The following is a 72,089-nucleotide window of genomic DNA, read 5'->3' on the forward strand; positions in this document are numbered from 1 at the left end:
CAACTTCCCAGTGTTCCAGGAGTTGGTTAAGTTTTTTCTGTAAAGGGCCAGCTAGTCAATATTTTAGCCTTTGAGGGCCACGTTCGGTCTCTGTCACAACTACTCAGCTCTGCCGTTGTAGCGCAAAAGCAGCCCTAGACAATACAGAAATGGAGGAGGATGGCTGTGTTCCAATAAAACTTTATTTATAAAAACAGGCAGTGGGGGCTTCCCTGGTGGCGCAGTGGTTGAGAATCTGCCTGCTAATGCAGGGGACACGGGTTCGAGCCCTGGTCTGGGAAGATCCCACATGCCGCGGAGCAACTAGGCCCATGAGCCACAACTACTGAGCCTGCGCGTCTGGAGCCTGTGCTCCGCAACAAGTGAGGGCGCGATAGTGAGAGGCCCGCTCACCGCGATGAAGAGTGGCCCCCGCTTGCCACAACTAGAGAAAGCCCACACACAGAAACAAAGACCCAACACAGCCAAAAATTAATTAATTAATTAAAAAAAAAAAAAAACAGGCAGTGGGCTGAATTTGGCTCACAGGTCACAGTTTGCCAACCTCTGCAATTTTCAATTCCTTTCTGCCTGCACTATTTATATAGTGGTTTCTGTTTGCCTGACATACAGTATCCTAAATATTCATGAATTTTTCCCCTCCTCTCCTTCCTTAGTGCCTTAATTCAAGCCCTCACCCTCCCTTGCTGAAGTTAGTTGGCCCTGGCCTTGGTCAGCCTGTCTGGAGTCTTCTTTTCAATCCATAGCTCACCCAAGCTGCTACAGTCTCCTCTCATTCACGCATAAATTCCTTCAGTGGCTCTGCACCCCTTTGAGTTTACATTGTGTCAGTCAGCGGCCCAAGGGAAAGCAGATGACATGGTCAAGTGAGGATAATTCACGAAGGGCTTATGTACAAAGGTGGGCCAGGTTGGGGGAACCGCAGGCACAGTGAGGTCCCTCGGGATTCGTAGCCAGGGAGCTGTTTCCACCCTTGTGCCTGTCAGGATGGGTGCAGGGAGAGGGCATCAGAACCCAAAAAAAGAGAGTGGGGCTTCTCCAGCCATCTGTGCTGAAGGACCAGATTTGTGGGGTTTGTTTTCATTTTGTTTGATTTTTTTTAAATCTAATTCTTCTCAGACTAGTACTTCTGTAAAATACAATTAAAAATTATTGGGAGAAAATGAAATTTGAAAACACATAAAACACAAGCCCCAATTTTTTTATTATTAGATTCAACAGGTAACAGATATAAAATATCTGTCAAATTAACTCCTACTCTCAATTTCTGTTCTTACCTCATCATAGGGCCAAGATAGCCCCGCCAGGAGGGAGCCAGAAAAATAAACGCCCCAACCTTACTCTCCTCCCTCCCTCCCACCTCTTACCAACCCACACTGGCCAAACCCAACCAGAAACTAGACAGCAGGGGAGACCATTCACACGGCCTGTGCTGGGCCGCCTCCCAGGGCAGACAGCAGGATGCAGAAGGTCCAGGGTGGGGCTGGAGGAGCAAAAGGCAACATCAGAGATCCCAACCCAAGATCCTCCAGAAGCCCATTTTCCACCCTGTCTTCCTGTCGTTCAGTATCCCTCGCACGCGTACCAAGTCACCCACAGTTCCCAGAGCCTCCCGCCTGCAGCCCTTTACACATACTGTTCCCCACGCCCGGGAAGTTTCTGCTCCTCTGCTCCCGGCCAAGTCTTCCTCACGGTTCAGGACTGTAGCGGTAATAATGGTTTGGGGTGCTGAGAACATTTGTCCATCAATCTACTTCTTTAGGTAGCAAACCCCACTCCCCTAGCTATGAAGTGGGCACATGGCCAAAATGTAGCTGGTTCGTTCAGCTAATAAATATTTACTGAGAACTTACTGTGTGCTGTTCTAGGTCATACTGTTCTAGGCACTGCTAATACAGCACTCAACAAAAAGAGCACTCTTTTGGATAGGGGAAACACATTTATTTGTTTATCTGCTGATAATCAGAATCGTCCCCCAGAACTGGTCTGTGGACATTTAGAAAGCCAAGTTCTTTTTTCCACTAAGGAGGCCAAGCCAGGAGGGCATGCATGTAGCCCTCTTCCCTGGGCACAGTGAGAAAGCCTGTCTGTCACAGAGCGTGAGTGAGAGGGAAAAAGAATTGAGAGAATTGAAAGGAAAAGAGAGCACGTTGATTATATTATGACTCGTAGATCTAGCCAAATCTGAAGTGAACACCTGAATTTCCCAGTTACATGAGTCAATAAGTTCTCCTTTTTCTCTTAGGCTTATTTGGGTTGGATTTCTGTCCGAACCAAATGAGACCTGGCTAATACACGGATTCATCTCAAACTTTACCTTCTTCTGGATACTCTCCCTGAATGTCTGGTGTAAGACAGTGGCATATTCTGAATGCTATGACCACACACAGATGGGACATCTATCTTGGCGCTTTATGGAAAGAATCCAGCAGAGCTCACTGAGGACAAGGGCTTTCATCTCTGAATCCCCAGGGCCTTGTGTTTATTAGATGCCCAAAAAATATTTGTGGGAGTAGCTGATAGTGAATTCTTGCAGTCAGTGAACCCCTATAACCAATAGTATATATCTATCATATGTAGTTATATAGCCTGGAGAGAAGGACTGATTGAGATCAAGAGAGATTGAATACAAAGGGCCTTCTGTGATCTAAATTAACCAGTGGCCCAGAGAGTTTCAGGGACTTCCCCTAGGCGACACAGCCAGTGAGAAACAGATCTGGGATTCAAACCAGGCAAGCTGGATCCAGACATGTACTCTTAGCCACTACCCCACATGGGCTAATCTATAATGCTGGCAATTTCCCAACTCTGAAAGTCTGTCGAAATGAGGCAGGGAGCTGTGGTGGTTATCAAGTGACAGAATCCATCTTGCTAGATAGAACGAGGATGTTGGAGAGCCGTCATGACCCCATTTCTCACAGACAGGCAGGAATTTCTAGTCTAAGGGGAAGCTGTATTTCTGAGCACTTCATTCAACTACTGGAGTTAACAACAACAATCACAGTTACAGTCTATGCGCCAAACTGCTAAAAGCTATACCTCAATTCATTTAATGCTTGTGTTAACCCTGTGAAGTAGGTATTGTTACCCACTCTACAGGTTGTAAAGTGGTGATTAAAACGCACTAGTGGGACGCTACGAGGCACGAGTCAGTGGGAGAGCCAGGACCTGAACCCCCGTCTGTGGCTTCAAATCCTGTGTTCTATCCAGCTGTCCCTCGAGAAATCTGAACCCAGCTTGTGCCAGTACAGCACCAGAGTTCCTGCCTTTTGGCACCACTGCGGGCCTGGGTGTGGCCCCAAATTGCAGCTGAGGGATGCAATTACAGGAGTTTTACTGCATGCAAACATGGAAAGTTATAACTTCATTTAGAGTTGTTCACAGCATGCACTCCTCCCGGGAAGTTACTTTTTAAAAATCAATACTGGGGGAGAAAACTGTTCCACATTTCACCATCCATCTTTCTCAACTGTGTCTTGTGACCTTTCTACCGATCTGTTGCAAAGTATTAGCCTTGACTTTCTCTAGCATTAGACAAGCAATCTCCTTAGCTACTTGGCAGTTAACCTACGCAGAGAGACCTGGTTTTCATTCATCCTTTCAGAAAGCCTCATCTTATCCAAAGCATTGCTCTTGTTCCTTCCCTCCCTGAAATGATCACAATGAGCCTATCCCAAACGAAAGTTTCATCTGTGGTCTTAGGGCATAAAGCAGGGACTTTGCTCTAAAATCAGACTGGACTTATCCAGTACATACAAACAATCAGAGGAGCCACTCTTAACTGTTGCATTACAAAGCCACCTTCCACATAAAGACCTTCCATGTCTTTGATAATTACCTGTTATTGGAGGATTATGTGAGAAAAGTATCTAGTGCTGACTATATACCAATACTCTCCAAGGCACATGACATATATTTGTTACATTAGTTAATTAGCAGTTTTCTCAGCCAGGACAAATGATCCCTGGGCCTGGAGTAATTACTCACCGATCTCCTTCTGCTCTCTACAACCAACCCCTGGGTCTTCAATGCACATTAAGTGTAAAACACAGGTCACAAAACAGTACTTACAGTATGATCCTATTTGTTTTCAGGAACTTTATATGTAACAGCAATATTAGGACACTAGAGAAAAAGACACCAAGATGCTATTAGCTGTTACAACTGGGTGATGGATTTGGAGTGATTTCTATTCCTTTTGTTGATCTCTGTTCTCTAAATTTTCTACAAAATTTAGAAATAAGGGGGGAAAAAAAACCACCAAAAATGTTTTTAATACAAAAGAAATAAATAAATAAGAACCAACTAAATCTGAAACCCTGTGCCCCCCCTGCTGACTTAAGTCTCAATTCCCTCCCTGTATCTCAGTGGTCCCTAAGCTGCCACCCAGCTCTGTTTTCACTATATCCACAGCTCACCCGAGGCTGACACCAAGGGTGGGGGTGGGGGGACAAGAAGGGATTTCCCAAGTCAGCAGTCCTAGCCCTGTGTCACTTCTGGACTCTGGAGGCATCAGCCTCTGAGCTGGAGCCCTCCACAGGGTGGGACCAGCAACCTCACCCCGCCCCAGGCACCACCTTTGGAGAAACCACCACCTATCCTGGTCTTACCCCTCCCCACTTACTGCTGCTGACCCGGCTAACTGGAGGCAGTCCCAGAGAAAAGCCTCGCCCTCAGCCTATCCCACATTCGAGGTTAAGGAGATATGGTTTCATTGGAGACCAATGTACTGACCAATAATGGTTACTGCTCCCTCCGGGCCCGGCAGTAAACTCTGCCCAGCATAATGTGAACTGAGGCAATTTCCTGATGCTTGGGGGTTTATTCAGAATGCATGATCATAAACAGACCCAAGAAGCTCCAGCTCACCCCCGGAGGGATTTCAAAGTGACTCACCCCAGAGCCTCAGCCATTCCCAGAGACACAGCCTCACTCTCTGAAAATACATTTTTGTCCACGTTTAGGGAGAGAGTCATGGCTGGTTATTCCCAGGACTTCTTGGACCTCGCAGAGAAAGATCACTTGGGGTGAACGGCCCCCAGCTCCCCCTGACTCAGCAGCCCACCAGGAGGCAGGCTGCAGCCATCTCGGACAGGAACTCTGTAGAGGCCCAGGGACTCAGAGAACAGGGCAGAAACACCCCACCTCTGCCTGTATAGCACTGCTCTCCCATTCTAGAACTGAGGTGGGAGTGGGAGGGCTGAGTATGATCACTACAGTGGTCAATATAATCTATGGTCCAAATAGGACATTTCGGAGAGTGAAAGGGGGCGCCATTGATAGCTCTGCCAGAATAACGGATGTTAAACAGGAATATGTGTGGTCATGCAGAAAACATCTCCCACTTCTATTGCCAGATTAGGGGTCTGCTGCTAGGATGGTACCCCGTTTCTCCTCAGAACATGTGCCACTGAGGAAAGTCTACTTTCCAAATCAGAGCAAGGCCTCTTTCGGCAAGCTCCCCAGCATCCCAGGGAAAGGAGAGGAAACTATCCTTTAGGAACCACAAAACTGTGGCAGGGCCCTTATCTGTCGGTTCACCACTGCATCTCCAGGGCCAAGACAGTGCTTGGCAGCTTGTAGGAGCTCAGTAAATCCTTGCTGAATTAATGAATGAATGCCTAAGCAGAGTTTCTAAAGTCATCAGGGAACTTCAGGAAACCAGAGAGACTTAGCAACCCTAGGTAACACTGTTACCTAAACTAGGTAACAGTTTAGGTTTGAACTCTAAACTGTTATAAAAATCTAAGGCATTGCATAGACTGCTAAGCAATGCCCTTTGGCGGAGTGTATACATAAATATGAAACATGCAAAGCTTTCAAATACCAGACTGAACTGAAACTGCAAGCTTCCAAATAAACGGGATGGGAACAAATGATTTTGCTGCTGAGCTTCAGATAAACTGGATCTACTTCCTGCAATATATCCAATGTGATCTCATTCAAAATTTTATTGGCCAAAATTGGGACTGAATCAACGCCATCCTCGCTGTGTGTATGTTCTCTGCAAAGCAGGGGCCACGAGTGAATTAGATTTGCAAGAGATTTATGGGGGGAAATGTCCGTCAAGGCTAAAGAAGGAGGAACAGGAGAAGGCAAGGGAGGGCTTTCAGACCATGATTCGGCAGGGACACCTGGGAAAGGAGGAGGGGAAAGAAGGAGGGATGGGAAAGAACCACCTCAGGCTTGATGCAGTCCTGAGAAAGTTTCAGCCAGGCTAATGGGAAATCCTGGAGCCACAGTTGCCAGGAAGAAGAGTTCTACATCCTGTAGGAATAGGCCAGCATGAGTACCCAGCCCCCGCCCCGCATCAGTCACCGGCTAGGAGAACATGGTCTCAGCATGAACATGGTGGCGGAGCAGAGGGGCAACAGCTGGGCTCTCGGTCCACTGCCCCCGCAGCACCAGTTCTAGGCCGCACGTCTTTGGGGCTTTCACAGACACTGTTTGAAATACTATTCTCCCCGGAATGACTCTTGTTTCCTGTAAATTCAAACAGGCTCTGGTGAAATTATGCCCGCTATCAGTTGAATACTCGAAGTAGATAACAGGTAAGCTATCTCGCCACCACCATCTTTTCCTCCCCAGGGCCGTAACTTTTCATTCCACTAGTCAAGATAGAATTTTCTCACAGAATGTCAATCAATGGCAAGCTTTTATTTAAAAAATAGAAGTCTATTCTTTCATTTGCGTATTTCCAAAGAATCAAGCTCATCCCGGGCAGCCTGCACGGTGGCTGTCCAGAGGGACTGAAAAGGGAGGCATCTGGTCACCATCATCCAGTAGTAAATTCTTTACGGGGTTAGATTTTGAGTTCTTCATGCTGCTCGCGGTCAATCAGTGGCTGTGATTTTGGTCCAGGAGCCATCCAAGGATGGATGGCCATCCCTCCAAGCCATCCAGAAGCTGAGCCATCCTTAGCTCCTACCCAGATGGAACAACTTCCGCAGAAAGGCTGGTCCTCCCCAGTAACCCCTGTAAGAAATGACACAGAAAAGTTCTTTGCGTCGGAAAAGATGGGGGTGACTTCGGCCAGCCTGGTGGCTCCTCGCACAAAATACTTACCAGGCCATACAGCAAGACTGACAGCGAAGCAGGAAGATCCCAGGACTAGGAGGGGACAAGTCCTGGCTTTGACACTGACTTGCTATGGCAGCCTGAACATGCTGACTCAGTTCAGCCAAAGCCCCTACTACATGCAGACTGCAATCCTTTCTACTTTCACTTGCTCATGAATTAAGTATAGGTCAGGGTTTCTCAACCTCGGCCCTATTGCCATTTTGGACCAGGTACTTCTTTGTGGTGGAGGCTGTCCGGTTTAGCAGCATCCTTGGCCTCTGCTCACTAGATGCCAGGAGCATCCCCTCCAGTTGTGACAACGGAACGTATCACCAGATGTTGTCAAACGTCCCCTGGGGAACAAAACCACCCCTGGCTGAAAAACACTGGTATCGATATTCTGACTTACTTTTCTTAAAGGGTTTAGGAAAGTCAAATGAGATCATTTTTTTTTGCAACAAAAAAAGAGGAATTATTAAGTTTGGTACTCTGTTTACTACTTGAATGCCTACTATGTAGCTGTCTCTTTATGTATTGTCTCATTCTTCCCCATCCTGTGAGGAAGACAATGTTACTTTCATTTTGCAGATAAGAAACTTAAACACAGAGAGTTTAAGCAACTGGCCCTAGGACACACAGCTAGTAAATGGCAGACACGTGATTCAAACAAAGGTCAGACTCCAAAGCTTATGCTCTTAATCGCTATGTTTTCTTTGTCCTATAACATAATAAAAACAAAAGCAAGGTAGCAGATGATAAAGTACTAGACATGTCAAAAGTGATTTACTATGATGATTACTATTATTTATCCAGCAGCAAGAGAGAACCAGAACCTGGAAGACAGAAGACTCGGTCACTGCCAATAATGAAAACAACAGGCTGCATCCCCTGTGGGTGGTAGCTGTGCTAGGGCTCCCTTCCCTCACCCAGGGCAGCCTCTTTCCCACCACATCTGGCTGAGGCTTCAGAACCCTTCTCAGGCTGCCATCACTAATCTATGAGACATGGCACAGCAAGGTGGTTCCCTTTCGCCAGTCCTGCTCAGGGTCGTATCTCCTGAAGCTGGAAGGCCTTTTGGAAACAACCGCCCTGCACAAGTCAGTGCAATCTGCTGACAGCTGTGCCTCTCCCCCAGGCAATGCACTGACCTTAGCATCACATTCCAATACAGGAACGGCATCATGTCAGCCTTCATGAGGTACATGGAAAGTCTCTCTTTGCTCTGGTCAAAGGGGAAGGTTTCCAGGGGCTGAGCGTTGTAGTCAAATTCCGCAAGAATAACACGGTTGTAGCCAGTCACCAGCGGACACGAGGTGTAGCCATCATACTAAAATTGGCCATGAGACAGAGTTGGAAAGTGGCTTCTTTCATGGTGCTATCTAGATAGTTTAGAATTTATTATTTACTCTGAACAGTTGTAATTTTTTCTTTTTTTGTATATTCTAATTTTTTGTACAGTGAAAAAATAGAAATTATATAACATGAATATACTAAAGGCAAAAACTGAAGTGCCCATATTAGAGAAACTAATTAAGAAAGTGGCAAAATTGTGGGAAAACACTGTTTTCACGCAGAATGGAAGATGGTAAATTGAGACAGTGATTCTTACAAGGCATACAAACCTTCTTCACTGGTGTTTGATTCTTCATAATCAGAGAAATTGTTCTGTCAAGTATTCCTGACTGGGCAGCTACATGAGAAATGGAGAAGTCAGAAAAACATAAGCATCTAGATTTTCCATGAAAACCAATTTGAAAATAACTTTAATGTGAACAAGTTAAGAAGACCCCATCCCTCTAGATTGTAACTAGAGCATAACTCTTAACCCAGTGATGAAATCTAGCTTCACCAGGGACAAGACAAACTAACATGAGGGGCTCCTGAGGTGACACAGTAGCAGGTAACACAGCCTCACTGTGGAGGTCTTGCCAAAACGTATGATCTGAATCTGATCATCAAAAACTACTAGACGGTTCTAAATTGTGGGATATTCTACAAGATAACCGGCCTGGACTCTTCAAAAATGCCAATGTCATGAAAGTAAAAAAAAAAAAAAAAATGTCAGAGGCTTCTAGATTAAAGAAAACCAAAGAGACATGACAACGAATACAGAGTGTGGCCCTTGACTGGCTCATGAATTTAAGGGGAATTGGGGCCGGGGGCAGGGAAAGCTATAAAGGACATTTTTAGGGAAAATGGAGAAATAAAAACTGGATTGTATTGATGATTTTATAATACAATGCTTAATTTCTTGGACATGATAATGGTCTTGTGGGTATAGAGGAGAAAGTGCTTTTTCTTAGGAGATAGAGGTAGAAGTGTTTGAGGGTGAAGTATCATGATGTCAAAACTTACTTTCTAATGACTCAACCAAAAAATGTACATGGTGATCAAGCAAAATATTAATTTATTGGTTAATTATTATGTTAGTCACAAAATATTAATAACTGGTTAATACCTGAAGGGTATATGGGTATTCATTGTACTTTCAAATTTTTAATAGATTTGAGATTTTTGAAATGAAAAGTTGGGGGAAAATTACTGTTAATAATGAAAAAGACAGGTTTCCCTGGTGGCGCAGTGGTTAAGAATCTGCCTGCCAATGCAGGGGACACGGGTTCAAGCCCTGATCAGGGAAAACCCCACATGCCGCAAAGCAACTAAGCCCGTGCGCCACAACTACTGAGCCTGCACTCTAGAGCCCACAAGCCACAACTACTGAGCCCACGTGCCACAACTACTGAAGCCCGCGCACCTCGAGCCCATGCTCTGCAACAAGAGAAGCCACCGCAATGAGAAGCCCGCACACCACAACGCACCACAACAAAGAGTAGCCACTGCTTACCGCAACTAGAGAAAGCCGACGCGCAGCAACAAAGACCCAACGCAGCCAAAAATAAATTTTAAAATAGTAATAATAATAATGAAAAAGACATTCATTGGATTTCCTAGAAAGTTTTTCTTAGGTTGACATAGTCAAGCAAAAGTAACACATGTTTGGCAGGTGTGTAATTCACACAAAACGCTCCCATACCCGTCAGCAAGGAGGTCCGTGTTTCATAGCATCTAAAGAAGACAGTTCCTGTCTACAGAATACAGAATCTAAAAGGCAATTCCCTCCATCACTGCTAGAGCAGAACATCGACGTGAAGAATTTAGTTTCCCAGGCTGAGGCCTTAATCATGTACCAATCAGGGCACTCTCTCCTGTATCTGTCTTAACAATGCAATTTTCTGCTCTGCAAGCTTTCATTGACTTGCATGTGTTTTCTGGGGAAACAAATGCTTCCCTAGTTTTACGGTGTTTCAGGCAGAAGAAAAATAGCCAACCTGCCTGGCATCGGGAGCAAAGAAGGCCAGGGATGCGAGCACGGCAGTATGAGAAGTAACAGAATTCTAGAGAGCTGGAAAAGCGGTACCTCTCTCTCTCTCTAATGCGCCCTCCCCTGTAAACCACCCCTCTGACAGAGAAAAGGCAGACGAGGTCGTGCTACTCTGGTGCAAAGCACTCAACAGATACTTTCTTCTCTACACAACACTAGGTTCACTTGACAACTTGCTTCTGCATTGGGGAGGCCAAAGTCATTTTTAGGCCACAAAAGTTTCTTCATTATTAATGAAGATAATGAAATATATCTTCATTAATATAATTAGCACATAATGAAATGCCACTTGTGCCCAACTTTTGTTTTTGTTATGACGGTGCCTTAGGATGACATCATGTTGAGTGGGGAAGAAACACAGCTCGTGGTCTTACCTACGGCAGCAGCGGTCTTTGACGTTGGCAGGTTGGTGCAGTCCCCAATCCCAAACACGTTTGGGTACCGCTTGTGCTGCAGAGTGTCTTTATCCACGTCCACCCAGCCGGCAGCATCAGCCACAGGACTTGTCTTGAGGACATCTGGTGGGCTCATTGGTGGTGTAACATGAAGCATTTCATACTGCAAAAAAAGAGGGCATATCCAAATGTGTGTTTCTTCTGTTATTTCTATAGCCCCACAAGCTCCCGTCCTAATTCCCTAACCCACACACTGTACTACGGCTGCACGGAACAGTATAAATTAGTGCTCAAGCTGATCCACACCCACTCCAAGATTTTACATGCTCCTGTGCAATGTGGTGATAAAATAACTGGCATGGTCTCCCTATACAGAGGGCACGTGATCCCTTGGGCAGTAGGCATGGGCGAATCCGAAATACTGGAGTGAACCTCACTAACATTTTGAAAGAACTCATTGATGTTTCTATTTATTACTAAAACAAAGTGGGGGGTGTATCTCAGTTGCTCTCTCCCTGACCCTCAGCTGTCGACTTGTAAAGTCTGGTACTTCAGTTTTATTCTGCAAAGAGGTTCTCAGAGCACCTGAAACTTGTAAAGGCCATGTTAGGAGCTCATAAGAAGGCACCATTCCCAAATGTGGGTCAACACTCAAAATACATAAAGGAAACCATCAAAACACCAATTTAAGGTGAAATAAAGGTGGCAAGAATATTGGCTAGCACTTTGAAGAAGGAGGGGTCTGATTCAGCGTTGGGTTTACTGAACCATGTGGGAGGCAGGGTGGATTTTTTTTCCAAAAACCTGTATCAGGGTTACCCTTGGCAATAGGCACTAACCAAACCTGGTCAATTCTGATGGCTCATTTAACTCTTTTGTTTATGTAATGTTCTTTTTTGTTTACACGATATTTTGCAGTTTATCCTTTTTATTCCTTTTATTTAATAAACTCCATCTAGCAATATCCAATTGATTTAAATGTACACAAAACATTTCATTACAGTGAAAACTTTAGCATCTTAGGACAATCCTAACCTTGTGATAGTCAACAACCCCTGGTTTCTATAAGGAGCTCTGTCCCCTCACCAGAGCCTGGCAGTCATTGGTGGCAGAGGGAGTTAGGAAGGTGACTTGTATTTATTCCCACTCTCAGACAATTATAAGCTTAATCAACCTTAAGGTAGAAGGAGTGGGACAAACAGGCAGTGTTCTGCGAAGTACTCTGGGTGGCTCTTTAGGGGCCTGGGTCCCTGAGGCTGGGTCTGTTCATTTACATGGAGACTGAGCACATGTCTGCAGGACAGCAGATGGAACGGTCAAGAACCGTCATTCACCAAATTATTACGGCCATGTCTGTATTTCTGCAGTTAACCAGACCACTTTTTTTAGCTGAGGGCTAAACCTTACTAAAGTTAATGTGCTTGAATTTCACAAATACACGTGAATTTCATACATCTTTTCTAGAAGGAAGGTTAAATATTTCCACATAATCATCATAAAGGTATGAAAGTTTTATTTGAGAAAAGAACTACTGGGGTCTGCTTTATAGATTTGCTGAAAATTAACATTAGCATTCAATTGTAGCTTGTTCTTTATCCATTATTTCCATAAATTGAATCTGATAAATAACTTGGTTCTCCTTCATTAACATAAATCATCTATTCAGAATATAAACTTTAATGTTTATAAGCAGCATTTGGGAGACTTGTGGAAAATGCAGGTTCCTGGGCCCCACCACCCCCCAGATCCCAATCCAGTAGGTGTGGGAGAAGAACAGGAATCTGCACTTTAACAAAATCCCCTAGTGATTCTGACATATGAAACCTGTAGATGATAGTCTTAGAAGCTCTGGCTTGAAGGAACAGGTTCATTTACAATGAAAACTTAGGCAAGTGATTTCACCTTTCCTTTCCTCATCTATAAGGAAATGCACATTAGACAATCTCCAAAATCTCATCTAGTTCTAGGACTCCATGATATAAAAAAAGTTTAGATTTTTAAAAACATAGGAGACTTGGACCAGTTCACAAGCTCTCTATGAAGGATCAGAGACTATAGGCTTTTGGGTACATTTAATTCTTTACAGCAGTGGTGCCCAATCCTGGTGACACAAGAGAATCATTAGGGGAACTTTTGAAATTCCCAATCCTCAGTCCACACCCTAGACCAATTAACCAGAATCCCTGGGGGTTAGACCCAGGCATCAGCACATTTTAAAAGCTCTCCAGGTTATTGCAATGTGCAGCCAGGGCTGAGAGCCACTGCTCTAAAGCCTTTTGGTCGATTTTTTGAAATTCATATTTTAAACAGTGGAATTGGGTCTGGAGGGAAAATCTTACCTAAAATCATATACTTCAAAAGGGTACAAATAATCTTCTTTCCTTATAAACCCTTTAGAAGAACAATAACCATTTATTTATGCAAGTCCCTATCTGTAGCCTCAACTATCCACAGCACAGCTGAGAACCAAAGTAAAAAGGACCAAATAACAAAATTAAGTCCATGCACTCAAGCTCATACACTTTGCTCATAAAAGTATGCTGTGGGCCCTCACACATAGCCCATTTGCTTTTACTTTACATAAAATTTAATGAGTTTGGCTATCTCATTTTCCAGCCAATAAAAAATTAGAAATAGCGATTTAAAAGAGCTGAAGCTGGAGGGACCTTCCAAAGTCACAACTGCCTGACAGCCAGGAAAAAAGAAAACTGGAAAACCACAAAGGGGACACACACAAAATCAAATAACAGAGTAGTCTGAGACTCTTTTGTAAGGTGATACCTAGCCCTAAACAACCCAGTAGGCCCTAAGAGCATAACTATGCAAGAGCTATGCAAAATTATGACCCTGAGGGCTTCCCTGGTGGCGCAGTGGTTGAGAGTCTGCCTGCCAATGCAGGGGACACGGGTTCGAGCCCTGGTCCGGGAGGATCCCACATGCCGCGGAGCAACTGGGCCCGTGCGTCACAACTACTGAGCCTGCGCGTCTGGAGCCTGTGCTCCACAACAAGAGAGACCGCGATAGTGAGAGGCCCGCACACCGCGATGAGGAGTGGCCCCCGCTTGCCACAACTAGAGAAAGCCCTCGTACAGAAACAAAGACCCAACACAGCCAAAAATAAATAAATAAATAAATAAATTTATTAAAAAAAAAAAAAATTATGACCCTGAGCTGGGGCAAGTAGATGAGCCTGAGACATGCTGTGACACCAGAAAGCAAGGAAGTGCTTAAAAATATGATGGGGACATGTCACAAGGACATAGGAGCCATCCTGAAAGGGCTCCTACTGACCAAATCTGGGACAACTTGAGCACCAAAATAATTAAGGACAGGGATGAATTATAAACCACTGGGGGAAAAAACAGAAATTCATGAGTTCATAGTAATAATTAATTAATTAATTGAGAAGAAAGGGCTTTTGCTGACAGGATGCCAAGAGTCTACCAGTAAAGGTGGAGGGAATGCTGGACTGGAACATCATTTTGCAACCATCATAGTAAAGACTGGATTAGGCAAAAATCATCAATGGATGTTAAATCTAGTGGGAAACTTTACTGAGTAGGGTGTTTGCATGGTCTGAAGTTGCACCCCCCCACCCCCGCCAAACTCCTTATTATTAGCAAGGAAGAAGAAGAAGAAGAATTATACAGTGGAGGAATTGGACCATATCTTGACTGGCGATCAAAATGAACATCTTCAGCGAGGGGCAGATGAGTACTGTGTGCTTTCCAATGTGATGCCCTAGAAAGACACACCACTTATGCGGTATTTCAGTCTGAAAAGCAGAGCCTGAAACTCATCAGAAGAAAACATAAACAAACCCAAAATGAGGAACATTCTATTAAAAAATAAAAGTGGGGTGGGAGGGAGCTGTATTATTCCAAAATGTCAGTGTCATGGAAGACAAAGAAAGAAAGCCTGTGGAAACATTCCAGATTAAAGGAGGCTAAAGAGACATGACAATTATACCGGCTTCTGTCCTGGAGGGGATGGCACTACAAATGCTACTTGTCAATCAACAAAACCAGACTGTAACTCATAGATTAAAATATTGTATCCATGCTAAATTTACTGAATTGATAACTGTACTGTGGTTATGTCAGAGAATACTCCTATCTCTTAGGAAATTTACAGTGAAATATTTAGGGGTAAAGGACCATGTTGTACGATGTACATAACTCACCTTTAAATGCTTTGGGAAAATATATTATATTACATTACATTACGTTATATTTACATATAGAGAGAAAGAGAGAGAAACAGAAAGTGAAATCAATGAGTAAAACTCTATAATAAGTGAATCTAGGTAAAGTCTATATACAGTCTTCTTTGCACAATTTTTACTTTTGCAACTTCTCTAAGTTTGAGATTATTTCTAACTAAAAGTTTTTTAATATATGACCTTGAGTCATTAGCAACATTTTAAATGATAGTCATTACATGCCATTTAAGAAAGGAAAGATGTGTGAAATACATTTTAAAAAGAGCTTGTACTAGGAAGCTTAAAATGTGAAGTTTTGATGTTTACAAAATTAATCTTTGGTTCACTTCAAAATTTCCTTTTATGGACTCCTTCATTCCTCTAAAAATGCTGAATGAATAAACTGTGACTCTATGTACTGTTTCCTCATTAGTAACAGCTCTTGTCAGAATGACATAAACAAATGATGCTTCCATGCATCTTCTCCAGATGCCTTTACATCTTGTTCTTAATGTACTAGTCCCACACTTCACAGAAGAAGAAACAGACACATAGAAGCCAACCCCATATACAAAGGCTAGATCTTACCAAGGAGGATGTGGCTCCACCAGATCTTTCAAGGATTTTTAAGCATTTCCTTTCAGGCACAGGTGAAAGATGTTTAAAGACAGCCCCTTCCACAGATGAAAGATACCCATCATTCTTGAACTACCCACAAGCAGGGCTGACTCTCACAAACCATAAATTGAGACAATCACCAAATCCTGCATTTAAGGAGCCTTTCTTAAACTCTAGGCAATAACTGAAGTTGTAAAATATTTTTGGCAGCTTCAAGTGACTCAATGCCAAGGAAGCACACAAAAAATAGCATAAAAATTCACTTGGTACCGGTAGATGAACCCTGCTCACCTCCCATAGACACAGCCTCTTATCTCTTTCTCTTCCCCACCCATTTTGGTCCACCGTCTCCCCTGTTGCAACCCTAAGATGCTCACTGTAACCAGCCTCCCAAGCACATGATGCTGATGGACAAGGAAGTGGGGAACTCAGCGTCGCCTGCATCTATGGCACTGCTCAGCTGACAGCTTCACCTCCACACTCACTGAAATCACTTGGGTCTCTCCAGGTTTGTCCAGATTTTCAAAAACAGCCTCTTGTTTATCAGCTCGGACTTCAATGAGGTTTTGCTTGTAGTTAACGGTGAGGTTCCTCTCCCGGATAATCTCCTGCAGGGCTTCTGCATACTTCTTGACCCCAAAAATTGCTCCAAGAGAAGTGTTGAAAATGATATTGGCCTTGGATCGCTTCCCCGTCTGAGAAAAAGAAAAGAATAGAAACAACCAACATCAAAGTATTACTCCAGCCACCCTTTTTTTTTTTTTAACCTAGACAAGACTTAAAACCCTCAGAAGAGACCTCGCCAGCTTTCTCCATCACTATGCGCTGGTGGGTGAGCTGTGGACCAATCCACTGCCTCCTCATTTTCTGTCAGTGACACAGCAACTAAGAGCAACTTGATTCAGGTGTTGAGGTGGACCCTGTTCAAAGAGGGCCAGAGATGAAAGTCAGGTCCAAGGGAAGATAGAGCTGAATTGTTTATTCATATATTCATTTGTTGATTCACTCAGTAAACATTTAATGAGGTCCTAGAGTTGGCCCGGTACTATTCTAGGTGCTGAGAGGACAGAAGTGAACAAAACAAAGTTCCCGTCCCCTTGGCTCATACTCTCTAGTATTGTTCATATGTTTCAGAGAGGCTGGTATCCTCCCAAGTGCCTAAGATCTTAAGGCACCTGAAAGAGAACCTTCCTCTCAGGCCATCTAAGACTTGGGAGATGTTATGCAAAGAGAATTCCAGGAGGGAAGAAAGCTAACCTCTGACTCTTTTCTTTTGTTCAGCTCCATTTAGGATTTGCTCACCTGGATCACACTATTTGAAAGAAGATGGGTGGGTAAGAACCTCAAAAGGCTGTGCCAACCCGGAATTGTCATGACCCAGAGTGACCTTTTCTTAGAAACAGCAGTGATGGTGGACCTGTTCCTTAACTGCCCACCCCACAGGGTTGGGGCAGGTTTACATAACCCAGGGGAAGGCCTTCCCAGTGCTGGGCTCCAAGCACACATTCAACACCTCTTCAGTCCCACCTTCCCCTCCCCTTCTGCCCACCTGTCCCTTTACAGAACCAGAGGCTGCTTTGAATCCTGTCACTGTCTCAAGTCAAACCGTGCTTTGGTAAACCAACTGTGACATCCCACACATGGGCAGGAGGGCCACAGCAGCTTCTCCACAGCTTCTCACCAGGTGTACCTGAGCTGTGGACACCTGAAGGTGTTTGAGGAATGCTGAGAAAGCATCCCCACCCAAACATCTCTTTCCACTAAGGTCCAAAGTTCTAAGTGAACAATTTATTGTCTTTAGAGTTGGCAGTTTGCCTATTATACACCCAAGAATATACAATAAGAGCCAAAAATATTCGTAACACTGAAGTTGAGCGGGAGCAGCTGAGGATATTATGTACAAACATGAACAATGTGCAACTAATTGTGCAAATGCACGGATATATTTAAACAATCTCTAACATATCTCACCAGTAGACTTTTATACACACATTTAAAAGCATATTACAAAGACTATTTAATAACATATAATACATATAAATCTGTATGTACAGTATGATTATAACCATGTTAAAAAAAACATGTATAGGGAAAAAAATGGAAGTACATGTCAAGTTGATGACAGCAGCTATAACAAAGCAATTGGATTATGAGTGACTTCTTCCTTTTTTTCTATTTTGCAAACTTCCAATTACATAATTTTGTACATATGTAATAAAAATTTAAAAACAAAAAAGGTATTTTGACATGGATAAAAATGAAATCCCTTCTGTCCTCCTTGTCTCCATCCCTGGAAAAGAAGCATACCTTCCTGAAATAGGCCTCTGATAAATACATGATCTTCTGCGGGGCTCCAGCGCACTTCACTGGAGTATTAGGGAAGGTAAAGATGGCATTGCCCTCCTTAAAGTCCTGCAGAGCTTTCCATGTCTTCTCTACCGTCTTAACTGAATAATTGGACCCTATTTTGGGATGGGCAAAACCTTCAGGGAGCCCTCTGATCTGCAACAAAGCACACAAAGAAATTATTATTTAACAAAAGTGCAAATGGAGTCTGTGTTTAGAGTCCTTGTTCTCTGCCATTTCTACAACCTCTCAAGTATTTCAGCACAATCATTAGCCCCAGGACTCACACACAGTGGAGGAGGCAGGTGGCTGAGCTATCTGCTAAGCCCAGAGCTGTGGTGCCCGCAGTCACCTGTCAAAGCACAGAACAGGCTTGGCCCGGCGGAAACCCTCGGCCTCCCTGGCCTGGAGACAAGAATTTGAACCTATCTCTTCCCACCATCAGAGTGAGGACAAGAAGCCAGGCTTACTTCCTTTTCGGAGAACCAGTTGCCTTACTGGAAAGAAAAAGAACAACAGGCAGAACCAAGAGCCATGCTGTCAGTGATTAACAAAATTAAATTACTCTGTATCAGGTTGGACCAGGCCCAGCTCTTGGTAAAGGCCACAAAGGCAGGAAATTAAAAGCATGGACTTGGGAACCCTACAGACCCAGCCTGAGTCCTAGCTTTTCCACTTACAAGCATTGTGATCCTGTGTAAATTACCCAATAAATCAGCTGGTGGGTCTCAAGTGTGGTCCCCAGAACAGGACCACCTGGGAACTTGTTAGAAATGCAAATTATCAGGCCCCACCCCAAACCTACTGGATCAGAAACTCAGAGGCAAGCCCAGAAATCTGTTTTAACAGGCCCTCCAGGTGATTCTGATGCACACTGAGAAGCTTATGTTCAGCATCTGTGAAATGGGGATAAAAGTAACTGCTTCGTGGGGTTGTTGGCAGGAATAAAGGAGACCAAGCATGTAAGGTGATTAGAAAAATGACACTTACGTGGTAGTGCTTTGTAAGTATTAGTATTAAGTAAGTAAGTAAGTAAGTATTAAGTAAGTAAGTGCTTTGTATTCCTGCCAGGAAGATTAACTGGGTCCCTGTCTTAAATGTTAGAAGGTTCATACAATGCAATGAAGATGGAAAGGAGTTAAGATACTCAAGCACAAGCAGGGAACCATCAAAAACAGTCATCAAGATGGCCTGGTCCTTCAGAACCTCCCCAGGCTGTTCTCCAGCCTGTTCTCCTGGCTGTAGGGCACCCACCTGCAGAGTCACCCCACACCTATTCCTCAGGTCTCAAGGAAACAGAGTCCTATGGTCTCCTCCATTGCATCCAACATTAAGAGCAACTATTCCTCTGATTACTGACCATCTCTTCTGCTGCAGTTTAAGTAGTTGTAATATTCTCAGTCTCAACAACAGTAACCATTTATTACCATAAAATCACCTTGCATTTTAATGTTTCTGCAGTTTCACATCTATGTTAATATTCACTCTATTCACTATACTCCTTTGGGGGAGGGGGTGGAATATTATTGACCCACAGACACAGACAAGGAAACTGAAGACCAAGGTTGAGAGACCCACCTAGACTCTTACAGAACTAGATACCGAGGCCCCTGACCACTGCCTGTGGCTCTTCCCACAGGACCTCCGTACTTCCTGGCTCCCAAAGAAAAACTCAGTATCCAAGAGATAAACAAACAGCAAATCTGCCTTCATCGTTTTTCTCTAGTCTGAAGAAGTTGTTGTTAAGGAAAAGGGTGCCATAAAGTGGTAACCAAGTTCCTTTTAAGGAGACTTGGTCATAAAGGGCAGTTTATGACGCCACTGAATCCAAGTTGCTTTTGGGAACCCTGAAGCAGAAGGAGCCGGGAAAGTCTGAGAGAGATGAGATAACAGGCTGTACGCTGGGAGCTGTGGACCATCCTACTGCACTGAGCAGACCAGCAAGCAGGACACGGCGCTGCAGAGACCCCCTCGGGAGCTGGTGGGGGAAAGAGGCAGAGGCAGCTGGGCAGAGAGAAGCTGCTGCAGTTCAACAGAGCCCAGATCAGAGATCCAGCCCTTCTGGAGGCCCAACTACATTCCTGCCCCCGAGATCCAAACACCTTGGTATCCTCATCAAAGAAATCCCTTTTTGTTTACACTAACCTGGGTAGTTTTCTAGTATCTGCAAAGAGCGCTAAGTAACACAGTAGCCCTGGTAACATTATTCATGTTCTCTTAGCCTCAGTTTCCTCATCTATCAAGAGGAGATAAAAATATCTACCTCACAAGCAGTTGTGAGGAATCAGTATTAGATTCCTAGCATGGTCCCTGTACATAGTAGAGACTCCATAGTAACAGTTACTTTTAAATATTATTATTATTATTATTTTTAATAAATTTATTTATTTTATCTTTGGCTGTGTTGGGTCTTCGTTGCTGCCGCGCGGGCTTTCTCTAGTTGGTGGCGAGCAGGGGCGACTCTTCGTTGCGGTGCACGGGCTTCTCATTGCAGTGGCTTCTCTTGTTGTGGAGCACAGGCTCTAGGTGCACAGGCTTCAGTAGTTGTGGCACACGGGCTCAGTCGTTGTGGCTCACAGACTTAGTTGCTCCGTGGCATGTAGGATCTTCCTGGACCAGGGATCGAACCTGTGTCCCCTGCATTGGCAGGCAGATTCTCAACCACTGCGCTACCATGTAAGCCCACTTTTAAATATTATTGTTTCTTGGTTTACTGCAAGAGGGTGCTAAGAGCTCTCAGCACTGGTCTCTTCAAACAGTCCTCCTCTCACAGCACTGGGCTGTATTTGCTAAGTCAACTCTGGTGAGCTTTTTAAGAGGCATGGATGTCCCAGAAATTGTAACTGGGACCTTTCTCCATAGAGTCTCCTCCACAGTTTGTCATTATATGAGGTTCATGACCCATGGCACCAAACTCATCACACCTTCACACCAAGTCATGGCTTGTTTAAACCTTCACAGAACACGTCCCAGGTCATTTTCACTACACCCTACCCTGGACATGTCATGATTCTGGTTTTTTACACAGAAACACACTTCAAAGACCCTACTGATCCAACTCAGATGTGGCCCTCACCTGGACCGCATTCCTGAAACCTGTGACCTGGTCATCACAATGCTTTATGTGCTTCAGCTACTTATCCACAGTCCCCAATAAGCTTCTGGAAATCATAATTACTAACTCACCCCATTATGTCTTAGGAAAATAAATTTGAATCTCACAATTGTCAGAAGGCATCTGGTTCTCTAGCTTCCTGAAAAGGGAGGTCTAAGGAACTTCTAGGGCAGCATTTATATTGTGTCGGTCACTTCATACTAAAAAACCCAGCTCTATGCAACAAAACTCAGACATCCTTCCAGCTCCTGGTAAGCTAACTGCTGGTATTCTACCCTTAAAGTCTGCTTAAGAATTCACAATCTAAATCTTACTTTCAAAGGAAAATTTTATCTGTAATATAACCAACTAAGTCCTACAGAGAAAGGTAGTTTTCTTGTAAGTGTGGAAAAGGCTGCTATTTTGCAAGAATTACCATCAGGCCATGGACACGCTGAACTCTGATTAAAGTTTAAAGCTAGAACATATCATGATCATTGACAGGATCTTAGAGAAGACTTTTTTAAAACCATAAAAAGACTGCTGAGAAATAAAACTAGAAGGGGATTTCTTAATACTCTTTCTTGTCAAAACGAATGTAAAGCAACTAAATGCGGTTTTGATCGTAGCATAAGTACGCCAGTGTAACATAAAAGTAGCTTAAAACAGTACCTTCTCGTAGTCCAGCTGAATTCCGAGAGCAATGATAAGATATTTGTAGGAAATCTGCAACACAAAAAAATGACATTTTAGACCAGGACCCAAAAAGTGGCAGCCCAAGGGCTGACTCAGGCCCCAAATGTGTGTGGCCAACACTGCATTTCCATTTTTTACCGTGACTGACTTGGGGCTGTGGGTAGTGGGCAGAACAGCAGGCAGGGATGCACGTTCCAGTTTGCCATCATGCCCACCGTTCTCTGCTGCCTCACACCTCACTGCATCACAAATATTGTATAACCTGCCTGGCCTCTGGGAGCTCGAGACGCCTGTATTTTTACACAGTGGAGAACGACAGCAAAGAGGCCACACTGCTTCCTTAGTGCTTGTGTTAACACAACATTTTTCATGTTGAAGAGTGGGAGGATGACTTTCAAATCTTAAAACAATCAGCTCTCTTTTTTTTTTTTAACATCTTTATTGGAGTATAATTGCTTTACAATGGTGTGTTAGTTCTGCTGTATAACAAAGTGAATCAGCTATATGTATACATACATCCCCATATCCCCTCCCTCTTGCATCTCCCTCCCACCCTCCCTATCCCACCCCTCTAAGTGGTCACAAAGCACCGAGCTAATCTCCCTGTGCTATGCAGCTGCTTCCCACTAGCTATCTATTTTACATTGGTAGTGTATATATGTCCATGCCACTCTCTCACTTTGTCCCAACTTACCCTTCCCCCTCCCCGTGTCCTCAAGTCCACTCCCTACTACGTCTGCATCTTTATTCCTGTCCTGCCCTTAGGTTCTTCATGACCATTTTTTTTTAGATTCCATATATATGTGTTAGCATACTGTACTTGTTTTTCTCTTTCTGACTTACTTCACTCTGTATGTAGGTCCATCCACCTCACTGCAGATAACTCAATTTCATTTCTTTTTATGGCTGAGTGATATTCCAAAAACAATCAGCTTTCTTTAAAAGCTATCTGGTAGCTTGTGAATCCCAAGCAAATCTGACCTGTCGTATGAATTGGATCAATATCGTAACTGAGAAACTGCTCTTTTGAGGGTCACTAAAAAGGATGTGTGTGATATAACCTATGTGATCTTGTTTAATGATCTGTTTGGAATTTAAAATTCCTCTCTTTAAATATGGGCATTGTGCTTATCCATGCTGAGGGCAAAAGTATCCATATTTATTGTGATGGAAGTGGGGGTTTAGGATCAGAGGGAAGACAAGTTGAAGCACAAGAGTGTAAGCAAGAAGGATGTAAAGTGAAAGGACTTGCCTAGAAAACTGGAGAATGACTGCCGTGACAGGAGCCCAGAATGGAGCTACAGGTGGTGACTGCCACAGTCTTGTACCAAATAAAGAAGCACTTGTGTTATACAGCAGCAATGTTCTCCTCACTACATCGAACGCTCCTAGAGGATAAAGGTTATGTCTTATTCTCTATAGTCCTAGAATCTAGCACAGTCACTAAATTAAAGTGAGGAAGTTGGTAATGTTTGTTGGATGAAAGGACAGGTGGATGGTTGATTTCAGTTGCTTGTCAAAAATACAGTTTATCAAAGTGGACAGATAATATATACATCTTCACCTGTATGATTTGCCTACCCATAGAGACCGGGTGCCCTTAAATTCCTTGGTCTGTAGGAAGGTGTACCAGGCCCATTAAATGGCTGAGTGAACTGTGTTGAGTCTTCAGGGTGTGAGGTCAGAGATGGCATGGGGTCTGGGGGTGGTGCCCTACAGGTAAGACATATGCACACTGTCAGCAAGAAAAGCCATTGGTTTGTGCATGCCTTGATGGTTCTATTAGAGCATAATATTGATTATTTTAAGGACTAGTAACAGACATGCTTAAGATTATGAAAATAAATAAATAAATAAGGGAGAATAAACCCTAAAGTAGCAAACAACACAAGAAAGCCTCAAGTCTTTTGAATGAGTTCAAGCTTCCAGGCCAGAAGACCTAACTCTAAGGAATTGCAAATACTCATAGACAAAACTTTTGAGCAATTTCAGAGAACAGTGCAGACCCCGCTGGAAGGCTAAATATGGGCAAGTGTTCTAATTTTATACAGGGGATGGGGGAGGTAAATTCTGACACTAACAATTTAGTAAATAGGATGTTTAAACATTTCAAAATTCCAGGCTCATCTACTAAATAGATGTCTCGTAATAATTTAGAAAAAGAAAAGCATCAGCATGTGTTCACAGATTGTAAACCTGCTTTCCATCAGTCAGCAGTCAAATACTCTGCGGGCACAGGTGGATACTCAATAAATATTTCCTTTTCCTTTTTTCCATGTATTCTTTTTTTTTTAATAGATCTTTATTGGAGTATAATTGCTTCACAATACTGTGTTAGTTTCTGTTGTACACCAAAGTGAATCAGCCATATGCATACATAGGTCCCCATAACCCGTCCCTCTTGAGCCTCCCTCCCCTCCTCCCTATCCCACCCCTCTAGGTCATCGCGAAGCCCCGAGCTGATCTCCCTGTGCTATGCTGCTGCTTCCCACTAGCTATTTTACATTCGGTAGTGTACATACGTCCATGCTACTCTCACTTCACCCCAGCTTTCCCCTCCCACCCCCATGTCCTCAAGTCCATTCTCTGTGTCTACATCTTTATTCCTGCCCTGCAACTAGGTTCATCAGTACCTTTTTTTTTTTTTTTTTTACAGTCCACATATATGTGTTAGCATACGGTATTTGTTTTTCTCTTTCTGACTTACTTCACTCTGTGTGACAGACTCTAGGTCCATCCATCTCACTATAAATAACTCAGTTTCATTTCTTTTTATGGCTAAGTAATATTCCATTGTATATATGTGCCACATCTTCTTTATCCATTCATCTGTTGACGGATATTTAGGTTGGTTCCATGTCCTGGCTATTGTAAATAGTGCTGCAATGAACATTGGGGTACATGTCTCTTTTTGAATTATGGTTTTGTCAGGGTATATGCCCAGTAGTGGGATTGCTGGGTCATATGGTAGTTCTATTTTTAGTTTTTTAAGGAACCTCCATACTGTTTTCCAAAGTGGTTGTATCAATTTACATTCCCACCAACAGTGCAGGAGGGTTCCCTTTTCACCATACCCTTTCCAGCATTTATTGTTTCTAGATTTTTTGATAATAGCCATTCTGACCGGCCTGAGGTGATAGCTCATTGTAGTTTTGATTTGCATTTCTCTAATAATTAGTGATGCTGAGCATCTTTTCATGTGTCTCTTGGCCATCTGTATGTCTTCCTTGGTGAAATGTCTATTTAGGTCTTCTGCCCATTTTTTAACTGGATTGTTTGTTTTTTTGATATTGAGCTCCATGAGCTGTTTGTATATTTTGGAGATTAATCCTTTGTCTGTTGTTTCATTTGCAAATATTTTCTCCCATCCTGAGGGTTGTCTTTTTGTCTTGTTTATGGTTTCCTTTGCTGTGCAAAAACTTTTAAGTTTAATTAAGTCCCATTTGTTTATTTCATGTATTCTTTAAAAAATAATAACAGCAACATTTCTTGAGCATTCACTCTGTACAAGGCACTGTTCTGAATGTTTTACATGCTTTAATTCATTTAATCCTCACAGCAACCCAATGAAGTAGGTATTGTTAGTAGTACCATTTTACAGATGAAGAAACTGAGGCACAACTTGATCACAAAGATTTACTGAACACCTTCTATGTGCTAAGTCCTGGACATACAACGCTGAACAAGAAAGACCCAGTTCCTACCCCTCCAGGAACTCAATCTAATGGGCAAGACAGACATTACCAGATAATCACACAAATAATTACTAAACCACAGAATGCTGTGATGGCATGTCAAGGGGGAACCTGACTAGTCTGGTAGATCAGGGAAGGCTTGCCTGAAGATGTCATCTCTAAGCTAACGATAAGCAGGAGTTAGCTAGGGGAAGAGGTGGAAGCAGCATGTGCAAATGTCCTGGGGAAGAAGGAGGCCAAGGTATTTGAGGAAATGAGAGGCCAGTGTGCTGGAGTAGGAACAAGGAAGAGAACAGAACCAGGTTAAATCTGGAGAAGGAGCAAGGACCAGTCTACACGGGGCCTGGGGGACACATTCCAAACACACAAAACTCTGAATCAGGGAAAAGTCAGAGACACAGACACACTGAGGCTGGATTTCAGCAGTACCCTCACATTGTAAATAGGATAGGAAAGTGTAAACGAAGAATGGAAATGATTTGGTAAATTTTTTAATATTTTCAAAAGAATATTGATTGATTTATGTAAGCTAGCAAAAAGTTCTCTAGGGGCATGTTAAAGAATTAAAACCTTGAACTTAAATGAAACCATCATCGATAATGGCAAGGAAAAATTGCTAACTGGATGTCTGAATCAAAAATATAAAAGATCCAGGCAGGCTGGGAGGGTGAACCAAAACCAAGAAGAAGAGACACTGTATGTAGATTTCTGATATCTGGCTATGGAATACTTTTGCTTAAAAAATCTCAGAGAAGAGTCTCACCAACTAATACCAACTTCTTTCGCAGCCCTAAAACAAGACTCTACAACTCTCCCAAGGGTCTAGGCCTTAGATGTCTAAGCAGGACTCAGAAGTGAGAGCACCTCCAAGTGCCTCTCATTCTCAAGAGATAAGACAAGTTTATGTTCCTTAAGATACACACAAACCCAATCACAGAGGACTCTGAGCTATTCCTATAATGCAAAGGGGTCTGACTAGGAGGCAGGCACTGCTGTAAAAAAGGGGGATGTGTATTAGAAGATACAAGTCCGCTGGTCCCATGAGCTGGCAGCAGACTGGCAAGGGAAACGAGCCCCAAAACTCAATCTTGTGAATTGAGAACAATCTTGTGTTTAATCCAGTCTGCTCTCCTGGACATGCTGGGGAAAATATGGAAGTGTTTCAAGAGGGAGAAAATAATATATAAAATTTTTAATTTAATGTAAATAAATAAATATGTATGTATATATTTTAGGATGGGGGATGCTTGACTTGACAGTAGATCATGTGAAAAAAAGACCCAGTGGTTTGAACTGACCTCTAGCCCAGCATGAATCAGCACTGTGATAACTTGGCAAATGCTAGCTTGGATTCTATCTAGTTGTGGGAGAGAATGTCCCACTCTTTTCTGGGCTGTTCTGTAGTGTTGGCTCTTTCAGGCACCTCTAGGGGCCATGGATCATGGGGGCAAAACAAGCCAGATGATGTCTCAAGCAGGGTAAAGAGGGTAGTGAGAGGGCTGGAGCTCATGAAATCTGAGGAAAGTGGAGACAGGAGGACAAGTCTACCTGAGGAGAAGACTGACACAGACTCTAAGAGCCACCTTCAAATAGTTGGAGGGTTTCTCCACAGAAAAGAGAGAAGGCCTTCTCTCCCACACTACAGGAAGAATAAGGGGCAAGAACAGTATTATGGCAACTAACAACTTGGCCCAAGAAAGAACAAAAAAGAGGTTACAGGAAGGTAGATTCTGACTCATTAAAGGCAGAACTTTCATATAACCTGTCTGTCTATAAAAAATGAAGAGGGATAACTTGTCAGAGAAGTCCCTGGCCCTGGAAAGTGTAAATACTAACCCATTTTAAATTCAACCCCCTACCCCACGTGCCTCAATCCCAGTAATTAGGCTCTATTTTTTTAAATGAATATTCATCACCTTCTAACACATTATATAACTTATTATGTCTACTGTTTATTGTATGTCCTCCTCCACTAGAAATATAAAATCCAGGACAATAAGGATTTTTGTCTGTTTTCGTCCACTTGTATATCCCTAAAACTGTACCTAGGTTATAATAATGCTTAATAAATATTGAGGGAGGAAGGAAGGAAGGAAGGGAGGGAGAGAGGGAGGGGAGGGAGGGAGGAAGGAAGGGGGGAAGGAGGGTTGGTTCAGGGTTGATCAGGGTTCAGGGAAAGGCTGCAAACAATCTCTGAACTCCTTGAAATTAAATGCAAAATTAGGTACATATATGCATTTTCTAGACTGGGCTAATTAAGATCCACACTCAGAAAGATCCATGACCTAAGGAAAGGTTGAGAATGCCTGGAGCCAATGGTCCCTGCTTAGAGCAAGGGGTTGGATCTGAAAGATTCCCACCAACTCTCAGATTCTACAGTTCTGTGAAAATGCTGGAGTGCCCAGTCTGGAGGGAGCTGGGTCAGGATATTAAGGCCAATAACACCCTGGGGGCCCAAGAACCATGGGAGCCCGGAACAGGCCTGTGCGGCACGATGGCTGTCCTGGGCTCAGCAGCAGACAAGGGGACACGATGCACCGATGGCTCCTAAGCCTGTCTTCTCACCGTCCTGCCCTCATCCCCTCAGTCAGACACAGGGGCTGCAGTTGCTGAAAAGCTGTGATCCCTGTGTGGTGGGGGGGGGGGGGGGGGAGGAGACTTCTAAATGGTGCCAAGCAACCATGAGCCTCAAGCTGCAGCAGCAGCACCACCGCAGTCACACAGTTCCCTAACAGCTCTGGCCGAGCTCCCCTGAGTGTGACTGGGATGGATACTTCCCAGCACCCCCTTCCTCTGCAGGACCAGGGGTCAGATAGAGAGGCTGGCTGCTTCAAAGGAAAAAGGAGGGAGGTACCTGGTATCTTCACACAGAGCAGTAGTATTTGTTCAATAAAAATTCAGGCATATGATACTGTACCAAGCAATAGGACAAACGGTGGTGTTCAATAAATACTTGTCTTCGTTGTTCATTTATTAATTCAGCATCACTCAGTCCTTCCATCTATCCCATCCTCCATTCCCCACACCCCCTCCCATCTCATGCAGTATTCAGCACACACACACACGCACACACGCACATGTATACCGCCCTCTTACCATGAAGCTGTCCAGTTTGATAATGGCTGTGCGTTCAATACAAGCCCTCAGGTTAACAAAAGCCAAAGGACGGTTACCTCCTTGTCGTTGTCTGTGTGGATGCAGTTCTTGTCTGGGTTCAGATCAACCACTCTAGCTTTGATCCACTCTACACCAGATGGAATCACACTCGCTGTGGGACGGCCAGATGAGGCTAATGGTTTGGCACCAGCTCCCACCAGGGTCCAGACTGGCTGGTAGAAATGTCTCTAAGAAACAAAGTATTTGGAGATTCATTTCAATGTGAGGCTGATCAAAAGGGTCAGAGCTGAAAGTACATGAGCTAGACTCTCTCAATTCTTCCCTCCAGACCCTTGGAGCATCACAGAGAAAAGTCTCCAGAAGGTTAGTCTTCCCGCCACCGACTCCACTGATGTCTCCTACTGTGTTAAGCTCTGAAGGGCAGTCACCTACAAAAGAATTCTGCCAAGATCAGCGAAAAAAGCCATAAACTATCTTTAGTGAGCACTGTATTATTTATTACTTAAAGTAGATTTGGTGTTTAACATGTACATGTTACATATACATGCATATAAACACACACACATTATTAATCCATTTATGTGCACGGATATAAAGAAAAAGTAAGCCCCAAAACCTAAATACGGTTCCTCAGAAATTTGTGAGGTGAGTCTTAAAAGTTTACTGCCGCTTTGGGGATGCTCAAAACTTCATTAACTTCCCACTGTGTTTCCCAAGCCCATGGGGAAGACTACAGACATCCCCCATCAGCACTAGGATCCCCCTTCTCCTTTCTCAGAGGCATCAGATCCTACCATGATACCCAAACTTACAGTATTTTCTGGAGTTCTTCTGCTTCAGATGGTCCACTCTTGATCTCAGTTGGCTGTGAAAGTTCTAGGCTCAGGGCCAAAGGGCATATTGGCTTAATGGTCTCTGAGAATTCCAATGCATCCATGGAGGAGACCAGGGGACCAAGAGATCTCAACATTGTCAAAATGCCTCATACTGGCCAGAAAGAATTGCCCACACCCCCAGAGAGTGAAGAGGACATAAGGAACAGCTCTGCAATCTCCCTACAGCCATAATGCATGGGATCAAAGATAAGGGGGCAGAGGTCTCCAGTTGTGAGAGCTCAACGATTTCAAGTCCATCTTGAATAGAAAAGGGAATGAAAATACAAACTCAGATTATTTTTTAGACTGCAAACAAGCACGAGCTCTAGCAGTCACTAAACCAGACACAGGAGGGAAAGTGCCAAAGGCCTGAGCCGCTGGCAGCCCCTGCGACAGCCCCTGCGACAGCCCCTGTCACGCACTTCCTCACAGAGCGGGACAGACCCCATTCTGGCCTCCTGAATTGTGTCCAGTGCCTTGGAGGGGCCTGTCTCATCACAAAGAGTAGCCCCACCGGGAGGCCTTCCGTGCGTTAGCTACAATCCACCACAGGCCACCTGATACAGCTCTCAGACCACTGTCATTTCAAATGTTGTCCCTGAATTAAAGTCACTTTTAAGAGGAAATAGACGGAGAGGGCCCTCCAGTCTCCCCACAAGTCACAACCTACCAGTTGGAGATTGCAAAAAAGCCCTGGGCAGCCTCTTTTGGTACTGGGAAGACTTCTTGAACAGGACCGTGCCTTTCTTGCCCTACCCTCTCCACCAAACCGGCACCAGATCCATTTTGCTTTTTCCTCCCAAAGATACAGTTTCCCACTGGTGCACACCCAGTTCCTTAGGAAGCATTAACCCAACCGCCAAAAATCTTGACTATTTTTTGAAGCTTTGGACAATCTTAAAATATTTTTCATGAAATAGTGCTTTACAAACACTTCCCAACTTCCCTCCTCGTGTCTGCTAGCTTTTTCTGCTTTATAATCTGTTTATAATCTCTTACACTTATATTTCTCAAACCCACTGACACCTTCTCAGTGGGTTTTTACCTCCCCCCCACCCGCCCCTCAACTTATCATCCTTTCTCCAGACTGGAACAGGGAAAGGAAAGTGCAACGGCCACTGATTTTCCTCTGGACATGAGACTGAAGGTGGAGGATGACACGAGTTGAATTGTTTCTCTCCAAAAAATATGCTGACGTCCTAACCCCAGGACCTGCGATCGTGACCTTATTTGGAAATAGGGTCTTTGCAGATGTAATCAAGTTAAGATGGGGTCACACTGGATTAGAATGTCCTTGACTCTCTAATGTCTATCCATCAGACTGTCTAATGTCTAATCCAATGACTGGTGTCCTTATAAGTAGGTCATGTGAAGACACTAGAGCCACACAGAGAGAAGGCCATGTGAAAACACAGGCAGAGATTGGAGTGATCTACAACGAGCCAAGGAACACCAAGGACTGTCCACAACCACAGAAACTAGGAGAGAGGCATGAGACAGCTTCCCCTTCCCCCTCAGCCTTCAAGGGGAGCATGGCCTTGCTAACACCTTGGTTTTGGACTTCTAGCCTCCAGAACTGCGAAAGAATAAATTATCTGTTGTTTCAAGCCACCCCCTTTATGGCAATTTGTTATGGCAGCCCTAAGCAACTAACAGAGAGAAGAACATAAGCCAAGAGATCTGTCCTTGCTCTCTCCCTCCCCCCACCTTCTCCCAATTCTTTGGGACGACCTGCTTTTTATGCCCAGAAAGAGAAGCACTAACCTGGGAACATGGTGGTCTAGGCATGACAGTCATCCCCAACCCAGCCCCTAACCTACGCATGCATGTGCACGACACGCACACACACGCACGCACACACGCACGCACTCAAAAGGGGGAGACTTACCTCGCTGGGCTCAACGATGGCCACATTCTCTGCGCCCACTTTCCTCTTCATGCGGGCAGCCATGGTGATCCCACCACTGCCCCCACCCAGCACCAGCACCTCATAGTGGTTCTTGGCTGCGAGGCTGGCCCCTGTGTGAAGCTGAAGTGGTTTGGCCTGCTGACAGCCCAGCCTGAGGAAGCAGGCAAAGAGTCGGACACGGGGGCCAGACACCACAGCGGCCAGCTGGGTCATCTTCAGGCTGGATCACGCTAGAAAGGAACAGATAAGGCTCTGTGTAAGGAAGGAGCCACTATGGGACCAAAGCATTTTCATTCAGGGAGGGAGGGGAGGCTGGCATCTGGCCGGCTCTAGCTGGTTGCCGCCATTTCAACACCACCTTCCCACCTGGCTGTGGTCAAGAGCTTCTTGGGAATGCTCCACAGATGGCTAACAATTGGCTAAGCTTTCCTCTTCTCCCTTTCCTCCTCCTTTCAGGACATCTCAGACTTTGAACCAAGTAAGTCTCATCTTCTAAGTTCTCCTCATAATGTGCCTGTACCTCTCCTTGTCCCTCCCTAAAGCTAGGGCATCATCTACGGTATCCCGCTGTCATCCTTCTCCTCTCAGGCACATTCCTCAATTCTTTCTTTGGCTTTTCAGTCCACCAAATATGTATGAGTCTACAGATAGACACCTGAACAATCCCTTGCCACAAAGGGCACCTGAGACCTTGCTGAAACAGAAATAGTCCAGCAAGAAACCCACCTTCTCTGTAGCTCAGAGTTCAAGCCAAGGTAATCAGAGCCTCAGCCCCACTAAGAACTACCCGGATCTGCCTGCCCAGCGACACACGATTTAAATCACTGGCTACAGACACATAAGCAAAGGCCCTCCATATCTTTGGCAGTTTCAACCAGATGACGCAAAAGCCATAAAAGGAGCCCTGCCTGGTATCATAAAGTTATATTTTATGAAAAGAATCTGCATATGCTGCTGACCAGTCTTTTATTATATCCAATTCGGTAAATAATCTCCCCTGAATAGTTTTTCCAAGAGACACACTTTACCTTTAGGAAAAGGTGTTTCTGCTCTGAGCAGCTGGTGCTTTGGCAGTGAGGAAATGAAGGCGTCTCAGAAACTGGCCTTGGCGTCATCCCATCCATAGATCTGGCCTTACATCTTGGATACAGTCTATTGTATAACTTGAGGGGTCCAGACCAAAATATCTCCCTCCCTGCGTATTCACCCCAAATTCCACCACCAAGCTCAGTCCTGTGGGTTCAACAATGCTCCAGGAACCCTTTATTAAAATGCAAGTACCCAGCTGGGGGATAACACTTCTAGCTGCTAAGTTCACTAACTTCTTAATGGGAACAACTTAATTACATGACTTCCCCCCAAGTGGAGAAGAGGAAGGCTACTTGAGGGAATTAGAGAAAGCTGGGAGGGAAAAGGAAAGGAACAAAGAAGGGCCCTGGAGGAGTGAGAAGGAGGGGCCGGAGTGATGATTTTAATTAAGATTAACTCTACTCCAGTGTTTTGGAACCCCTGACAATTTCCTCAATATTTCAGATCTGAAAAGCAACCCAGAGCTGGGGGAAGGGACATGGGGGCCACAGAAAGTGGGGCAGGCTCATACACTGTTGCCGCAAGTTTAAATCAGTATGACCCTTATAGAAAACATTTCTCATCCTTTGACCCTGCATTTCCATTTCTGGGACTCTGTTCTAAGGAAGTAACCTCTAATATTTAAGAAGACAAACCTTTACAAAGATATATCTCACATATTCATTCATAATACGTTCAACCCTGAGTTAACTGGTTTGTAGATTGGATCTGATTACGTCCTGGTTACAGAAAAAACAACTGCAGACTCCACACTGGCCAAGGAAGGCTCAGGCTCCAGACTATTCTAACCAAGGTTAATTTATGATTACTTCTCTTTTAAATGGGGGGGGGGGGGGGGCGGGGGTGGTGCGGGGAGATGGGCAGGAATAGCCATCTGCATGTTAAAACTTTGGGGAAGGGTTAAGTAAAATATGGTTACACAAGATGACCTATGTAGTTTTTTCAAATTATGTTTACATAATTAGTCTTTTCCAGAATAATTACATTATGATCAGGATATAAATTGGAATTACAATATGAGCTCAACTATGTAAGAGAAAGTGTATTTTAAAAAATAGCAAAATGTTAACACTGGGTAAGTGGTTTTTCTCTGGGTTTTAGAATAATGGGTGATTTTGATTTTTTTTGCTTTTCTGTATCTCATAAAATCTCTATTGTACACATATATTAATGTTATAATAATGAAATCTATTTTGATGACAATAACAAACATGTACTAAGTCCTTTACATAAACATTTAACTTGTGAGGTGGCTGTCATTATCATCCCCATTTTACAGATGATAAAACTGAGGCAGGGAGCTCACAAATGGTGGACTGTGATTTGAACCTGGGCACTTCAGTGCCAGAGCCTCTGCTTTAAATCACTATATCTATTATCTCTATCAACAACAACAAAACAGTGCTTACATGATAATCTTAAAGAAGAACATCCAGATATCTTTTCCACACTTCCCACAAAAGGGAAACCATTTTTTGCACGGTACTGACACCTAAATATTAGCAATGTTTTGATAACACTATAATTGATTTTTTTCCTCTTCTTTGCATGTGCTTTTCTCATGTTTTCTTTAATGAGCTTTAAATTTTAAAAATCACTCAATTTGGTTTTATTTGTTTGGTTGGGTTTTTTGTTTGTTCGTTCTTTGTTTCTTAATCATTGAGGAGTGGAGGAAATCACCAAGTAGGATATTGCTGTTTGCTAGGGAAGAAGATATTTTATCGTGAATAGACAGTCGTCACATCCTGCCTTTCTATATGTCCACAGAACAACAGAATCACAGCAAAACTCCTCACTTGCCTTTTAGGGAAACCACTTTTTCATGGTCCTGACACAACATCTTAACTCCATGGAAAGAGTTACAAAATAATGATCTAAAAGGAGGCCTGGCTAAGTTTCTGATTTCCAGCCACGCCATCTGAGGCTCTTCAACCTCCTAATTCCCTTCCAGCCTAATACCCCATGGTTCTCCTCTTGAAAGAGGAAGAGGTTATGCAAATATTTCCTTCATTCGGCCAAGAAGGCTAGTTCTGTTTTATTTCAGCAGTTACCCGTAACCTATTTCTGGATTCAGTGTAAATAAACAAAGTCCTCTGAACCAGTTCTATCAACTTCATTAATAACAGTCATCAAGCAGAATATCCTGGCCTTTGCAGTCAAATTTCACTTGTGAACCATAAACAAAAATTTCACAAACATAAAAGAACGTGTTAGAGGAAATGTTCCAAGTTTGAAAACACTTGAAAATCTCAGGAACACTCTCATTCTAACAATGTAATGTCGTCCTCACCTTCGGATCAGAAAAACCAGAACCACAATCTAATGCTATTTGTGGAGAAGGTAGGGCATGATACAAAGTCAAAGACCAGAAAAAACCCAGGACAATAATGCATCATCATAATTTTTTAGTATCCCACTTTGGAACTGTGGTATAATAAAATATATACATTTGGACTTTATTCCCCGTTCATGGTACAAAGCTCCTAAAACCCTTGGAATTTCCTGGGTGATAGGAGTTGTTATTCAATAGCAAATAATAATAAGCAGCCCCTTTCAACCATAACTGTTTATGTTAATGAAGCGACTCAGGATGGGACCCCTAGATAGCTTCACGATGGAGGCCGTTCACCAGAAAGACCAAACATGTCATTAGAGGGTTGGAATTTTCAGCCCCGCCCCCAGTTTCTGGGAGGAAATGGGGCTGGAGATTGAATTCTATAAAAACTCTTGAACAGGGGCTTCCCTGTTGGCGCAGTGGTTAAGAATCCGCCTGTCAGTGCAGGGGACACGGGTTCAAGCCCTGGTCCAGGAAGATCCCACATGCCGCGGAGCAACTAAGCCTGTGGCCACAACCACTGAGCCTGCGCTCTAGAGCCCACGAGCCACAACTACTGAGCCCGCGCACCGCAACTACTGAAGCCCGCGCGCCTAGAGCCCGTGCTCCGCAACAAGAGAAGCCACCGCAATGAGAAGCCCACGCACCGCAACGAAGAGTAGCCCCCGCTCTCCGCAACTAGAGAAAGCCCACGCGCAGCAACGAAGACCCAACGCAGCCATAAATAAATAAATAAATAAGTAAAATTAAAAACAAAAAAAAAAACCTCTTGAACAATGAGATTCTGAGAGCTTCCGGGTTGGCGAACGTGCTGAAGTGCTGGGAGGGTGGTGACACACCCAGAGAGGTCATGGAAGCTCTGTGGCACCTCCCACCCTCTCCCCCTACCCCACCCCATACCTTGCCCTACGCATCTCTTCCATTTGGCCATTCCTGAGTTGAAATAAGCTTTATAAGAAACTGGTAAGCATAAGTGAAGTGTTTTCCTGAGTTCTGTGTGTCATTCTAGCAAATTATTAAACCTAAGAGGGCATCCTGGGAGCCCCAAAATTTGTAGTCAGGCAGGCAGAAGTGTGGGTCGCCTGGGATGCCATTTGCAGCTCTGGGATCTAACATCAGAACTGAATTGTTGAACACCCACTTGGCGTTAGAGAACTGGTTGGTGTTGGAAAAGACATACACCTGGTGTTAGAAGTAGTGTCAGAAAATATCAACAGGAACCAAGAGAAATTTCTGACATTGACCTAAACCAAGTCTAGAGCAACAATCAAAAAACCAGACAATTGAAGGAAGCAGGACACACAATCTTAACCAGAATGAAAAAAAAAAAAAAAAGGAAATGCCAAACTTGACCCTGAAGTCAACAGAAAATAAAAAACCTCTGTCAACAAAATAACTAAGGAGCATAAATCTAAGTCTCTGAGTCTCCCTAGAAGGTAGCCTGAAACACATCTACCTGTTAGGTTAAGAAATAAGAATTACCCACTAAGGATGCAGAAGAATGCAGCTGCTTTCTCTCTACCCTCTTACAAGGTGAAACACACACTTTTTAAAAGAATCAATAAATAGGGCAAAGTTAACTTTCATTTAACAAGTGGCACATTTATTTAATTGAAATAAATGTATTTCATATAACAAATACATGTCCTAGTTAAATAACGTCATGCTTTTAAGTTAGATAAAAATTCAATTAATGCTACATCAATTGAGTGCTTCCTTCAAAGAATCAAAATAAATGCTTTGTTATAGCTGTAGTCTGACTGAAGTAAAATCCCTGCTGATAGAAAAATAAGACAGCCTGCTAGGCATCTCCTACTTAACATCGCTGGCTGCTGACTCCAGACCCCCTGGTCTAGACAAGTCTTTGGGACTCCACACCTCTCACAGCCAGCCTTTCTGGGACAAGCCACAGACTGCCAGTGTCGAGAGCTCCCTAATCCTATGCCACGTGCATGCCACTCACTGGGTGTCAGCTAGGACACTTGGCTCAGTTCAAACAGAGCTGGCCTCTAAACAAGGATTATTCAGAGCATCTTAATGAAAGACCCATCAGGCCAGCAAGACTTAGTCAATCTTTCAGCTATTTTTGCTCTTGAGGAAACAGGGGGTCTTTGTATGGGTCACAATTGTCTTATCTCAAGCCCATGCCAGGCTGGGCCCTCATTGCTTTCGGTTTCAATAACTACAAGGCCAACCTTTATTATATCGTCTTTGTAGAAAACTTCAAAAATCAAAGAGGAAAACAGACAATGAACAGCCTCCACCTCTCACCACCCACCCCGTTCCTCCTACCTGACCTCTGGGCCTCCAGCTTCCCAGCCAAGCTTATGCTGAGCTGTGATGTCCTGAGGGTCTGGATCCCTGTGGGTCCCAGTCTCTGAGACACAAGTGAACCTTGTCTACACAGCATGAGTTGGGCTTACACCTAGTGCCCATGTGGTAAGACTCCTGGAAGGCTCTTTCTCCTCCATTAGTTCCTCCCCCTTGGGCTTGCTGGGCCTTTTAACTTAAATCAGCCAAGGCTATCATCAGTTATTTACATCTCTCAACAAAATTACTTCCAGAAGACAGAGTTCGATAAGAAAAAGTAGGGAGAAACTATCATAATAATAATAGCTAACATTTACTGAGTGTTTACTAGTTGTACTTATGCTGTCTCAGAGACAAGAACTTTGTAAAGAGGGTGTTAGTATCCCCATTTTACAGATGAGAAAATTGAGGTTTAGTGTAAAGTTAGAGCACCTGCCTAAGGTCACCTCACTGATTGAAGAGCAGAGTTTAATTCAAACTTACTCCTCAATTGAGTTCTCACACCTAAGAGATAATTATCTCTCACCTAAGAGATAATTCAGGGAAAATGCCTACCAGCTGAATTTTATTTAATTCAAATGTAAAGTAGCTTATGCCCCAGGGAGTGAGTTGGGAGGGAATATATGATATTAAATTTTAGCTAACTAAAGAAATTGGAAGAAAAAAATTTAAGTTTTTTGGGGGATGAGTGAGGTAGAATAATAGTATTGATGTAAGTTTTTATGGGCCCTTAAATTTTTTAAATACTGGGATTCTTGCAGTTTAAATGATTTGGAATTTGCTCAAAAATATTACAGGAGGTGAGTAGGTGGGAGTGTAGATGACATCAGATTGGCCATGAGTTGATAATAATTTTTTTTTAATTGAAGTATATTTGATTTACAATGTTTCAAGTGTACAGCAAAGTGATTCCATTATATATATATATTCTTTTTCAGATTCTTTTCCATTATAGGTTATTACAAGATATTGAATATAGTTCCCTGTGCTATACAGTAGGTCCTGGTTGTTTATTTTATATATAGTAGTCTGTATCTGTTCATCCCAAATTCCAAATTTATCCCTGCCCCCCCTTTCCCCTTTGGTAACCATAAGTTTGTTTTCTATGTCTGTGAGTCTATTTCTGTTTTGTAATTGTAAATAAGTTCATTTGTATCATTTTTTTAGATTCCACATATAAGTGATATCATATGTTATTTGTCTTTCTCTGTCTGACTTACTTCACTTCGTATGATAATCTCTAGGTCCATCCACATTGCTGCAAATGGCATTATTTCAGAGTTGATAATAATCTGAAGCCAATTTATGGATATATATATGGGCATTCCTTGTGGTGATCTGTAAATTTCTGTATACGCTGGAAAGTTTCCTCAATAAAAAAATAAAATGGCCCAGAGAGAGCGGTGGGAGGGGGAGGGAAGGGCAGGGGGAAGGTAGTGTGACACGTGTCAATCAACCCCCCTCCGGGGGGCGCGCGCCGAGAGCTCTCGCCCCTGCCTCGTGCCTGCGCCGCTCGTATGTAAATGAGGGCGCGTGACGCGGGACGCAGATGGACAAGGGAAAAAAATTTTAAAAATAAATAAATAAATAAAATAAAATGAACGAATGAATGAAAGAGCAAAAAACAGAAATCAAACAACAGTGTGTCAGGGTGGACATTACCTTTGCTCTTTAGTCACTGAAATGTTAAGGTCTAAGCATATTTCAAGTAATAGCAAGATAACAGAAATACATGTAGTAGCAACACAATTATAATACTTCCCTCCCATGTGCCTAGAGCTTTACAATTCACAGGACCCATATCTGAGTCTACACTGGAGGTATTGATACCACTTTACAAATGGGAAAACTGAGGCTCAGAGGGCCGAGGTGATCTTCCAAAGGTCACTTGAATTTGCAGCAGGGTCAGAGCTACAGTGAGTCCTTTCCGTGAACAGCAACTTTTTCTGAATGCCCTTTGGAGCAGCAATGCAGGCATTAGCGGGAGCCTGCAATTCAGAGGTGGAGAGCTCCCATCTGGACCTTCTCCCAGCTCTGGATCTCAGGATGACCTCTTTGCTGGGGCCTCACATGCCATCCCCCAGAAGGGCAGCCCTCCAGGCAGGGGCAGATCCAGGTTTTATGGGCAGTGAAGCCTATACAAGTTGGGGACCCAAAATTACAAATACAAAATTAGATAGTTAATATTAATTTTGAATGAGAAAACAAGTCCAAATAAATGTCTGGATCCTTGGTGAGTCAAGACCCTTCTGAGATCTCTTTTAGGCAGTTTACCAGAAACATAAGCATAATGCTTTCTGGTTATAACCTGGCTACCCCTCTGCTCCTGGAACTCCCAGCACCCACAGAGACCTGTGCAAGAGAGAGGCCCTGAAGCTTAAACTTCATTTGCTTCTGGGTAAATCCACCTCTAGTGCCTACTGCACTCCTCTAGGGCACTCTGCCCGCCCACCCCTCTGGGACTCACTGAACTGGCCTGGTCCCTCCCTCTACCAGTTCTGAGCTCTGCCTAAGCCCCTCCCACCCCTTTCCAGCATACCATGGCTCCTTTGGACAATCTGAAGCTGGATCCTGATCCCTATTGGAAAACTGACTCATCACTGAACCATCTCAGACTCCTATGTGCCAGGCACTGTGCTAGGCACTAGAGGTAGACATATCCCCATTTTACCCGTTGAAAAAAGTGAGGCTTCAGGAGACTGGTTACATCAAGGCCACACAGCCAAAAAAGGACAAAACCAGGATTAAACCAGAGGGGATGGAAAGGAGAGAGGGAGAGAACCAAAGCAAACATCATCCCTTTTCCTATTATACAAAGGGCACTCCTGGAAACTGGCTCACACGATTATGGAGGCTAAGTCCCAAGATCTGCAGTCAGCAAGCTGGAGACCCAGGAGAGCCAATGGTGTCGTTTCAGTCCAAAGGAACAGCAGGCTCAAGACCCAGGAAAAGCTGATGTTTCAGTTCAAGTACCAAGGCAGGAGGAAACCAATGTCCCAGGTCAAGGCAGGCAGACAGGAAGGGTTCTCTCTTCTTTGTGGAAGGGTCAGCCTTTTTGTTCTATTCAGACCTTCAACTGATTGGATGACACTACCCACACTGAGGAGGACAATCTTCTTTACCCAGTCTACTGATTCCTCCAGAAACACCCTTATAGACACACCCAGAATAATGTTTAACCAAATATCTGGGCACCCTGTGGCCCAGTCAAGTTGACACATGATATTAGCCATCACACCCTCTGACTTAAACTATAAAAGGGCAGGTCCAAATATGGAAAAATCTCAGGAAGGAAACTGTCACTGTGACTGGATTGCCAGGAAAATACCAAACATTCCCCCCCAAATGCTATGGTTCCTTAATGTGATCTCATCTCAATCTGAAGTACATGCAAGTATGTAGGCATATTCGTGGCACTTACCAATGGCACTGAATAAGACACTTCATGAAACCTTCCTGGAGATATTTTGAATCCTACTGTATTAATCATGTTTTTAATTTCTGTATTTTATGATTGTTTGACATTTGGGGACTTTGTTAATCCTAAAGAGACTGCCCCTCTCAGGGCTAACCAACTCCTAAAGACAGTAAACAACTCAGTCTAGGAGCACACTTTTGATAAGTAAGCCAACAAACCCAGAGTCCATACCTGAACCACTTCCTCTGTCTGGCTTTTACATTCCAGAAGGCAACATTCTTCTGCCCTAATCATCCCAGGACCAGACATCAGACAACTAGGGCAGCCCCTATACGCCAGAGCCCACTAAAATTATTCAAATTAGCCAATCCCAAACCTGGTCCGTCTGTTCCCCCTGCCTCATGAAAACCACATTACAGGTTTTCCTTAATTTTTCTGCCTCCTGACCAACCTGCATGCTTCCCCATGTGGTCCTGGTACATGGTGTACCAGGCCTCCCATTCCTAGGGAACTAGGAGTCAAAACTTTGTCCTTCATGGCAGTCATCTCCTGATATGCTGGTTTCACCATGCCTGACTGAAAACAAATCCCAGGTACATTTTAATACACTACATTGAAATGCATTCACTACTGTCCAGTCAGATGCAAGATGTTACATGTTTAACAAATTTTGCTCTACTCCTTCTCCTTACAAACTCGCTGAACTGTCAGGTGGCATTTAAAAAGCAATTTAATTACATATTACTGTCGAATGCTATAATTATGTGAGTGAGTGAGCCAGATTTTGCAACTAAATAACATAGCTATGGTATGATTTTTTAATGCAATAATTACTCCTGAAGAATACAGCACCAGGCCGTCCTCTCTTTTGTCCCACTCTATCAATGTATTGAAATGAGATATCTTCTCCAACAAGGAAAGTTTTCACATATATTTTAGCCATTTAACCTTGATAAAAGAGAGGTGTCATCAACCAGAAGTGCTCAAAAAACATCACCTAAGCTATATTTTTATTTACAGATTTATTTCCTACACAAAAGGTATGCAGATTAAATTACATTTAGCTATGCTAAATGTACAATCATATCTTTATGGAAAGAAAGAGTTACATGAAATCTGCATGGTCACAATTCTGCTGTATCTAAGAATGTTTCTACAAGTATTCGTTGAGTACCTACTACATACAAGGACCTGTGCAGATGGACAGAAATTTCCCCACCCAGTCCTGGTCCCATTCCCAGTCTATTTGCTTTAGATGCTAATGGAAGAACAGCAGAGCTTGCCAGTTACTGATAATGTAGGCCAATAATAAGGTGAGCCAAATTTCAGGGGAAAGGTGTTTGTCTGTTTGTTTGGTTTTGGCCGCACTGTGTGGCCTGCAGGATCTTAGTTCCCCAACCAGGGATCAAACCCAGGCCCCCTGTAGTGGAAGCGTGGAGTCCTAACCATTGGACCACCATGTGATTCCCCAGGGAAAAGTTTTTTTTAATGTTAGAAGGTCTAATTTAAATATTGGAAGGTTAAAAGTAGTGAGATGTGTGTACATCTTTCCCTTTCTAGCTTGAGTAGGGATGTGTCCTAGTGCTTTGTGTTTTCCTCTATACTCAACAGAGTTTTTCTGAATGAATTAAGTTCTACCTTAATTCACTGTGTACACATCTGACATATAAAGGTATTGAATAAATCCATCCATCTGCTAATTCATTCTATGCTCTAAATGTTTGTGCCCTCCCAAAATTCATACGTTGAAATCCTAACTCCCAGAGGTTATGGTATTAGTAGGTGGGGCCTTTGGGGGTGATGAGGTTATGAGGGTGGAACCCTCATGAATGGGATTAGTGCCTTATAAAAGAAGGTCCAGGGAGATCCCTCACCCCTTTTACTATGTGAGGACACAGGGAAAAGACATTGGCCCTGACTCAAATATGCTGGCACCTTGATCTTGGACTTTCCAGACTCTAGAACTGTGAGAAATAAATTTCTGTTGTTTATAAGCCACCCAGTCTGTGGTACAGTAGTCCCTCCTTACTCACAGTTTTGCTTTCTGTGGTTTCAATTATCCACAGTGAACTGCAGTCCAAAAATATTAAATGAAATTAAATTTTTAATTTCAGAAATAAAAAATTCATAAGTTCTAAACTGCATGCCATTCTGAGTGGTGTGATGAAATTTCACGCCATCCCGCTGCGCCCCACCTGGGACATCAACCATCACTTTGTCCAGCGTATGATGCCCCTTAGTCACTTAGTGGCCACCTCGGTTATCAGATCAACTGTATTTCAGTGCTTGTGTTCAAGTCACCCTTGTTTCACTTAATGAAGGCCCCAAAGCACAAGAGTAGCGATGCTGGCAATTTGGATTTGCCAAAGAGAAGCTGTAAAATGCTTCCTTTAATTGAAAAGGTGAAAGTTCTTGACTTAAGAAAATAAAAGAAATCATATACTGAGGTTGCTAAGATCTACAGTAGGAATGAATCTTCCATTCATGAAATTATGAAGAAGGAAAAAGAAATTCATGTTAGTATTGATGTTGCACCTCATACTGCCAAAGTTACAGCCCCGGTGTGATAAGTGCTTAGTTAGGATGGAAAAGGCATTAAATTCATACAGCAAGATATTTTGAAGACCACATTCACATAACTGTCATTACAGTACATTGTTATAATTGTCCTATTTTATTATTGTTGTTGTTAGTCTCTTACTGTACCTAACTTATAAATTAAACATTATCACAGGTATGTACATAGAGGAAAAAACATAGTATATACAGGATTCGGTACTATGCATGGTTTCAGGCATCCACTGGGGCGGGGGGAGGGGGGTGGGTCTTGGGACGTATTCCCCCACCGATAACAGGGGGCTACTGTATTTGCTATAGCGGCCCAAACAGACTAAGACAATTACTGAGAGCCTATCCTTCATTACACCAGGAGCTGTGCTGGGTGCTGGGAAAAAATCCAGTGAACGTGTCACGTCAGGTCCTTGTGCTGACGGAACTTACATTCTAGTGGAATGGAGTACACGTTAGCCCCTCACCCCCGACTATTATTCCCTTCTGAAATGCCCCTTCCTGTTTCCTCATCTTAGCCGTGGCCCAAAGTGCAGTCCAAGTCGCAGCTTCTCTAGTCCCTCCAGCCCAGGTTGGTTCTACAAGTCGTGGTACCTGTCTTGCCCTTCTTGGAACCTTCTTGTGGTCACTGTTATTTGTTGGCATTTTGATGCATCTGTTTTCTCAGAGAGATTGAAACCTCTTGATGGTTGGAGACTCTGGTTCTAACTCTGGTCCCATCTATCCCCACAACACTTATCGAGTATCTGGGCCCTTCTTGTCAACCCTGGGGTCCAAACAGTTGGTGGCAACAGGCAGAAAACCTCTGCAGCCTACCAGGAGTGTAGCACTCTCTAGCCACCTCCTCAGGGATGGTTGCCAAAAAATGAGGCACCTGTATTTTCCACCACCTACATCATCTCTGGATTAGGGGAAGGAAAGTTAGCGTTGGCTTCCAAAAATCTGGGTTTATATCCCATATCTTAGATTTAACTAGCAGAAGCAAAGTACAATGTAATCAGTATGAGCTAAACACCTTAGGTGTTTTGAGGAGAGAAGAAATAATCAATGAAAACTTGGTGAAACAGAATCTGAGCAGCAGGTAAAAGATTGGCAGCATTTGGACAAGTGGAGATGCTATGGGAGGGAACAGCATAGGTAAATGAATCAAAGAGTAGGCTACTGCCCTCCAGACCTCTCTCCAGTCTTCTCTGCCCTCTCCAAACCTGAGAGCTGACCTGTGAGGTGGGCATCAGCTGGCCTCCCTGGTCCTCTGGCTTCCAGTTGGATTCAGCCAGTGGGAGGCACCAGTAGATTAGAGGATGGGAAAAGAATGAAATTAGGATATTTATTCCCCAGACCCTCCCAGCCAAGCCTCAGCTGAGCAATGCTGGATTCCTCCAGCTGAAGGCCTTGGCTCCTATGGGGTGGCCTTCTCCTCAGCTACTGCCCTTACTCAGGGTTCTAGTAATCACTCCCTCTACTTGCTTCTTCAGGCCCCAAATCAATACTATTGCTTCACCACTATTGTTGGTTCCCTTTAACCCTGCCCACATCTTTGTAAATAGTTGTTTCATTAAACCCTTCTTAACAGCACTGTTTGAGTGCGCCAAGTGTTTCACAAGACCCTGACTAATAAGCTGGGAAGGCCAACCAGATATGACTGCTATTGAGAGGAGTAGATAATAAAGAAACATCAGAGCCCGATTATAAAGGGCCATGCTAGGGAACTGAGGCTTTATATCAAAGTTTTCAGAACAGAGGGGGAAGCTTTGAGAAAATCAATCTAGTGTCAGGGAGAAAATTAAATCAAAAGAGAGACAAAACCAGTTCTGGACATCAGTTAGGAGACTAGTACAGAGGTCCAGGTATAATGATAAGGGCCTGATTCAGTGCTAGCATTAGAAATACAAATAATGATCCAGATAAGACAGAGGTAAGGGAAAGAGAATGACTGGATGAGAGGTAAGAAGGGCCCCTGCGGGGACGGAGCCAAAGTTGAATCTAGGCAGCTAAAGAGAGAGGAATTGTGTGGGCAGAAATGTCTAGGCAAGGGCCTGTCTGAGCTAGTTTGGGACAAGTTAGGGATTTGGGAAATAGAATTCCAAATGCTAGAATGAGCATGGCATAACTGTGGACAAGGAGAAGGGAGCCTAAGCTGGTGCCAACTGGGAAAACAGAGAAATAAGACTGTATAGGCATATTAAGTAAAATTTGAGGTTGGAAGCTTAATCCTAGACAATCGTAATCTCATCTAGGGGTCACAAAGTAGCAACCTGCAGGCCCAATGCAGACCAGAGCTGTGTTTTGTTTGACTCACAAATTCTGCTTAAATTTTGAATTAGTGCCAACGTTAAAAATTTTGGATATCTTACCCTTGAGATTCCAGATTATTGGCCCTTCTGACAACACTGAACCCACATTCTCACATGTCAACTCTCGGCTGGAGCTGAGCCGTCACTGCCCATCTAGACCCTGCACGAGGTTCCCGCTCACCCAGCCCCACATGGCCTACAATACTCCTTTGTTACTGCTCAGCCCTAGCTGCACATGAGCTGTGGTCCCTGCTAAAGGCAGTGAAAGCCCTTGGAAGTTCTTAAGGAAACTGAAGAAGACCCCCTGAGGGGAGTCGAGAGGATGACTTAGAGCAATTCAGTTGAGTTCAGCATTTTTGAGTGTTCACTATGTCCCAGGCACTGTGCTAAGCACTGCGGAACCTGGGATGAATAAGAAGAGTCTATCGTCACAGGGAAGACCAGGAATATGAAGCTCCATTAAGTGGCTGATTCAGAAATTCAGGCACCAGCAAGGGCTTAGAATAGACATGAGAACAGAGATGAAGGTGTGAATGCAAAACAGATGTTGAAGGAATTTTTGTGACAAATTAGCCATAGGGGATAAAGAAGGAAGGATGTGAACTGGGACCTTATTCAGGTGGCTATACTGAAGAGACGGTGTAAGTAACAGTATTGGATTACTCCGAGTGCAGTGAAGATCCAAAGCAGGGTGAGAGAGAAGGAAGCCACGCCCCTTGAGGACCCTGAGAACAAAGGAGCCGAAGGAGCTGAGCCCGAGAAGGGATTAGGCAGGTGGCGCCCTTCCTCTCAGCTCACCTCCCCTTGAATTCAGCAACTGGATTACTATTTTGTTAACAAATAAAGAAAATGGGGCAATCTTCATTTAGGCCTGCGGGGCCATGTTGGAACTCTACCTCTAGAGCTGTTACAATGCCAAATATTTGTTTAAACATGAAGCTGTGAAGGTAGTGCTCTAGTAGTGGACCAAGAGCAAATCGTCCAGGCAACAGAAACAATCCCGTACAGCTCCCTGATGATTCAGGGTTTAGTCACATTGGGTTTTTTAGTTCCCTAACTCTTTAGGGGGAAACTGTAGGAATTTTCTTTAAAGAATTACTGATTAAGAGTTACGAATGAGGACGTGGCAATGAAACAGTGGCTCCCTTTGCTACTGAGAAATTTCCTACAAGTTTCCCCAGCCTATATTCATTTTACAATCAGAGAGCTTTGCAATAGGGAGGGACTGACAATTTCACCAAACCATACATTTGCTAAGCAGAAAATAAAAATCCTATTTACAGAAAGAGAATTCTCTCACATTACAGCTCCAGAAAAAGAAAAAATAAGACAGTCAATTGGATTATTTCAACTGAAAGTTAAAGGTTTTGTCTGAATTATATGGGGGGGGGAAGTGCCTTGTTTCTCTGTTGTTTTAGCCAGTGGGAGCTTGACCACTCATGTTCTAGTGTATAAATCATCACAATTTAGCTCCCCTTCAACCCCACCATTCACAGTTGGCCTCTAGTCAAGTATACTGAAGGTTTCAATGTTTGCATATGCCTGTGTGTGTCCATCCCGAGGCTGTACAACAAGACACACAGGAGAGGGAGGACTAATGTGGAATTAATTTGCTTCCAGTCACACAGCAGGGATCCAGCTTTGCCTTGATCTCCTGAACCCATTCAACGATCACAATAAAATTACTCATCAGCCTCTGGAGTGCTGGAATTCCCACTCAGAGTTTCACATACAAGAAGACTCTGAGGAGTGGAGTTTCATTATAAACAGGGACTGGCCAATTTGTCAGGCATATTGTTCCATGGAATCCAGCGTGTGAGGTCTTAACACAATGAGAAGAGACTCTTTAATTACAAGTTACACATGTGTTGTTTGAACGTGATTGAAGAGATGCCAAGTTCAATACTTTAATGGTTAGGATAGAATGAGGGGGTAGACACAGTAACAAGTGTGCCAGGTTCCCTAAGCTAGTGTCTCTCCTATGTCTAAATAAATGACACAGTTCCCCATTCCTGCAAAAGCCTTGTCTGAGGATATGTCAGGAGTTAGGAGACCCAAGTCCACATTCCAGGTAGTGCCAGGTAGTGCCAGGTAGGGCTTGTCCTTAACTATTCTGGGTCATGTTTTCTTCATCAGTGGAATAAAGGATTGGACTGGGTAGTTTCAAAGGTCCCTTCCTTTTCTAAACTCTGTGATCCTCTAAACGAGAGGAAAAGGGAAACAGAGGTTCACAAGCAGATACTCAAATGGGAATACTTGTCCTACTAACTCCATAAATTGACTGGAGCTCTGAACTACTGCAGCAAAGAATGACAATGGTTTGTAACCAAGCCTTGAACATAATCAGAATGGAAACCATACCTCCCTTTCTCTTCCCCCAAGTCTGACACCAGGACCATTACTGACCATGATTCACTGGGCAGTTGCTGTGCACTATCCCAGACACAACAAAAACATCAGAAAAAATTATTGAAGGTTTTCTATGTGACAGGCATTACACTGTGAACTTCACATAATTTCTCACAACAACCCGAGAGCTTGGTATTATTATCCCTGTTTATAAGTGACGAAACAGACATTGTGGAGCCATGGGCAAGTCGCAACCGCTTTGAGTCCTGTTCCACAAGCGTAAAATAAGTGGATGTGTCCAGTTGACTTTAAAGGCCCCGCCTACTCTATGACTCAAAACAAGCTTGGATTTGATTACCTAGACCTTGAAAGGCTCACGATTATCGTGCAAACCCAGTTGGCCAGAAAATAGGATGGCCCGTCACCCACTTAAAGCACCATGCACATGCTCACAGAAACACAAAACCGCATTTACTAAACGCAGCACCTCCTTGGGATGTTCTCACAATCTATGCTGTGAACAAGGTGATTGTTAAAACACATCATTTTCCTATGAAGACACCATGGGCTGCCTTACAGCAAACTGACAAGGGAAAAAGAAAGTATCATAGATTGAAATCACCATAGGCCCCACTATTGAGGCCTCCCCCTTCCAGAAGTCAGGGATTGGTCCCAGGATAAAGACACAGATATTTCCTCTCCATCACTGTAGATTGGGCCAGAGCTGCTGGTTCCCAGCTACACAGAATGAAAGCTCCCTGAGGGCTGGGCTAGGGTCAAATTTGTAAATTCATTATGACTGGAAAGGAATTACCCCATGGTACTTAAGGATGATCACCAACACCATCATCCCATCACCCACCATGCATTTATAAAAGCATGTGCTCTGTACATGGCTCAGCAGCTAGGCTGGTCATTTGCTTAGGACTGTTTTTCCTAACAGTCAGGACCATGAAGGTGAAGAAGGCCTTAACGACCTCAGACAGGATCCAAGGGACAATACAGAGTGTCTGTAGAAAGAGAGCATAAGATATTCTTGGGTAGGTAAAGGAGAGGGGTCCTAAAAGAAAGTGATGGACCTGCTGGGATCACGACTTAGAATAGAGTGCCAAGTTATATTAACTTGTTAGAGCTGCCATTAAAAAAGAAAAAAGAGAGAGAGAACCCACAGCTAAACAACAGAAATTTATTTTCTCACAGTTCTAGAGGCTGGAAGTTCAAGAGCAAGGTCTCTTGGGGCCCTATGTAATTGCAGCAGTATAATATTTTGATGTATTAACCAACTCTTTTCACCTTGAGATTCCCAGTTACCCTGGGAGTCAACCCCACTCATGCAACCAGACATGTGGCACCCACTGCCTCCAGGAGGGTTCATCCCACGGAACTGCAGAACCAAAAGGTCAGATGTTTAGCTTTTGTTTTCAAAAGGCAAGGTCCAGGTTGAATTAGTCTGCCTGATTAACATCAGGCTATCCTACAGCAAAAATTGAACCAGAAATATCAGCGGCTTGACACAAGAAAACTTATCTGCATTGAGCCTTCCTCCTCCATCTTTTAGCAACATCATTTGGAACACATGGCCTTGAAGGTCGGTGCAACAAAGGAAGAAAGAGAATAAAGAGCTCACATTCAATGTAAAATTCCTCAGCCTGTATATTATTCTGCTCAGGCCGCCATAACAAAATACCGCAGACTGGGTGGCTCAAACAACAGAAATTGATTGCTCACAGTTCTAGAGGCTAGAAGTCCAAAATCAAGGTGTCAGCATGTTTGGTTTCTCATGAGGCCTCTCTCCTAGGCTTGGACCTTCTTATGCCCTCAAATGGTCTCGTCTCTGCACACCCCTGGTGTCTTTTCCTCTTCTTATAAGGACACTAGTCATAATGGATTAGGGCCCCATGCTTATGATCTCATTTAACGTTAATTACCTTTTTAAAGGCCCTCTCTCCAAATAGTAAGATCCTAAGGTACGAGGATTAGGACTTCAACATATGACTTTTTGAGGGGACACAATTCAGTCCATAACACCAGCATTTGCCCTCTTCAAAGTTACAGGCATAGACAGGCCCAGCGTGCTCTAAATTTACTGTTCTTTACAAAGTTTTCTCCCCATCTCTCTGCCCCAACTTAGCAATTTTACAAAGTAAACCACAGGGTTCACTGGCTGGATCTACTTTTCTTCTTCCTATTACCATCCACATTTATTGGATTACATAGACTTTTAAGGCTGGGAATTAAGAAGCAACTAGTTGGCTTTAGGTCTAGTCTAGGCAGCTTGTAGCAACTTTCACCTTCTGCTCCTATTTACCAAATCTTCAAGGGTCATAGAGGAGTTATGTAATGGGTGACGGAGCAGGGAAACATGAAAAGAAAAGAGGAAAGAGAAATGCGCATCTGTGCCCAGAAATGCCTCATCATGGGTCTGTCTCCACTCACTATAAGACAATTTCCTGCGTTACATCACATCAGATTAACAGGCCTAGACACGGGCAAGATGGAGGAGAAACTGTTCTGCAAAGGAGTTCTAGTTTCCTATCAACACTCAATTTCATTTTCTCTGGCAAAACACCAGCCACACAGACCCACACGCACAGACCCATAGGCCCTGATTGACATTTCAAGCCCTCCAGCTCCAGATGTGTTTCTACATTGTTCAGCCAGTAGGAAAAAGCAGCTCGAATTTTAAGCAGAGTCATTTCGCAAACCACCAGCTGTCTCCTGGATAAATTCTGGGTTTTTTAGATGTAGTTACAAGCAACCCTCTCCAATGCACTTATTCATTCAAAAAATATTTATTGACTACATTCCATGTACCAGGATTGGGGACATAATGGTGATGGCCACAAGCTTGGGGTCTAGTGAGGGAGACAAGTTCTAATAAATGGTACTTATTTCACCCCTCTGTGCCAGGTGCAATACTGGACACCTTAAATACTTGGGAAGGTACGATTATCTCCACCGTACAATGAAGAAGCCAAGGTGAAAAGAAGTCCAAAAGACAAGCTCGTGCCGCTAGTCAGTGGAAGTGTCAAGACCAGAAGCCATGTGACCTGACTTCCTGAACTTGGGTGGAAGATAAAAATTTATATCTTTATTTTCACTAATCTCTAACTGAACTTTAGCACTTTCTTCATATATTTATGCAAGAAACCCCAGCAGTACTAACAGTACCTATGACTTTGTCACCAATAGAAATCACAGATATTTTCTTACATTACAAGCATTGCCCAAATCTTGAAATATTATTTATGTTCATTACTATTTCAAAATTATGATAGCTATTAGATCCACTGCTAGATCATGTTACTTAATGCATTCGTTTTTCTAAAGGCACATATACCACTACATAAATTCTTTTCATATGTTGACAAGTGTTTTGGAATAGGTTTCCTTTATAATACTATGCCTTTTATTTTACACCTTCAAAAGCACTGCACCAAGAAGTGGTTCTTAGTCTTCCCAGAAATGCCACAGTGGTACTTGGGAGAAAAATGGGTCAGAACCCTACATTACAGCAATGGGCAGCCCAGGCAAATCCAGAGGCTCTGCTCACTGTGTCTTTGAGTAAGAAGCTAGGTTGGGATTCTTTTATAACTAAAAGAGAGAAGCGAAGAGGAAAGGAAAGGACCCCAATTCCACGAGAGGACCCTTTCTACCCTTTCCACCAGTTCCTGCTCAGCACGTGCCCCAAATGCTCCCCTCTGCTGGTTCCAGCTGCAGCTGAAGCTGACTCCTTGAGCGCCCCTCCCTGCCACGAGCTGTGTGGATAAATGTGCCCCACTGTGAGCAAGCAGACGTCACTTCCTACCCCCGGGGGCTGAGCACCCCTCGCGCCCTGGGAACCATGCTGAGTGTCAACAAGCGGAAGGTGCCAGAAATTCCCACACACTAAGATACCAAGAAATTCCCATACACAAGACAACGGATACTTCGGGTTTTTAACCGCCCCTCGCAGGTCAGCCTCTCCGCGACCCCGAGGCCCGACACTGCCGGAAGGAGTCCCAAGACCCGGGTTCCAGTAAGGGCAGCACTAGCTGTAGATGCCGGGGGTGGGGAAGAAAAGTGTGAAGAGGGATGTAACCCGACACACAGCGGCCGCGCAGTCCCAGCTGCTGGGACAGAGCTGGGTTAACAATCGGCCTTAGGGATGATCTCTGTCCCCGCCCGGTCCCCCTCCCCTGGTCAAGTGCCCGATATAGGCCGCGGGATGCCTCTTACCCAAGGGTGCGCAGAGCCTCCGGCCACAGCGTTGGCGCAGCAAAAGCAGCCGCTCCCTGCGAGGGCTCTCGCCTCTGCTGGGACCCGCCCGGCCCTGGGCGGAAGCTGGAGGCGGGGAGAGCGAGCCCACCCCCACCCCAGGAAAGTTCCGGAAAGGTCCCGCCGCTGCCCCGCCCGGCGCCACAGGCCGGGGAACCAAGGCCAAGTGCAAGCGGCACCCGGGCTTCGAGCGCGCACAGGGTACAGCCAGGGACGCGAGTCCAGAGGGCCCGGGGCGCTGCCGGCAGGGCAGACGCCCCTACCCGCAGCGCACCCTGGAGCGCGGCCGGGTGCCCTTGGCGCGACATAGGAGGGCACGGAGGCCACCTGTCGCTCCCCCCATTCCCGGGTGCCTACACTGTTGCGTAACTGGGAGGAACAAAGGTGAAGGCGGGGCTGTGGATAGAGGCCCTGGCGGTTTGCTTCGGGTCGTCCAGTGAGCCCTGCTGGGCTTCTCATCTGGTTCCCAAGACTGTCCAGAGAGACAACTGTTCCCGCGTTCATTTCACAGATAAGGTAAGGGAGGCTCAGAGAAGCCCCAAAACTTGCCTTGGTAAGCGCCGGAGCAGCGCTCTTCCCTCAGGGTGGAGGTCAGGGTCAGCTGGCTTTCAGACACTGGTCTCCACACCACGTTGCGTCCTACTTTCATGACTGGACGTTTTCAGCTGGCTGCTCTAAGTAGGTGCGAAGTGTAGGTGAGTGGTCGTCGACCACATCAGATCTAGAGCACCTTTTTATAACATATATAGGGTGTCCAGAGTCTTACTGCAATTTTAAGCTTTTATAACTTCAGATGTGAGTTACAAACTTTCCTTTAAAGTCCCTTGAAAGTATAATTATTTACGTTTCTTTTACATTTATTTCGTTCTGTGAATTTTGAATAATTCTTTTTGAATTTTTTGTTTCAGTCAACTTTTTTTTTTTCTTTTTTTTTTTTCTTTTTAAAGAGGAACCCTAGCAAACTTAAAATTGAGGCAATCACAGAGGTAAGAGCTCGGAAAAGCAACCTAATAAAGTTGTCCCCCTGCATTGGGCGCACAGAGTCTTAACCACTGGACTGCCAGGGAAGTCCCTATGTACTGTCTGTTTTTGTCACTTGTTATCTTTTTTGGCTTGAAGTCTATTTTGTCTGATATGAGTATGGCTACCTCCACTTTTGTCTGCCATTTGCTTGGAGTATCATCTACCATCCCTTCATTTTTAGCTTATGCTTGTCCTTGGACCTGAGGTGTGTCTCCTAGAGGCAGCATATAGTTGGGTCTTGTTTTTTAATCCATCCAGGCACTCTGTGTCTTTTGATTTGTGAATTCAATCCATTTACATTTAGGGTGATTATTAATAGATGAGGACTTAGTACTGCCATTTTACCTTTTGTTTTCTGGTTGCTCTATATCTCCATTGTTTCTTTGTCCTTGTGTTTCTGTCTGCTATTTTAGTTTGGGGGTTTTCGATGATATTTTTCTCAGTTTACTCTTTTTTCCTGTTTCATGTCTCTGCTCTAGATTTTTGTTTTGTGGTCCCCATGAGATTTGTATAGAATGTCTTGTAGGTAAAATAATCCTTTTTCTGCTGATAGCATCTTATCTTCATTTACCTATATGGGTTTCTTCCTTTTCCCCCTTTTTGTTTTTGTTGTCTCAAATTATCTCTTTATGTTGTGAGCTTGTTACAAAGTTGAAGTAGCTATAGTTATTTTTTTCTGCTCCCCCCTTTAACCTTTATGCTATAATAAAGTGTTTAAAACCTATTCTGATTGAGAGTTGCAATTTTCTGGTTCTATTTATCACCTTGCTCAAAGTTTTACGTACTTTTGCCTTTTTGTTTCTGGTAAAGAGCTCTTTTCAACACTTCGTATAAGGAAGGTCTAGTGATGATGAACTCTCTCAGCTTTTGTTTGTCTGGGAAAGTGTTTATTTCTCCTTTATATACGAACTATAATTTTGCTGGATAGAGTATTCTTGGACAACATTTTTTATCTCTCAATATTTTAAGAATGTCATTCCACTTCCTCCTGGCCTGTAGGGTTTCTGCTAAGAAATCTGCTGAAAGCCTAATGGGGGTTCCTTTGTAGGTTACCATCCTTTTTTCCCCAGTTGCCTTTAAAATTCATTTTTTTGTCACTGACTTCTGACAATTTTAACATAATGTCTTGAAGAAGGTCTTTTTTTTTTTTTTAATTTTATGTTATGTGTATATATATATTTTTTTTTTTTAATGAAAGCTTATTTATTTATTTATTTTTGGCTGTGTTGGGTCTTCGTTTCTGTGCAAGGGCTTTCTCCAGTTGCAGCGAGCGTGGGCCACTCTTCATCGCGGTGCGCGGGCCTCTCACTGTCGCGGCCCCTCCCGTTGCAGAGCACAGGCTCCAGACGCGCAGGCTCAGTAGTTGTGGCTCACGGGCCTAGCCGCTCCGCGGCATGTGGGATTTTCCCGGACCGGGGCACGAACCCGTGTCCCCTGCATTGGCAGGCGGATTCCTAACCACTGTGCCACCAGGGAAGCCCCTGAAGAAGGTCTTTTTGCATTTAGGTAATTAGATGTTCTCTTAGCTTCATGGACTTCTATAACCAGTTCCTTCCCCAGGTTTGGGAAATTCTCAGATATTATTTAAATAAATTCTCTGCTCCCTTCTCACTCTCTTCCTTCTGGGATACCCATTACCCTAATGTCACCCTTCCTAAAAGAGATAACTCGCATAGAATTTCCTCACTTTTTTAAATATCTCATTTCTCTTTCCTCTTCTAGCTGTATCATTTCTAGATTTCTATCTTCAAGCTCACTAATTCTCTCTTCCATATGGTCTGCTCTATTTTCAATGCTTTCTAATGCATTCTTCATCTCATTTATTGAGTTATTCAGATCCAGAATTTGTTTGGTTCTTTTTTAGAGTTTCAACATCTTTGGTAAAGTATTCCTTCTGTTCACTAATTTTATTCCTGAGCTCACTGAACTGCCTTTCTGAGTTTTCTTGTAGCTCATTGAGTTTCTTCATGAGAGCTATTTTGAATTCTCTACCAGTGAGATCGCAATATTCTGTGACTTTAAGTTTGGTTCCTGGAGAATTGTCATTTTCTTTTTGTGGTATGGTGTTACTGTGGTTCTTCATAGTGTTTGATGAATTGTTCCTCTGCCGGTGCATTTGAAGTAGCCAACAACTTTCTGCATGATTCTAACAATTCAACCGTTTAGAAATTAGAGGCTTTTCTTTTGTTTTTCCAGTAGGTGGCACTATAGCACAAGTTTTGAGTTTTCTCTTACCTGCACTGCCTCTGATAAATTATGTTTGAGAATCAGTACTCTCCACCCTCTACCACCTCTGTCACAGGTGTGGCCCCATGCCCTCCTTATCATTTCTGTTCCTCTGGGGTCAGTGTTGCTGATGTGGCTACTTTGTGCACCAGGATGGTGGGCTTTTCTGTTGCGTCCAAGATCCCCTGAGTCACAGGCTCCATTACCACTGGGAGGGAGGGTGGAAGCCGGCTGGGGTCATGCAGGTGCCTCTGCCATGTCCAGTGTTGTCAGGTTCGCAGGGTCCACCACTGCAGGTGGTAGACCACAGGGCTAGAGTCACAGGCACCTCAGCAGCTGGTGGGCCGGTATCCTAGGTACCACTGCCACTGCTGCCCAGCTACTTGTGGCTGCAGGCACTGCCGTGGCCAGGAAGCCAGAGTCATGTGTACTGCCTCTCCTGCTACTCCTGGGTTCTCTGGGGCTGCAGGCTCAGCTGCCATGGTGGGGAAGGCCGGGATTACAGGCACCACCTCCACTGTTCCCTTGGTTCTGCCTCTTCTCTGTGTTCCAATCAACCCACCTGTTTTTCTTTCTTTTTTTTTTTTCATACTTAAATGTTGGGGCAAGAGGGGGCACCAGAAATCATGCAGGACTCAGGACAATTAATTGTGTATGGCACTATCCACAGAGTACAGGATGTTGGTATTCCCGGCTCCCACCCTCTAAGTGCCAATAGACCGTGTCCTAATCACCTTGACAAATAAAAATGCCCCTGTGTATTTCCAAAATGCCCCACCTCACCTCCCAGTTCCACCACCTGAATGAAATTAGAACATTTTCTAACACCATACACAAAAATAAAATGTATTAAAGACCTAAATGTAAGGCCAGATACTATGAAACTCTTAGAGGAAAACATAGGCAGAACACTCTCTGACATAAATCGCAGCAATATCTTTTTGTATCACCTCCTAGAGTAATGAAAATAAAAACAAACAAATGGCACCTAATGAAACTTAAAAGCTTTTGCACAGCAAAGTAAACCATAAACAAAACAAAAAGACAACCCACAAAATGGGAGAAAATATTTGCAAATGAAGTGACCAAGGGATTAATCTCCAAAATATACAAACAGCTCATGAAGCTCGATATCAAAAAAACAAACAACCCAATAAAAAACTGGGCAGAAGAGCTAAATAGACATTTCTCCAAAGAAGACATAGAGATGGCCAAAAAGCACATGAAAAGATGTTCAACATCACTAATTATTAGAGAAATGCAAATCAAAACTACAATGAGGTATCACCTCACATTGGTCAGAATGGCCAGCATCAAAAAATTCTATAAACAATAAATGCTGGAGAGGGTGTGGAGAAAACAGAACCCTCCTACACTGTTGGTGGGAGTGTAAATTGGTACAACCACTATGCATAAGAGTATGGAGGTTCCTTAAAAAACTAAAAATAGAACTACCAAATGATCCAGCAATCCCACTCCTGGACATATATCCAGAGAAAATCCTAATTCAAAAAGATACGTGCACCCCAATGTTCATTGCAGCACTATTTACAATGGCCAAGGCATGGAAGTAACCTAAATGTCCACTGACAGAGGGATGGATAAAGAAGATGTGGTACATACATACAATGGAATATTACTCAGCCATAAGAAAGAATGGCTTATGTTGTTTGCAGCAACGTGGATGGACCTAGAGATTATTATACTAAGTGAAGTAAGTCAGACAGAGAAAGACAAATATCATATGATATCACTTATATGTAGAATCTAAAAAAAATTATACAGATGAACTTATTTATAAAACAGAAACAGACTCACAGACTTTGAAAACAAACTTATGGTTACCAAAGGGGAAACGTGGGGGGGAGGGATAAATTAGGAGTTTGGGATTGGTATATACACACTACTATATATAAGATAGTCAACAAGGACCTACTGTATAGCACAGGAAACTCTACTCAATGTTCTGTAATGAGCTATATGGGAAGGGAATCTGAAAAAAAAATGGATATATGTATATGTAAGACTGAATCACTTAGCTGTATACCTGAAACTAACACAACATTGTAAATCAACTGTACTCCAATATAAAAATTAAAAAAAAAGAAAAAGCATCAGCAGTCCTGGTTTTAACAACAACAACAAAAAAAGCAGCAGCAGCAGCCCTGGTTTAGATGGGAAGGGTGCAGGCAGGAGAGAATCACAAGAGATGTGCTGCTTGCTGGGTGGTTTGAGGTTGGTGGTGTGGAATCAGATTCAGAGTTAAGAAAGGTGTCCTGAGCAGATCCCACATGCTGGGGGCTTCTACCTGTATTCATCCTATTATCTCACCGAAGCCCTCTCTTTAGCCTTTGAAGAAGAGCTGGGACTGTAACATGAGACAGCCAGGAAGAGGGGCTGAGAGTTCATTCACTTGCTCGCTCACTCACACAGTCATTCTTCCATATGATGGATGATCCCTGGGTCCCTGCCTGCTATGCATCAAGCAAGCCCTGTGCCCACTGCCTGGCCATACACTGTTGAAAAACTCAGACTCGGTTCCTACCCATGTGGGGCCTGCCAAGTAGTGCAAGTGCACCTGGAGAGATGGGAAACTAGGAGACGCACTGTTAAGGAGTGGGAAGAGAAAGTGATAGGCGGGGAGGACACGAAGAGGAACACACCCCAATTCAAGAACATCCAAGAGACAGAGCAGTAAACTGACAGGGCTCTGGGAAGACACGCAGGCTAGGGAGCAGGAAGGGCTGGCAACAGGAATGGGTGGGCGTGGGGAACGGAACAGAGGAAAGTGCTCTCTGGAGAACAGGAAAAGGAAGGCGCAGGAGGAAGCATTGTGAAGAGGCTGCTCCTGCAGGCACGCAGCTTTAAATAGTACCCCCTGCTTTAGCCAGATCAGCACGCCCCACCCTCGTCCCTGCCCCGTAGCAAATTCTCCCCTCCCTGAGCAGCTAGAGAAGCAGCCTCAGCCCCTGGCCCCAGCAAACCCTCCCTAGCTGAGAGAGCAGCGCAGCTGACAAGAAGCTTCTGAGGAGCTGCAGCGAGATGTGTGTGAGCTGGGGTGAGTTCCTAGTGCAGGGACCCGCCAGCACACAGTGTTCATCCTGCCAGACCACCAGGCACCCTCAGAAGCGGAAGGGGGTGGGCAGACAGAGCACAATGATTGTGTGTATTATGCCAGGTGTTTTTTAAAGGCAGCCCCAGCACCTCCTGAATGTACTGTTCTCATCACAGTCATTCTGCATGTCAAATAAAAACTAGAATTGCTATCAGGCTACAGGGTGGCTGGAGTTTTCTCATCTGTTACATAGAAGATGAAGCTGTTTTTCAGACCAGAAGCACTAATGCATATGGAGGTGCTTCACAAACTACAAAGAGCTCTAACTCAATCAGCACTCTTGGTTGAAGGCAAGAAAGCAGCTCTGGATAACTTATACAGAAAAGGAATGTATTAAGGCTTTCAGGGGTTCACAGTACCATCAAAATGACAAAGTAATGATGGCAGGAAAAGTGCACAGGAATCAGCAGCTCTGCAAAATCAAAAAGCAGAAAACGCGACACCATCTTTCAGCAGAACAGCCTGGCAGCCCTCAGAATACTCCCCCTGCCTTGGCAAATGACTCCAGAGTAAGTGACACAAATATAAAGGGAAAGAGAATTCAAGTCCTCATGGAAGTGTCCACTGACCAAATTGATGTCAAAGGCCAGCGCCACAGCTGTCAGAGGAAGGAGAGAGTGTACATGGCCCCTCTGACTTACACCAGGATTCTTATGAGTATCTCCCCCAAATTGGGAAAGGGACTGAGTACTAGGTGGCCAAGAGAAAAAAAGAAAAAAGGAAGATGTCAACTATAGGCTCCATAAATATTAGATCTTATTATATATTGTTTTCTACTTATATAAGCAAGGTGGTATGACAGTAAAAACCCTCAGCCCTAGAACAACAAAGACTTCTGCTAAATACACGTGCAGTAGAGGGACTTCCCTGGTGGTCCAGTGGTTAAGAGTCCGCCTTCCAATGCGGATTCTTGGTTCCTGGTCCTTAGTTCCTTAGTTCCTGGTCAGGGAACTAAGATCACACATGCTGCAGGGCAACTAAGCCCGTGCGCCGCAACTACTGAGCACTCGAGCCACAACTAGAGAGCCCGTGTGCCACAACTACAAAGCCCACACGCTCTGGAGCCCGTGCACCACAACTAGAGAGAAGCCCGTGCACCTAAAGGAAGAGCCTGCGTGCCGCAACTAAGACCCGACCCGATGCAGTCAAAAATTTAAGAAAAAAAAAAAAACATGTACGTTAGAGTGCTGGAGAATGATGGTGTGGCTCAGGCAGACTCAGACTCTCCATCCAAAGGGGTCTCTGAGGACATAAGACTGGAATCAAGTCTTTCTCAGAAACTTAGCTTCATAAACTCAGTTTTGGGAAATTCCTTTTGCCTAAATTTCCTCATCTATATGATGGGAATAAATATGTCCTCCTACCTCAAGGATATGCTGGAGGAGTAAACACTATGACTTTTGGGCCACAAATACCTCAGAGTATGTGGGACTATGAAGACCAAAGGTTACCTTTGTGTTCATACACCACCACTCTCAGAAAGAATGAACTGACATGCCTCGGTTAACTGTATCGGTAAAATGGGTATTTTTATGAGTACCTACCTCATAGTATCCTTATGAAAATTAAATGAGTTAATATATATAAAGTGATTGGTACCACACCTGGCATAGAATAAGTATTCAGTAAATTGTAGTTACTAAAGTAACTATAGTATTAGAGGAATTATTGTTATCCAGTGTTCAGGCAGGCGTTATACGAGGTACTGAAGAGAAAGAAGTTCTACAGGTCTGCCCTAAGGCAAATGAAACAGTATAGTATTGAGTCTAATATAAGAATATTAGACCTCATTTCTCAAAGATGGGAATAATCGGAAATGTAGAAAAGCTAACTATTTACAGTACAGATATACTGCACTGCAAAGTGCCCCTTAGACATAAAATTGAACCTGAGAGTGGAACTGATATTCCCAAGAGATGAAGCAAAAAGTGGGGGAGGTCTCAATGTATCCTCCAGGGCAAATAAATGCTTGTGGGTGTTCCTTTTGCCTCAAGATCAAGAGCTGGTGTGTAGGAGGGGCTCCATGGTAGCTGAGGGCTGGCTCCCTGTCAGCATCGGTTCCTTCAAGATGCTTCTTCCCAAACCTGCCTTCGTGCCGGCAGTGAGTCCCATCATTACCAGTTTCTGTTCCTTTGGTACTTTGTGTCATGGTTACTTATTACCCCCTTTAATAAAGTTATGCATAATGTGACAAACTGCATCTCTCCATGATAAACATAAAGGCACTGAGGGCAGGAACTGTGTCTTCTACATCTTCTTGTCCTCAGGACTTAGCAGTGTCTTTTTCCCAATAAAAGTGTGTTGGGTTCCATGGAATGGTTCCCAGGTAGGGGTATAAGTGTCAAAAGAAGCTAAAACAGGCTGCCTCAAAGGGCTGTTAAAGGCCCAGTAAACTTGTGACTCGCATTTGATAAGTACCTGGAGAATAGTAGTCAACGAACAACTCAGGAGTTGCGGAGAGTATGAGGATCTAAGGCCTTCCTGACCCCTGGAGCAGGTAGCAAATCTTCTACTAGTTCATCTATCTCTTTTCTATGCACGTTTGACCACCACAGGAAAAGTCCATCTGTAAGGGAGCAGCGGGAGGCTCTGAAGTTGCGCAGCTGAGGTTCTGTGCAGCAAGCATTTCCCTGGAGGGGCTGGGAACCATGTCTCCTGTCCCTGCCGTCACCCCTTGTATCCTATAGATCTGCTTCTCCACGCAGGTGCAGGGAGCGGCTCCTCGTGGGCCTGTGGGCCTTCCCTCCTGAGGGGCAACTCAGAAGAGGGAGAAACTGGGTAAATTACTGTCCCCTGAGATCACTAGAGTTGATCCCAAGGCCACATTTTTACTCACCGTCTCCCCTTTCCCCCCTCCCCTATCCATTCTACATCCCCTTTACCCTCAGCTCTGATGTAGGCAGATGCTGGTGGCTTACCTGGTGGTGTGACCCAAACCTTTATTCCTGAGGGGTCTGAACACTTGATAATCAAACCCTCCTCAGGCTGGGTTGCTGCATGTGTCTATTCACAGTTATAACGGAGCAAAGGAGTCCAGGAGATGCCCACCTGAACCACCTGAGTCTCACACATATTCCTCCTTGCTCCCCTTGTGTAAAAGCAGCCTTCCTCCTCCCGATGACCAGGGTCAGTTACGCCTGCTACCATGGCAACTCCTCTCTTGCCTGCTGGTCCCTGGACACAGAAAGTTCAAAGTGCCCTTTGAACTTTTTACCCCATAGCAGCAGCTTTACCATATAGTTCAATGGGCCCTTTATTGTGCCCCTGTCAAGAGTGTGTTCTCTTTGGGGGCCAGAAACTCCAACCATGCAGAGCCCAGAGTTGCAGGGAAAGGAAGCACAAAATCCCGCAGTGGGTCATTAGGAATGACAGTAAACAAGGCCATCCCTGCTTCCACCGCTTGGTTTCCAGACCCTTATAGCCTTCCTACTGAGGACACAGCACCATATAGAGGTCTCCAATCTAATAAAGACACCTTGTTCTGAATGATGGCACTCCATCCTTTCAGAGTGCTTTCTCAGAGCTGGCGCTTCAGGTGTGAGTCGAGAAGGCCCTCCCAATCCATTGGGCCAGTTACCTCTAAGTGGTGCAGTACACAACACAACCAGAGGACCCCTGGTCATGACCCTCTCCCACACCCCCTCCATTTGAAAGTATATCCCCTGGCTGGATGCTCTGCTATATGAGATTCCATACCTGTGGATCAGCCATTCCTTAAGCCTCCAGACAGAAATGCTGGTTGAGGCTCTGTAGGCAGGAAAAACAGACAATATTCATTTACAGTTTGCCTCGGGGTTATGTTAACTCTCCCACCTCCTATCATATCATAGTCTGAGAACTCTGGACCTCTTAAATATCCAAGAGAACATCACACTGATCCATTACACTGATGACTTCCCTGACTGGACAGGACAAGCAAGAAGAGGCTAGAATGCTACAGTCAGTAAGATGCTTGTGCTTCAGAGGATGGGAAATAAACCCTATGGAGAGTCAGAAACAGGCCATTTCAATGATGTTTTTAGAAGTCTACTGGTCAAGGGTATTCTGGGATAGCCCTTTCTAAAGCAGAAGACAAATTGCTACATGTTACAACCATGTCACAAAGAAGGAAGCACATTGTCTTACAGACCTCTTTGTGTTCCCCAGGGATATTTCTCTGGCCCACATACTGAGTGACACAGCGTTGAGTGGGGCCGGAGCAGGAAAGGGTGTTGCAACGGGTCCAAGCCCAGTGCAGGTAGCCCTGCCAGCTGACCCCCACGGTGTTGGAGGGGTCAGTGGTGGGAAAAGATACAGTGTGGCCACTACATGGATCTGTGGATCCAGTGGGCCCACTGTAAGCTGGACTTTATCCAGGACCTCACTTTTCACCTGGTCCTCATAGGCCCCCAATCCAACAGGAGGGCCAGGATGCTCCTTTGGGTCTCTAGGCATCAGTGTCAGCTCAGAACCTTTGTCCAATAGTCCTAGTGTACAGTCACCCAAGTAAATGGCCATAGGTAGATTCTTTTGAGGAAAGACTGGAGGAATCGCCACAGTATATACTTGCCACAGTGTTGCAGGGTCCCTCCTCCAGCCACTTCTTCAGTCATTGGGTTCCAGATCTGAAAACTGACTCAAGTCTGAGAACTGAGCAAGAGATCATGACTTTTTCTTAAAGTGACTGCTCTCAGCCTCTCGCTCCAATTTTGTTTTTGTTTTTTTTGTTTTTGGTTTTGGTTTTTTTGGGGGGGGCACACCACACGGCTTGTGGAATCTCAGTTCCCCAACCAGGGATTGAACCTAGGCCACAGCAGTGAAAGCACCAAATCCTAACCAGTAGACCACCAGGGAACTCCCGTGTTTTGGGGCTTTTTTTTAATAGATAAAAGATCAGCAAACATGGCCCCATGGGCCAAATCCAGAGAACCACCTGTTCTTGTAAACAAAGTTTTATTGAAGGACAGCTACATACATTTGTTTACATATTATTTATGGCTGCTTTTGTGCTATAACAGCTGAGTGGAGCAGCTGTGACACAGACCATGTGACCTTCAAAGCCTAAAATATTTACTCTCTGGCCCTTTACCTAAAAAGTTTGCTGACCCCGTTATAGATGCTAAGCAGCAGCCTTGTCAACTGTCTGCCTATTTTGCCCCTAGGTGCAAAATCGACACCGTGTCCCATTAGCCATCTCCACAACCCCCTGCTGGCAAAGCCCACTGACTGCCCTCCAACCTTGCCTTTTGGTGAGCGAGGTAATTATGACCTCCTGACTTCTGGCAGGTAAGTGCCACCTCTTGGCCTCTATGAACCCCGTAGATGCTAACAAGCTCAGTTTGTAACCGTCTGTCCTTCCATCATCCCCAGCCTCCAGAACTTCTTAAGTGATGTTGGTGCCCCTCTCATCAGTACATTTTGATGGCTTGGTGACTGGTGTGTCCTCTCATGGGATGCATCCTCTGGTGGGTCTTTTGGCTTACGTAATAGAGCCCTTCCAGCATGTCCACTTTCCTCAGCCTCTTTATTCCTTCCTGGACTGTCTGAAGGAGAGAAGGAGAGGTTGGGGAGAAGCATCCTAAACTGCTAAGCAGAATTTCATCAAAGCCAATGGGGAGTCCCTGAGCCAAAGCTGACATCATAGAAGTCCCATGTCTCCCGGGGAGCAGACCATTGGCTGGAGGCAGCCTGGAGAAAGCGTGCCTCAGTACAAATGCAGGGGGGCCTAAGAGCACTGTGTCCAGAGCCCTTGGTCAGCTATGGTCCCTCTAGTTAGAGGTGTGTGAGACATAGTCTCATGGTGATGACAGGAGCACAGAATGAAGATTAGGGTGGGTGTGTCAAAGCCTGATTTACATGCCAGTCTGCATCCTTAATAACAGGTCTAACTTCTAAGGGGGCACAAGCTGCTGCTCAGAACGACACCTCTCTTGGGAACGGAGGGTGAATCAGTAGAATAAGAGGCTCCAGGATGGACTGCAGAGAGGCAAGGTGTCTCATGTGTGCCTCTCCTCCTCTCTCCTCGACATTATTCTTTCAATCCAGACAGGAAAGGTACATCTGCCCTCATTCAGAAGCGATCTCTTCCCAGCTCCCTCATTGTGCGAGGGTAAATTCACGGACCTTAGGATTCTTCTGAGGCCCAGGCTGTGAGGTAGTTAAAGGCTACAAAAATCTCATCTGAGATGAGGGCTTTTGCCTGGATGCTGCCACTGCACCAAGCAGATGGATTGGTGAAGCAACAGCCCATAAGCCAACATTCCTTGAGAGCCATGGGATACAAGGTGTCTCATAATGTTAATGCCGGAAGAGTCTTAGGGATCACCTCCTGTCTGCATGTTTACCCCTGAGGGAAACTGAACTGCTCAGGGACCTCCAGTGAGGAAATCTGGCTTCTCCTCCTGTGTTCTTCCCCCAAAGCCATAAAAGTGCAAAAAGAGATGGAGCTGAGTGGTCAGCTGAAGACCCAGAAATGCAGGCCAAGCAAGGCAACATCCATGATAGCTTTCTCGAGGCGGTGGTGGTGGTGAATGTCTCAAAACACCTGTAATGGGAATGTCCTGGCCCTTCTGGAGTCGCTCACTTCTCCCAGCAGCTTTGCCCTTCTTCCGTCTACTCCAGCAGTAGTAGCATCTCAAGGGAAGGCTCCTGAGCCGCATCTCGCCCAGGTGCAGTCTCACTGTTGCTTGTTTCTATTGCAGAAATGTGGAGTTTCAGAGTCAGTCTAAAATTAAAACAGCCTTGCAGGAAAATCAAAGAAGAGTTCTGTGCATTCTTCCTACTAGGCTCTCTCCTAACAGGGAAACACATGCTTCCTCCACTTCTTCCAATATTATCAGACTGGATTAAACGAATTAGCAGATGGTTCGTCCACATAATTCCCTATCATTGGTATAGCTTTAGAGAAAGATTTAAAGTAAAACTCCCAAGCCTATTTCTATCTCTGGTCCTAGGGTCTCTAGCCCAAGAAAATTCCCCAGCAACGTGGTAGTTTTGGGTTTCTCCCAGAATCAAATTCAGCTCCAACACTTGCAGCTGTGTGATCTGGGCAGTTACTCAGACTCAATGTGTCTCAGCTGTCCTCATCTGTAAAATGTCCTCATCTATAAAATGCTGATAAGGATATGGTGTTAGGGTGGTAACTCCTAAAGTTGCTGTTATGAGATGATGTGTATAAAGCACCTGGCATATAACAGATGCTCAACAGAGCTAGGGCTCTGAACTTTAGGCTTGGGAATGAGCTGGAAGTAGATGTGGGATAAGAAATCCAGCCAGAGATGAGAACACTCTAGGAAACTGGATAAAACAAGAGAAAAACCGCAGCAAGCAATGAGAGTAAGTGTGTGGCTGGCAGCAGCACTGCTCCTACCTGGGTGCTGGTCAGTGTGCTGGTCAGTGTTATCTTCTTCCTTGAACTCCTGGATTAGCAGGCATGGAAACACATCATCTCCTAAATAGCATCCTTATTATTAAATTATATAGTGCACACTAAAACACTTTGAAAGATATAACATGCTAGGAAAACTAAAAGACAATGACAATGCTAGATGCCTAACGTTGCAATAAATAAAGAATTGTTAAGGTTATCTCATAAATAAGGGAAGTAGGGGACGGGAGGGTGGTACTGTGGAAAACAGGAATCTTAGCCCAGTAATTAAATCCCATAGGGACCTAAGAAAAGCCCAGCACCCAGGTCACACAGAGCCTTATACAGGAAAATAGCTCGGGATCCCAGATATTTTGAGGGGTCTATGACCTTGTCCCCTTTCAGAAGTAGAAGTTCATGGATCCCTACTCCTCCCCACATAACACTCAGCTGTTCTGTCTGCTTCTGTGTGTCTTCTCATTTCTCCTTCAATTACTAAAGGGCTGATTCTCTCCGAGTATTCTAATATATATTCCCAAGACAGTACCCGACTAGGCCAATGAGATACTCTATGTCCCCATCTAGGCAGAGTTTTTCCTGCTAGGCTAATTTTTCCACCACTGAGCCCATGGGTTGGCTGCCCCTGGGCCAGGTGTTCACCCCAGATCCTATCAGCAAAGGCCCAATGGGGACAGTCAGGTGAATAAAAGCACAGAACTCCTGAGACCTTTGCCCATGGAAAGATCTTTGGCCTGGAATGTTTTTCTTAGAACAGTATTCTGAGCATGGTGGATGATGATAGATGATTGGAAAAGGGTGGGGGGAGGGGGGGGACCCTCAAGCCTAACATCAAACTAAAAGATTCAGAAAGTTAGAAAAATGTAGTTTTAAACCTGATGTTTCACAGATCACCTTCCAACATCTCACTGTTTAAACAAAAGTTCAGACCACACAGAAAACCCTGACTTACCAAAAACACTATAGTTGAAAACGCTTAGGCCAAACTTCATCAAACTAGTTGAGACAATACAGAATTTGTAGACTAGGGGAGCAGAGTACCACAAGATGGCAGCATTGTCCCTTCTGTGCTTCATCAGGTTTTAATTTTAAGATGTGCTCATCTGTTGAGCCTGATCTAAAACTGCCCACCTCTTCCTAGAAGCCATTTTTAAGAAAACTGAACAGCCCCTAGTTAATAGAGAAGGTATAAAGCTACAACTGATGTAGCATCTATTTTTCTACAGTCCCGTACACATATTATCTCTGAGCTCATTTTATTCCCAAGATCTTGGGACTTGCTATCATTTTTTTTTTTTTTCTTTTTAGTCTAATTGAGTACGTAATCAGGGATGGAAGCAGTGGCTCAGATTATCCAAGGATTACAGACTCCCAAGACATGTTTCAATTTCAGGAACTTAATCTTTTTATTGTAATAGTCCCTATTTGGCATTTATGTAATCCAGGTTTTTATTATAGCTATTTTTAATATCTGTTTATTTCTCTTACTAGATTCAATTCAGTCTCAATCATGATGGCTAATTTTATGTGACAACTTGGCTAGACCATGGTACCTAGATATTTGGGCAAATATCAGGCAAATATCAGTCTAGATGTTGCTGTGAAGGCATTTTTTGGATGAGACTAACATTTAAATCAGCAGACTTTAAGATTACCCTCCATAATGTGAGTGGACCTCAACCAATGAGTTGAAAGTCTTAAGAGAAAAAGACTAAGAAAATTCCCCCTGAGAAAGAGCGAATTCTGCCTCCATACTGCCTTTGAACTCAAGCTGCAACATCAACTCTTCCCTGCGTCCCCAGCCTGCTTGCCTGCCCTGCAGATTTTGCAATTGCCAGCTCCCACGATCATATAAGCCATTTCCTTAAAATAAATATCTCTATCTCTACCTCTACCTCTCTCTCTCTCTACACACACACACACACACAGCGATTCATTCTGTTTCTCTGGAGAACCCTGATTAATAACTATAGGCCAGGCACTACTGCACCATGGAACAGAAATGACTAAGAAATATCCTCGATCTTGAGAGACATTTGAACACATAACAATACTGTAAATGCTAAGGCAAATATATTAAGTACTATAGAACACAAGAAAAAAATTCTTTGGGAAGTGGTTTGAAAAACCATAAAGAAGAGACATTTGAGTTGCAAAGAACGAATAGGTGTCTAACAGGAAGACATGAAAGAACCAAGGATCCTAGTGGAAATCCTGTGAACAAAAACAAGCATGCACAAAGGGGCAAAATAAGCACCATCCCCACATGTGAATATGTGACTTCAAGATACCATGATATAACACCCAACATTTCTTGAGCTCTTCCTATTTTTTTACGGGCTTTTATATGGGTATCACAAAACCTCATAACCTTATGAAGCCAGAAACACTTATCCCAACTTTACAGTTTAGGAAACTGAAAGGTACACAGGGTTTAAGCAAGTCCAAGGCCCTAAATCAAGTAGGAATATAAACCACAGCAGTCTGACTTCAGGTCCACAATCCTAACCACTATATTATGAAGGTTCTATATTCTTTAAAATTTAAAGGTTTATGATCAAAGCAGAGGCCAGGAAACTTCAGGTCTATATACATGTGTTTATTTCTTAGTATTTATTCTCTTGTACTAAGTGTTCAATATACTTTTTGACTCTCTTTTCCAAAATCCTAATAAAAGTCAAACCTGGAATAGGAGTGAGCAGCACCCATACACGCTTATCCAAATTTGAGCACTGCAGGCCTCCTGAAGCACTTTAGGAATATACATTACCTAAACCAGAACGAACAGCATGCTACCTTTTCTTCAGTTTACGATGAAGTGACAGTAGGGGGCGACCTCATCTTAAAACAGGTGGATATTATTAATTTATTATTCTTCACAAGCCTATAAGCCTCCTTTAGTCAAGGTACACAAAAGACACATCACCTTTCCCTTCTACCTCGGACGTGGCCTTTCCTTTTCTTTTTCTCTATTACCATCCCCAACCCACCCCAAATTTCACCGATCTTCTCTTTGACTGCCCTTCCTTCACATTGTATTTCTTTGGAATTTCTGCTTTAAGTGCTTTTTAAACTAGTCATTAGAACCATCACCCTTGACTACTCCCCTTCACTCTCTTAATGGCTTTGAAAATAAACCTAGTTCACCCAAATGTTAACCTGAAGACTAGATGGCACCTGGCCTCATACATGCAGGCAGAGCTAAAACAGTGTGAATAAGCTATCAATAGAACAAATCTTAAATATCTGATTCATCTGTACAAGCATAATATCTGAACAAATATGCAAAATAGGAACTATCTTGATCCAAAAGGAAAGCCTAGAAACTAAGTAACTTTTAAAAATATGTGCACAGTGAGGTCTGAAGGTTTAATGATTAAGAATCATTGCTTTAGGGACTTCCCTGGTGGTGCAGTGGTTAAGAATCTGCCTGCCTATGCAGGGGACACGCGTTCAAGCCCTGGTCCGGGAAGATCCCACATGCTGCAGGGCATCTGGGCCCATGCACCACAGCTACTGAGCCTGCGCTCTAGAGCCCGGGAGCCACAACTACTGAAGCCCACGTGCCTAGAGCCCGTGCTCCACAACAAGAGAAGCCACCGCAATGAGAAGCCCAAGCACCGCAACAAAGAGTAGCCCCTGCTCGCCACAACTAGAGAAAAGCCCGTGCGTAGTAACAAAGACCTAACACAGCCAAAAATAAAATAAATAAAATAAAAATAAATTAAAAAAACAAAAGTAGTAGCTATATTCTTATTCTCAAATAGTGAAGAACTTTATGAAGTTGGGTTATTTCAGGCAGAATCTTTTCATAACACTTTCTATCACCTTTCCGAAAAGGATTTCATGAGCCGACCAGTCACTCTGTGACACAACCTACAGAGAACATTAAGAGGAAGATGACAGGAGAGGAAAGCAAAGGAAAGGAATGTCTGAAATAAAGTACATAAAGGGAAGTATACAGTGCTGTGTGCACACCAGTGCTTGATAAATGATACTGGATAATTCATAGACCTTTCTTTTCTTTATTAAATGTGTAAAAAGGAGTCCTCATTTTACAAGCTCAAAATCAGACAAGTATATGAGGGTATATAATTGGCATATTTATAAACTGTATCCACCCAAAAATTCACTGCGGACACAATCCATACTACATTCAACGTCTGCATATTTACATGATACCTCCTACAAAGTAAATAGAAAATTAACTCCCATCACTTTAGTTCAGTACATATATGATATAGTTTCAAAACAAAGGCAATTTTTTTCAACCAAAACACCAAAGGCAATTTTTTTCAACTCAAGTACCAATTCATAATTTTGTGCAAAAATACAGCAAGACTAATTATAAGGGTTCTGTTCAGTTTTAGTCAGTAAGATATGCTTGTACGCTACTGAAATACAGCTGAAGTTTTAGATTTTAATTGCCAAAGTAACAGTACTTCTGATTTACAATTGACCTAAAAATAGTGGATCCTAATATATATTCTTGACATTTTAAAAAATCTTCAAAATGTAAATAATACATTTCTAAAAGTACATGTGCCTTGCCATTCATTCAATAAACATGATTTATTTAAATACAGGTCACAAAAGTTCAATTAACCAGAATTCTATACCTATTTCCGGCCTGCTATTTATTTCAGTCTTAAATCTGACTTTATATCAAAAGCAGCAGTTTAAGAATTTACTTCATAAGATTAATCCCAAGAGTTACTGGGTAGCTTTCAAACTATTTCACTCCTTATAAATATAAATCACTAGAAAGTCTAGACCAGTGGTTCCTTGCATTGGACTTATCTGGGGGGCTCTTTAAAATGTGCATGGGCCCTACCTAAGAACTAATGAGTAAAAATCTTCAAGAGTATATTTTTTTAAAGTTTCCAGGTGCTAATATGCAGCCCAGTGTGGAAACCTCTGACCTAGATCACTAGACCAGCGGTTCTCAACTTATAAGGTACATCAGAATCACTTGAGGAAACTTTTTGAAAAGGAAAAAAAGAGAAAAACAAACAGATTTGCTTCAGTAGATTGAGAGTGGTGTCCAGGAACCAGCATTTTAAACAATCATTGCGGTTGGCCACCACAAATCACTCTAAGAAACAATGCACAGCCTCTGTCAGGTTATAAACGAGCACATTCAGCAGTTTAGGTGACACTGTCCTGCCAGTGCTAACGATCCTGCCCTAGGAGTTTTAGCCAGTGTTTGAGGGCAACACATAGCCTTTAAAAATAAAATATATTTATACTCTTAAACATAAGGTCAAAACCAAGTGAATTGTGAGATCATAATTCATTCACTAAAGAAGGGAAAGGTTTTCAAACAAATTTTTTAAACCTTTAAACAGACCAGTTCTTAGCACTCGACATAAATCTAATGCCTTCTCCATCATTGGTTAGCCTGATATGTGATCAGAGGTAGTGAGTGATTCCAGCTTACCAAATGTAACGTAGGTTATAAAAGATACACATTCTAATCATAATCTGTAATCTAATCTGTACAGTCTCTATGTAATAGAGATTGGACATCATGGATATTAAATACTACTAAAACAGTGAATAATACACTCTCAATTTAAAACAATGAAACTTCATAATATTTCCCTCACATAATAAATTTCTACATGTAATATTGGGGGAGGGGGGATCTAGAAAACACTAAAGGTATCATGCTGCCTCTTTTGTGAAGAAGCTATAATGGGTAGTTGGTATGTATCATTCTACTTTAAGAATTTTTTTTAAAAGCACAGAAAAAGTAACCACATGTAAGACCACACAGGAAATCAGAGGATACCTAGAACTAGCAGTGAGACTTTCCACTTGGAAAGTTGGGTCCATTATCTTATCAGCTTGACAACTGTATCTCACAGTGTGTGATGACTGTTACTAAGAATCATAAATATTTAAACACATTTGAGTGTGTGAAAGCTACACCACCCCCGCCAAACTTTAGGAATAGATATAATCTACTTTGAACCCAGAAGCAGCATAAGGAAAAAACAGCAACAACAAAGCTAGGAAGCAGATATAGTATATGGTTAGTGGAATCTACATGGCATCTTGCTCACCTATGCTATGTCTAAGATGCTACTATTTCCTGTGTACACACTTTTCTATCATGTTCTTCACAAAGGCTTATACCACCTCTTTTCCAGTGGCATATGTGATTAAACAGCTGGCAATTCTTAACCAAACAATGAAAAGGCAACTGCCAAAACCCAGCGCTGTATTGCCAGAAAGGCAATTCATTTCATAAAATAAGAAACTGAAACTCTTAAATCCACACTTATTAAGAAGCTAAACAATTCATACTAATTTTTAACCACTTATAGTCTAGACTATTAAAACAAACCAT

General features: G+C 43.6%; 2 protein-coding genes across 3 annotated transcripts in view; both read right to left on the reverse strand.

Moving 5' to 3' along the window:
* Positions 1 to 6,636: 6,636 nt before the first annotated feature.
* On the reverse strand, positions 6,637 to 52,073 carry SQOR (sulfide quinone oxidoreductase). 2 transcript variants are annotated; one of them, XM_061180349.1, is made up of 10 exons: positions 51,969 to 52,072; positions 31,367 to 31,617; positions 28,660 to 28,830; positions 21,768 to 21,821; positions 17,963 to 18,157; positions 16,141 to 16,350; positions 10,816 to 10,999; positions 8,682 to 8,749; positions 8,208 to 8,386; positions 6,818 to 6,975 (listed from the first exon to the last, which is right to left on the reverse strand). In XM_061180349.1, the coding sequence occupies exons 2-10, from the start codon at positions 31,598 to 31,600 to the stop codon at positions 6,918 to 6,920; spliced, it is 1,353 nt and encodes a 450-aa protein (XP_061036332.1). In that variant the 5' UTR covers positions 31,601 to 31,617; positions 51,969 to 52,072; the 3' UTR covers positions 6,818 to 6,917. The 2 variants fall into 2 exon arrangements, with proteins under 2 accessions (XP_061036333.1, XP_061036332.1); XM_061180350.1 differs by lacking the exons at positions 8,208 to 8,386; positions 8,682 to 8,749 and having other exon boundaries at positions 6,637 to 6,975; positions 51,969 to 52,073.
* Positions 52,074 to 70,260: 18,187 nt separating this feature from the next.
* BLOC1S6 (biogenesis of lysosomal organelles complex 1 subunit 6) overlaps positions 70,261 to 72,089 on the reverse strand; it is a 15,263-nt gene continuing 13,434 nt past the window's right edge. Inside the window, exon 5 of the mRNA XM_061180351.1 lies at positions 70,261 to 72,089. This exon is cut by the window's right edge and continues 405 nt beyond it. The gene's annotated coding sequence lies outside the window, so the exon portion shown is untranslated.

Source organism: Eubalaena glacialis, chromosome 2 (genome assembly GCF_028564815.1).
Source record: "Eubalaena glacialis isolate mEubGla1 chromosome 2, mEubGla1.1.hap2.+ XY, whole genome shotgun sequence".
Taxonomy (NCBI): Eukaryota; Metazoa; Chordata; class Mammalia; order Artiodactyla; family Balaenidae; genus Eubalaena; species Eubalaena glacialis.

What these genes read in the sequence shown, in the direction of transcription:
- SQOR (XM_061180349.1), bottom strand. Translation starts at nt 31,600, where the DNA reads ATGACCCAGCTGGCCGCTGTGGTGTCTGGCCCCCGTGTCCGACTCTTT. An exon ending in ACACAGACAACGACAAGGAG is followed by an intron (nt 21,822 to 28,659) that starts GTAACCGTCCTT and finishes TTTGTGTTGCAG; the next exon opens with ATTTCCTACAAATATCTTAT. An exon ending in TTCAGCTGGACTACGAGAAG is followed by an intron (nt 18,158 to 21,767) that starts GTACTGTTTTAA and finishes GCTTTGTTGCAG; the next exon opens with ATCAGAGGGCTCCCTGAAGG.